The sequence below is a fragment of the Carcharodon carcharias genome, chromosome 14 (genome assembly GCF_017639515.1).
Source record: "Carcharodon carcharias isolate sCarCar2 chromosome 14, sCarCar2.pri, whole genome shotgun sequence".
Classification (NCBI taxonomy): domain Eukaryota; kingdom Metazoa; phylum Chordata; class Chondrichthyes; order Lamniformes; family Lamnidae; genus Carcharodon; species Carcharodon carcharias.
In genome coordinates this window covers 63,486,437-63,558,525 of record NC_054480.1, presented here as the reverse complement: position 1 = coordinate 63,558,525, position 72,089 = coordinate 63,486,437, and the positions used below count along the sequence as shown (strand labels likewise).

At 43.1% G+C, this 72,089-nt stretch overlaps 1 protein-coding gene and 1 pseudogene across 1 annotated transcript; one reads left to right on the top strand and one right to left on the bottom strand.

The window, feature by feature from the left end:
• The first annotated feature begins 13,922 nt into the window (after nt 1–13,922).
• Nucleotides 13,923–18,214, top strand: LOC121287538 (iroquois-class homeodomain protein irx-1-A-like). The gene is made up of 3 exons (XM_041205470.1): nt 13,923–14,165; nt 15,599–16,451; nt 18,129–18,214. Exons 1-3 carry the CDS (start codon nt 13,923–13,925, stop codon nt 18,212–18,214), a joined length of 1,182 nt encoding a protein of 393 aa, XP_041061404.1.
• Nucleotides 18,215–22,943: 4,729 nt separating this feature from the next.
• LOC121287537 lies at nt 22,944–51,413 on the bottom strand (annotated as a pseudogene).
• Between the last annotated feature and the right edge of the window lie 20,676 nt (nt 51,414–72,089).

Sequence of the window (72,089 nt, the reverse complement as noted above, 5' to 3'; positions counted from 1 at the left end):
TTGGGTTCAATGGGATTGTAGTTGGTGTACTTAGAAACAGTAGCTATTGGACAGGGTTAGGAAAGGGAGAAATCAGCCAGGATTCCCACTCCTGTGGCATCTGCAGATGTTGGGTGAGGCCAGGGCTGGGTTCAGTTGTCACCATGCCAGCACTCACTGTCAAACATGAACACTTGGATGAGGCACCAGGTGACAACACTGAGGAATGGTAACCCCTTATGGAGGTGGGGGAGCGAGAGAGGGATAAAAACAACAGGCTACAGGTGGCAAACTAAACACTATTAAACAGTTCTTGGAGACTGTAAAGCAGTTAGGTTTGGATTAATGGGGCCATTAGTAAATGTTTTCATGAAAGTTTCAAGGTTAACACTTGCTTCGGGCATGCCGACTCTTTTTGTTGGAGAATCTAACTGTTTTTTTTGGAAGGGCCAACTGTTGTTACAAAAACATTTCTAAATGCTACACCATTTCTATTCATCTCAAGTGCTACTTTTCCATGTGATTATCACACATTCTAAACATTCTTACTGAATCACTTACTCCTACTTTTCTTCACTTAAGAAATGTGCTGGCTGTGGCTCAGTGGTTTGCTTGCCTTTGATTTAGAAATTTGTGGGTTCACGTCCCATCCTAGAGACTTAAGCTCACAATCTAAGCTGGCACTTCAGTGCAGTACTGAGGGAGTCTGTTGGAAGTGATGATTTTCAGTTGAGATGTTCAACCAAGTCCCTGCATTCTTTCAAATGGAGGTGAAGGATCCCAAAGCAAAGCCTGTTTTATATTTAGGTTGTTTTAAGGGTAAAGAGAGAATAAGGGAATCTGAGAGGCTTAGGACAGTGAGGATGGAAGGGATGGATGAGTTGGACTTAGCAGGTCTGTTTTTTGGAGTAGAAGGTTATAGAGAATGGTCATCCAGTGAGAAAGGCTGTGGAGGAATTGAGCTTAAAAGTGACAAAAGCTTGGGTGATGGTTTTGGTGACAGAAGAACTGAGGTAAGAACAGAATGTTACACTGTTGCAGAGGTGGAATAAGCAATCTTGATGATAGATGGGACATGGTGTTTAAGAATATCTCTGGGTCGAATTATACCATGGTTTTGCCTGTTCTGGTTCGATCCGAGTGAGTAGCTTGGTGGAGAATGATTTCAGGGACAAGTGGGTTAAAACATTGGTTTTGGCATTCCCAAAGTTCATCTGGGAAAGTTATGATTTGATGTTGGACAGGATGCTATATTGCAGCAATGAGGTTCTGGAAGGCAGAAAGTAGTACTCGGTATCATCCACAAATATTAAATTTGAGCCTGTGTCTGTGCATATTGGCATTATATCAGCATATAGATGAGAAAGTGTAGTGAGTCCAAGGATAGATCATTGGGTTCATTTTTAAGAGAAACAGAATTGAAAAGCAGAGAAGTTATGAGAACATTATATAGAACCTTGGTTAGACCATGCTTGGAGTATTGTGAGCAGTTCTGCTCTTTATACTGCAAAAATAAAACAGAGAGAAAGTGAACATAAGATTCACAAGAATGATAGCAGACTGAGAGGTTGTAATTATCAGAAAAGATTTCAAAGGCTGGGGCTGAGAAAATGGAAGACTAAGACTGAATGGACTTTTTTTAAATTATAGAAATATTTGACAGGATAAAAGCAGAGATGTTTCCATTTGTGGAGGAATCCAACACAAGGGGGTATAAATATTAGATAGCTTCTAATAAATCCAATAAGGAATTCAGGAGAAACTTATTTACCCAGGGAATGATTATAAATAGAATTTGCTACCACACAGAGTAATTAAAGTGAATAGCACAGATGCACTTAAGGCGAAGCTAGACAAATATATGAGGGGGAAAGGAATAGAAGGATATGCTGATAGGGTTACATGAAGTTGGGTGGCAGGCCCCTTGGGTAAATCATGAACAACAGCACGGACTACTTGCGCCAAATGGCCTGTTTCTGTGCTGTAAATTCTATGTAATCCTGGAGGTGATGGTGTGGGAGCAGAAAGAGAAGCCAATGCTGGAGATGCTCTGGCCAATGATCAAACAAATAGAAATGGCACCACACAAGGAAATGAAGCAAATTGGAGCTCACTGGTCTGATAGTGTATTGCATATGGCACTGAGCCATATAGAGCAGAAGCTCATGAACTTGACTCCTCTTCTTCAAGAGACTAATATCAGATGGCCTGGGCTCAAAAAATCAGCACGGACTACTTGCGCCAAATGGCCTGTTTCTGTGCTGTAAATTCTATGTAATCCTGGAGGTGATGGTGTGGGAGCAGAGTTGTGCATCTGATTACCCTCTGATGACCATGTTTTAAAATATATGTATGGACAGCATTAGGGATGATGCACCTCATACTAAATTAGTAATTTCCAAGCTCACATGCGAAGAATGGCTAATTGGGCAGGTTATTTCATTTTAACTTCACTAATGTATTAGTTTTATATCAATAATGGGTAAAATAGGGAAAATGATTCTTGAAGGTAATCTGAATTGCTCCTAATCTATCCTTGGACTCACTACACTTTCTCATCTACATGCTGACCAATGACAATATGAACAGACATGGGCTCAACTTTTATGTTTGTGGACACCACTACTATCCACCTGACAGATTGACCGACATATATAAAACCCTTTTAGGCTTATGTATGCCACTACAGCAATTATACTTCAAAAGTAAAAACAAAAATATCTGGAAAAACTCAGCAGGTCTGACAGCATCTGCGGAGAGTATTCCTCTTTGCAGATGCTGCCAGACCTGCTGAGTTTTTCCAGCTATTTTTGTTTTTGTTTCAGATTCCCAGCATCCGCAGTATTTTGCTTTTACACTTCAAAAGTAACTGGTTGGTATTGAAGTATATTAGGGTATGCTGAAGATGTGCTAATTGCTGTATAAATACATCAGGCAGGATGCAACATTCAAAGTGCATCCTGCCTCCACCACTAAACATTTTGTACGTTGTGAGGTCATCACAGCCTCCTCTTTAGATTTCCTTAAACTTCTCCAATCGTTTCACGCAACTAATTCTATTCACAAACAGGATCATTTCTGGCACTCTTCTCTGCTTTTATTGCTCCTGTGCAGAGCCTTGGGAAGTTTGGCTACATTAACTGTGCTGTGTAAATTCAAGTTGTTGTTGTTATATGCTTTTTGTGGCCAGAATTGAATAGAATAGTCTAAGCCTCTGAAGATTGTGCACTGGTATGATCAATGCATTGTTAATCCCAAGCATAACCTCCAGAGACGTATTCTCTTGTGTCCTGATTCAACATCCGAACATTCCATTTGATCTTTTAATTGCTGTAGGTATTGAAAATTATGAGTCCTTTTATCATTTTAAAATTCTTTTTTAAGTCTCCATTTGTCAATGCAATTCCGTTCATTGTACACTGAGAATGCTCACTCTTAAAATGAGCGTACAACACTGCATTCTTCGGTGCTGAACTGTATCTAGTATATCTCCTAAGGAACCTGTAAATCTTTGCTATCTCCTCTGTTCTCTGCATATTTTCATGTTGTCATCTAATCTGGCCATTTTACTCTTAGTTTCAATATTTGGGTCACTAGTAAAGATTAGAAATAACAGGGATTTCAGCACCAGCCCCACTAGAACCCCAATCATCACCAGCCTTACATTCTCACCTGTACACTCAGCTTTTTGTTTATTAATCAAATTCTGAACCAGACCCAAGGCCAACTTGGATCGTCTTGGTTATTAGTTAAATGAGTGGCATTTTGGTCAACAGCTTTCTGATGCTTCTGATAAAAAGGGAGTGCTCCAAACTGCTTTATCTAACATCCCCAAAGAAGTCAAGGAACCTTTCTAGGTCTGATACTTGGCCCTTCCAAATCCACGGTGCCTGTTTCTCATTAAGTATCTGCAATGAAAGAATTCTTCCAGATTACCTTCAAGAATAGTTTCACTTATTTTACCTATTATTGATGTAAAACTAATAGGCCATAAGTAGCCAGGGTCAGATATGTTAGTCTTTTTAAATGTACAAATCCCTAAGAGTCTCCCCAGTGCCAATTGCTCCTTTGTGCCTAAAGCCAGCCCTCCACAGGTTTCTTCCCTAAGCCTTAGGATTCATGCCAGGTCCAGGATATTTGTTAGTCACATTAGGGACATTTAGTCCCTTAGGACTGCTGCACCACTCAGTGAAGTTATGGCTGCCCCCTCAGGTGAGTGTGGAAGATCCTGTGGCACTTGTGTTAACCTAAATATTGCTCCAAAATCTTTATGCAATATTTAACTGGTTTATATTTTTCCATTTCAGAGCCACCATTAAGTAAGGTAATTAGCCATAGCCCACATTAGAGACCGAGAGAGACAATTGGTTATATTTAGCTTGAGAGGCACCACCCCACAGTTTGACCAACTGAGCCAACCAACGCCCCATTAAGTTTCAAAATTTGATTTGCCACCCTAATTGTGCTGTAGTTTCCATGTTCGGGAGTATCATCAGTGATAAGTCTTCAATTGTCTTGGCCGATAGTTCTCCTTCAATATTACTGAAATCGATGATCTGGTCATTAACACATTGCCACTCATAGAAGTTTACTGTAGACAAATTGGCTGCCACATTTCCAACAGCACAACGGTAACTACAATTCAAAACTGCTTCATTGGCTCTAAAGTACATTGGGACATCCTATGGCCATGAAGGCAATATAAAAATGCAAGTCTTTCTTTTTCCAGAGCAAGTAGAATATCAGACTCCGCAAGGCAAAAAGCAATTGAAGCCAACCTGAAAACTTTCAATCTATGCATCATAACACAATTCACATTAACTTCAGCATTTCAGTTCTTGCTCTCGCTAGTGAGGATGATATGTTGACAGCACTTCGAGCATTTGAACCAGAAAGATAAGGGATTTATCATTTAGGAATGAGGTGAGGAAAAATGTGCCACTCAAAGGGCTGTGAATCTTTTGAATTCACTACCCCAAAGAGTTGTGAATGCCCCATCGTTGAATATATTTAAGGCTGAGATAGAAAGATTTTTGATCTCATAAAATCAAGTGAAATGGAGACTGGACAGGAAAGAGGAGCTGAGGCTAAAGAACAGCCATGATTGTATTGAACAGCGGAGCAGGCTCAACAGGCCATATGGTCTACTCCTGCTCCTATTTCCTATGTTCCTAAAATGAATAGCATAGCGTTCTCTTATCAAAATGTTAGAAAGTGACAGTCAATTGTTATAGTGAATGTTTGACATAACTTGATTTCTTTCAAAGTGATTTTGCTTTATGTGATGGTTATTCTAAACTGGAAATTATGAGAAAATTAAACGGTCGACTGATATTTAAGAGAACAGTATTTTTTTTAAACAGACCAAAGCAGCTCTTTACAAAGCAGTGGTTAATGAGTTGAAAGTCATCTGGTTTCTGCTATGGTTCAGTTGGTTACTGAGTAACATAGGTCAAGAACATCTCGAGTTTCATTTCTGCTCTGTGGTAAGCCTATCCAATCACACTAACCCTACAACAGCAAGGCATTACCATCTCATAAAATGCTGGTGCAAAGTATGAAGTGACATGTGCAGGCAGTTGAATGTAAAAGTCACCATTTTATTCTGGCCACTAGCAGGCTGAACTGCCATTCGCTGGCAGTGTGTTTTATATTGTTGGCCTGCATAGGTCACCCTGTCCCCAGGAATGCTATGCAACTCCAACAAAATATTTGCAAGCCATATGCTCGTGATTAGTTGAATAGTTAATTAACTAATTAATTACAGAAATAGCTGAGGTGAATAGATGTATTTAATGGGAACTTCAATTAACAAATGAGAGAGAAAGGAATAACAGAGTTAAACGAAATAGGGCAGGAGGAGGCTCCTGTGAAGCATAAAAACCAGCATAGTTTTATTAGGCTGAATGGCCTGTTTCTATGCTGTTCATTCTATGTCATTTGTAATTCTAATGTTGTCACTGGAGCTCTGAATCTAACCCACTATGTAAGCGTGCCAGATTTGGAGAACAGGAATACCCACCATGTTGCTATTGCCATGGAGACAGTTCGATAATAGAAATGTCACATTAGCAGGGACAACATCGACTAGTGGCATCATTGTTCCTGGGCTAGGCCAGGTAAATGTCAGCCAGGGATCCTTTGTGTTTGTTCACCAAATAATGTGCTTTTATATTGCAGTGATGCCATCAACTTCAGAAATGTAGTGCCTCCTCAGTACAGCATTCCCAAAGATAAATTTATAGTACTTCGGAAATCCGATGGCATCAGAACATCTGTTTTTCCTGGGCTCCCTAATCTTCCACCGGTTCCTGCCCCTCAGTGCGCTTCCCAGTAAATGCATCGGCCGAACTGAAGATGAAATTTCCAGAACGTTACTGAGCTTGAGATATTATGGCATCAGTACTCTGAGCATTCACACATGCTCTCTCTTCAGAGATGGCACAGGCTACTTGTGCTTATCGAAAGAGTAATCTTTTGGATCGGCAGCCAAGCTGCACAGAGGCCTGTAAAATGTAGGAGAGCTGCATACATAACCGACAATGCAAAGATACGGACCTGGAGTTAACCACAACGGCGTTGCTGACTGGCGGAGAGGATGCTGACTCTCCACATGCTTTCAAGAGTGAGTTAAACTGATTCTTGACTGGAGCAGAGATTGCAGCATGAAGAGGGCATGTGCCCCTACAATCTCCTGGACTGAGTTTGATCGCCTGACGGTGTTGCAGAGGTATTTTTCAGAGAATATTTTCCAATCATTCCTGCGTTATTTTTTGATTTTGCCTGTCTCTCAGCAGGCGAAATGGCTGTGGGGGTGGGGGAGAGTGATGATTGGACAGTGTTTAGTCATAATCCTCCAATCACCATTATGTTTGGGCATGCTGATCCCACCCCCCCCCCCCCCCCCCCACAACCCCTCTCACCGCTGTCCAATTTCCTACGTTGGTAACAGTGTCTGTGTGTGATCCCTTACTGCAAAGTAAAATGGTGTGGACATTGGACGATGATAGGACTGAGCTGTGATGCCTCCCACAGTTTAATAGCCTGCTGACATCCACTGTCTGGATTCATCCTGGAAGAATGACTGGATGCGTTGCGCCTCAAGTTCCCTCAGAATCAGTGGACCATACTACCGCTGCACCTAAGAGACAAGGCTGCAGATAAAATGTCCACTTGATCAGATCCATGCGTATTACTCCTTGAGTCACCCTCTGCAGAAAAGTGGGAAAATCAACTGAAAAAGTCACATTTTAACCAGTTAAACACTGGGTGGTCCTCCAGTCTGTTCCTGATGGTAAAATGTGTTAAAAACCATTTACTTGTTAGATAACAAGACCTCATTTTTTTAAAAAAACTGCAATTAGTATTCGAATGAGGTGTGAGGAGCAGTACAGTGAACAGAGATGAAAGAAACTAGCTTGCAGAGAGAGGACTTCGGTTCTCCTTGTAGTGCACTATCGGCAAGAACAAGGACGCGTGAGTAGGAGGAGGGATCGAATACAATTAAATACAAGTTTTCCATTTACCTATTGTCTAGATTCATGTTGCTGTTCATTAACACCGCGATGGAAAGTGGATTTATATCGAATTGACATCGAAGGGAGAAAATCCCAGCACCGATCAGAAATTAAAACGGAAAAGGATGGAAATATACAACATGCTTCTAACAAACTTCACGATGATTGGAGAATTATGACTAAGCACTGTGCAATCGCCACTCCTCCCCCCAGAGCCATCCCAACTGCTGGCAAAAGCAAAAATAAAAACAAAATGTAACCCAGAGTCAATATTGGGGACATTTTAAACTGAAAAATACCTCTGCAGCACCGTCAGGCGATCAATCTCAGTCCAGGAGATTGTAGGGGCACTTGCCCTCTTCATGCTGCAATCTCTGCTCCAGTCAAGAATCAGTTTAACTCACTCTTGAAAGCATGTGGAGAGTCAGCACCCTCTCTGCCAATCAGCAACGCCGTTGTGGTTAACCCCAGGTCCCTATGTTTGGACTGTAGGTTATGTATAGCCTATGCAGCTCTTCTGCATTTACAGGCTTCTTGGCTGCCGATCCGGAAAACTGCTCTCTCTGTAAACACAAGCAGCCTGCGCCATTCTGCTGAGAGACCATGTGTGAATGGTCAAAGTACTGATGCCATCCATCATATCTCAAAGACAGTAATGTTCTGGAAATTTCACCTCCAGCTCACTCGATGCTTTTGCTGGGAAGCTCACTGAGTTCCAGCAAGCGGTGACAGATTAGGACGCCGGGGAGAAACTCCCACATCTACTATGCAATTGCGGGCGTGAGGAAGGACAAGTAGATCTAGACAGGAGGTGGGGACAGCCGCACTGGCCCACCAGCACCACGCTCATGACATCCAATTCTGCACGATTACTGAGGGAGTTATCAACAGCTATGCTATGATACCCGGGGACATTGTTGTCCATGTTAAATATTTTTGTGGATGAATGTCCCGGCCGGAGGAAGCAAATCACAGTCACAGAGTATTTTGAGAAACGGCCAAACACATTTTTGTCCAGTTTACATTTCTTGCTATAGAATTTCCTCTCTAAACGTCTTCGTCTCTCCGCTTTTCTCCTTTAAGTTTCTCATTTAAACCCATCTCTTCGACCATGCTAAAAGCAAAATACTGCGGATGCTGGAAATCTGAAACAAAAACAGAAAATGCTGGAAAAACTCAGCAGGTCTAACACCATCTGTGGAGAGAAAAAATAAGTTAGCGTTTCGAGTCCTTGTGACTTTTCTTCAGATCATGCTATTGGTTGCCTCCTGTAATTTCTCCTTTTTTGGCTCAGATTTTATTTTTGTTGTTGTATGAATTCCATGGGCACATTTTTCCATTTTAAAAGATATAAAAGAAAAGCAAATTCTCTTCTCCAGTTCCCAAGGAATGCCCAGGTTTGGAAAATTGTGCCGGGGTAATCATTTCAAATCTAACTGACCTGCACTTTCAGTTATGGCAAAGTCCCTTGTCCTTATTGTTTTGTTTGCAAAAGTTCCTCAAAACCCACCACAACCATGGTCCCCACATGGATATTTCAATGTGTTACAATAGTTGCCACAATATTTTTAATGCTATCTTCCTCTCTTTCTTCCTCCCCCACACCCTCCCCCCCCCACTCCCGCTCTTCAAGTCTTGCTAAATTTCGTGGCATCTAATCATTACTTTCTATTTAACATGTATCTTTTTAACCTTGTTGGTGTCCTACAACATGAACCGACACAAACATGAGGTGCCACTGCCTTATATTTAAGCCCAGGGGGAGCACTAACTCTCAACACTGACAAATCAATGGAGATGGTGAAATGAGATTTTTCTTTATAAATTAGAGAAAATAGGTGAGTGGCATTTAATTGTGTCCTTATCCAAATTTCCATTGGCGAATCACTTAGTCAAACAGTGACATTTGTGGGGTGCTTTTGCAGTTTGTTAATGCCTAAGTTGTGTCACGGAATGACGGGTGAAATTAATGCAGGTCCTGCATTACTCCTGGAGTTCCATGTCAAATTCCTGATTTCAGCCACACACAAGGGGAGCGTTATCCCAAAGAAAATCAGTAGAAGAATTCCCTTCTTCCTCTCCCTGGCTGCTTTCTTCCATCATCATAGAATCAACTCAAGGGCATCATGTACAGATGACTAGGATCAGCCTCCTTGCTTGATTAGAGGTCAGTGTGAAACAGCTGAAGCCATTATTCATATGTGAATTTACAGAGTGTCAGCACCATATTCCACTATGAAGGGTATCACAGCCAAGCTGAATTCTGTTCGTGCCTGATCTCCACATACATGCTTTTGGTCAAAAACACTAGATTGTGACTGAAAGTATGAGCTGTGGCTCAGTCAGTGTCACTCTCACCTCTGAGTTATAAGGTGCTGGGCTTAAGTCCCACTCCAGGGCTTGAGCACAAAATCCTATTCTAACATTTCAGTGCAGTAATGAGGGGATGCCACTTCAGGTGCAATGTTAAATTGAGGCCCCATCTGTTAGCTCAGGTGGATGTATAAGATCCCATGGTTTCATTTTGAAGAAGAACAGGGTAATTGTCCCCAGTATCCTTGCCAATAATTATTCCTCAATCAACATTACAAAAATACAGATTACGTGTTCATTTTCACATTGCTGTTTGTGGGAGTTTGTTGTGCACATAGGAGCTGCTGTGTTTCCTACATTACAACAGAGACTACACTTGGAAAATACTGCATTAGTTGTAAAGCACTTTGAGATGTCCTGTGGTTGTGAAAAGTGCTATATAAAGGCAAGTCTTTCTTTCTTTAAAAGCAGCAACCTGGCTGAATTTCCTTACCTTCTCAAGGGATACTGGACCCAATGGAAGTGTCGAACTTCTTGCCTGCTTGAGCCTAGTTAATTTAACAGAGAATGGGATCGCCTGCTCTATATGGTTTTTCACTAGAATCAGACCATTGGATGATGCTACTGAAATTTCTAGTTTAGATGACAGTTGAGAGGTCTGGTGCTGAGAAAACCTTCAGTAGAAAGTAAAGTGTTTCTTTTTTGTGCTTATCTGCTTCAAGTGATTAGATAAAGAGTGTTGGAGTTAGGATTTGGATTATTGTACTGGATATTCTGGAAATCCATAAAATAAAATGTGACAAAAATAGGTATCCTTAATACCACAGAGAACTTGCACACATCACCTTATTATTTTTCATATTATAAGAAATTATTTGATGCTTTTCAATGCATGTTTTGCTATTAAAAGGGCTGTGCATCCTATTTTAGTAGACCCCAGTCCCTGTGTACTCTACTGAAATCATTATTTTGGAATTGTTACAGAGAAGCTTTCCAAGACCCTTATTCCTGTATAAAGTCAGCACAGAATTTGATTCCAGCAATTTGAGTCTAACCAAAGAAAGCTGGCACTAGAAACACAGGACTGCCTAATTGGACTTGAGAGCTTCTGGGCATTAGGCAGTCCTAATGCCTAAAGGATGTATATCTCACGTTCATGGTTTCATGTATTTGTGTACATTCCTGCTGGTGTTAAAGTTTACTAACTAATTATACACTATTACAAATGGGGATGATGGAGGTCTTGTGGTGCAATGGGTAGCGTCCTTACCACTGAGCCAGGGGCTTCAGGTTCAAGTCCCACTCCAGGACTTGGAAGCCATGGGAGCTGTGTTTGCAGTGTAGACAAACAGGTTGATTATCAATCTTGAAATCCTTTGAGTATGCCTAAGGCACCTGGTAAGAGTGGGAAAGTCTCCTGGCCAGCCAGAATGGCACCCCTCAAGCTATAACCTCTGGCAACCAGCCAGTGACCTGTTCCAGGAAAATCTAGCCATGGAAACAGACATAAATGTGTGCCTCATGCATCATTAGGTGTGAGGGTAGAAAAGAAGAATGGAATTGATTACTGACCAGAAAATTTCTTAGTTTCATTGCCAGCCTGTGTTTCTCAGAGCTGGTCTGGGGTTGGAGAACTACCATCTCCATCAACCAAGGTTCTTGCTTCTGGTTTAAAATTGGAAAGTGCTGGAAAAATTTAGCAGGTCTGGCAGCATCTGAGTTAACATTTTGAGTCTAATATTGGACTCAATGCTACCAGATTTGCTGAGTTTTTCCAGCAATCTGGGTTTCACGAGATCCAACCCCTGCTCCCTTAGCCCCGTTCCCAATCAATTGCTAACCACCTAGCTCAGTTGGGGAAGGGTACAAATTCTGAAATGGCCGTGATTCTAGTATTTCTCCACAGATCCTGCCTAACCTGCTGAGAATTTCCATTGTTTTCTGTTTTGCTTTCCGAATTGCCCTACATGACAACAATCACTGAGCTTCCAGATAAATGGAGCATGCAAGGCACTTTGAGGATGGGAAACTGATAAGGTGATGTATTACTGCAAGATTATCTTCCTAATACTGCAGTCTGTGATTTGCAACTTTGAATAAACAAAAGTTCAATTTGTTATGGTAAAAGCCACAAACTAACCTCTGGCACTATATGTGGGAGTGAAGCGCGTTTCCCTACAGGTCACTAGCTTCTATCAGTGCTTAAGGAATGCTGTACTGAGGGGCACTAAATTTCTGGAGTTTGATGGAATCACTGCAATATAAAATACAATGAAAGGATCACCGAGATCGGTCGCAGAATACACCCAGATAGTTCCAACTATGGACAGCAGAATGGAGAGGCAGGATAGGCAGAAAATTAAGCCTTGATTACAGGAAACTCATTAACAATTGTTAGGAATGATTGATAGAATCATCGTCACAATTTATAGGCCCACAATCGATAAGACAGTACAGAAGTGGTGGCGCGGAGAGCAATATTTGCACCTTAGGGACTTCTTTCACCCAGCGGCCAGCGAACGCGGTTAATAGAGCCAACAGGAAATCGGGGGGTGGGGGAGGTGCGGGGGAAAGGCTGGTGCAGTTACAGCAATCAAAATGTTTCCAGAACCCACTTTGACCAAGGAAAGATCACCGAGGCAAAATTGAGAGATTTCAAACAAATTTCATTTTATAAAACAATACCGAGCCTTGTGTGGTGGGCACTTTGCAGTAGGAATAGCTGCACCACTCGGAACTAGAATGTGCAGGGTTACGGGGAGAAGCTGGGGAAATGGAACTAGGGGAGTTGCTCAATCGGAGAGCGTGTGCAGACACGATGGGCCAAATGGCCTCCTTCTACACCGTAATAATTCTGTGATTCAATCCTGGCTGAAATGTTAATGCATAAAGGATTTGTACGAATTATTTAGCATGAAGTCAAATGACTTATTGACGTGTGCTGACGGATATTAGATCCTAACGTTAACTTGCTGCATTTTAATGGACAAAATTTTATAATATTAAAAATAAACAACGCTGAAGCATTTTTGCCACAGATTAGGCATTTTATTTTAGATGGTCCTGGATTTAATAATTATCCAGTTAAACTTAAAGGTGTGAAGTAAATAGACCCACCCCCCACCCCCCCGACACTTCATGAAAAATCCAGCCATCGGGTTCATCGATTAGAATCGAACTTCTCGGTTAGCCTTTTATCAAGAGATTGCTTAGAACAGATTAGCAATGCTACAGTTATCAAAGGGCTTCTGGTTAAACACATTTTATCAAAGCTTCCGTTTGAGAATGATTTGTCTGATATGATTGTAAGACGCTAACATTCAGTTTAGGCTGAGGTGCAGATTCGTGCGTTTCTCTGAAATTTGACAGCGCCTCCCGGATAATTCACCATCCCAGCCACACCCACCTCCCCCCACCCCCCCGGCGCTGTTTCAACGGGTACAAATCCCACTTGTGGAACACCCTCGTTCGCCGCTCTGATTCTGAACAGTTTCTCTATTGCTCTTGCTTGTTTGGGTCGTGTTTTAGAATAAGATCAGAAAAACGAGATGGCCGTAAAAATGAAAAAAAGAGCCAAATAACTTAGTAAATACAGTGAATTAGGAGCATAAAACACTTTGAGTGGCTGAAGTGAGAATAAAGTGCCTCTAGTGTATGCCTGCGTCTGGGCCGTTTCCTGACAGCCAACAGTTTTAACTATTTCAGGACACTTGTAAATTGAAAATAGCGTGAAGCCGCTTAGTATTTTTAAAAAATAGAATATTCCCATTGTATTGCCTGATTTAAATCTGCATGCAAATATAAAAGAAGCGATTAATTTGCTTCTGATATTACCCATATTGAACTGTCTTGGTGTTATGTTCTTAGGCCGTGTTTAAAAGCACTACTTCGTTACACAATAAATGCCTGTGTGTTTGGAAGTTTGAGGTGGGTACGGTAGTCTGCTGATTGGGAGCTCGGCTCTCCAGTGGTTAAATCTCACTAATCGTATGTAAATATCATCGACAAGGCTCCCGTCAATCACGCCAGCGCTCTCCAATGGAGTGGACAGAAGGGGATATATAGAGACAGAAGGTGGATTAGTTTGATAGTGTTTTTAGGTTGAATCGCATTATGGCTATGCCTCAGCTGGGATATGGAGATGTGGTCACCGCCGGGAAGGGATCTGCAATGAGCGCTCTGCCGGCTATATTTGTGGAGAGGCAGGCGGCGATGCCGGGCTCTCCGGGAGCCGCTCTCAGTCTGGGGGTACCCCCGCCTCTCCATGCACTCCTGGCCCGATATCCGAGTACATATCCGATTTCACAAGGATACAGCCTCCAGCCCTACCCTGATGTCCGGCATCTCGCTCATCTGGTAAGGGGGCTTCTTTTTGTTTTTATTTGTTTTTTCAAAGTTTGAAATTCCCTCGTGAATTAAAGTTGCTCTTCTCTTGTTCTGTACGTAATGCTTTAACTTGCACCGGTGACTAGACAATAACAATCTTCGGGTGCAGGTCATCCCTCCTCATCCAGACACTTCGTGTAAAGTTACTGACTTCAGCACTAGTGAGATTTTGCCCCAGTCCGATCCATCCTTTAAACACCAAACCTTAGGTTGTCGGCTGAACTTGATGTTCATAATACTTACAGCACAACATCTTAATATAAAACTAACATCGATTTCAGTTTAAGCGTTCGTGGCCCTGATTTTATTATACTTTAAATACAATACTCTAACGATACTACTTAATATAGTTGTATACCAAACAATATGGTTTCATATATATATAACAGTTTAATATATGCATCAATAGTAAATTAAAAAACTGAAAGCTATTTAACACAATATACACTGTGCAGTATAGGACTAGATTTAGATCCCAATATCACGTTGTCAAATTTGAAAATGTTTGCGTAAACCGCTGTGCATTAACTCGTAATTTTAATTATAAGTTCCAATATTACTGCACGGTTTATTCTGCTGGGTTTCGAAATCCTTAACATAAGCGCCCCTTTTTATAAAATGCTAGAAACACTCAGCAGATGTGCTAGTATCTATGAGAAGGAAACAGAGTTAGCATTTCAGGTCAATATCCCCTTGTCGCCTTTTTTTTACATATACTAAATGTAAGAAGCGATTTTTAGTTCAACATGTGAATGCTGGTCAGTGTTTATCTGATTAGAAAACAGATCTCCGCTGGATGCCCATACATATAGACTGCTACCTAGATATTAGACTGCTTTCAGGGAATGCTGTGAAGTTGCTCTTTGTTGGGCCTGATACAAGCTTTTAAAAGATTGTCGCTGTTTAAAGCAGCTTCGCAAATCTCCTAATCTTGAATATCACTGCCGCGACTTCACTAATAAATTCAAGCGATTGGCTTCAAATCTGATGTTAGGTTTTAAATGGGTTTATTTTAATTTCAAATTGTCAGATTACAAAACTGGCTTCTGACTCTGACACGGTATAAAGAGCTCCATTCATGTACTTATGTAATAGACACAAACAGACACAATTTAGATTTATACAAAGGATATAGGGTCTGCATAGTAGTATTCTAATATAAAACATCACCATTCACTCAATCTCAATCCTTTGGGGTGTTTCTGACTGGTGGGATTAATGAGCTATATACATGGAAATTCTTTGTAGAGAAATTGAAATTAATCCTAGTGTGTACTGTTATATTTAATAGTATAGTGTATACATTAAATTATATTGTATCAATCATGCACTAAAATATTAAATCTCCTTAGTTATTACAGTCCAATACATGCATTATATAAACAATTGTCTTCTGATTTCAGGCGTCCCCCTATGATCTGAAGGCTGGATGTGTCTATTCCCAGGCTGGCTTCTCCCCAGCCGGCGCGCTCTATTCTCCTTACCGGCCCATGCCACACGGGGACCCGGGACGAGCTAAGAATGCCACCCGGGAGAGCACGAGCACTCTGAAAGCCTGGCTGAACGAGCACCTGAAGAACCCCTACCCAACCAAAGGCGAGAAGATCATGCTGGCGATCGTCACCAAGATGACCCTGACCCAGGTCTCCACTTGGTTCGCCAACGCCAGGCGGCGACTGAAGAAAGAAAATAAAATGACCTGGGTCCCCAAAACCAAATCGGACGAGGAAGAGAGTGAAAGCGACGACGAGGAAGACAAGAAGGAGGAGGAAGGTCTTCTACAGAATCAAGAGCACCAGAAGGCGGGCAAAACAGATGCCCACCAACATGATGGGCATCAAGGTAGCTGGGATTCGGAGACACCTTGCCCTGCACATGGAGGCAAATCATTAGTCAAAGGTGTCATAGACTGTGAGAAGAAACCAGGCAACGAACTGAGGGCAAACTTGGAGGAAAGTGAGTCGGAAAAATCAGAACGGGGAACGTCTGAGGAGGAGCGCACACCAAAACGGGCAGAAAGCACAGAATGGAAAGACAGTACAGGCCCAGCGCTCAAACCCAAGATATGGTCCCTTGCGGAAACGGCTACCTCAGACCATGGGAAAAGCAACCGGCCGAGTCTGCTCGGTGGCCAGTCAGTGCAGACTCCTCCTGCGGTCGGTCACTACCAGATCTGGGCTGGCGCCTGTTTTGCAGAGGGACAGCTCATGTTAAACAGCCACTCCAGGCTGGAGTCAAAAAAGAGAGACCTTGCAGGTACGGCCCAATGAGAAGAGACAAACACGAACCGCCATCCAATTTGCAAGGATGAACATTCCCCCTCCGGATATTCTGCACTTTCATCTGGCTCCTTGGGATCTCTCTCGTGGACGATGATATATTTCTGCCTGATGGTGCTGTGAACCCACAGTGTAACTGTGTTCTCAATACTTGTGGTGTAAACGAAGTGAGCGGGTGCCCCCAAGGAATTAATTTATAGTAATTATCGCGATGTTAATACATGGTTCGACAATTAATACAATGCAGTACAACTGATTTTTTTTTATATAGAAAAGGTCCCCGTTACCATTATGTGTTCCTTATTCACCACACCTGCTAAAACACAAGGCGCAACTGAGCAAAGTGGAACTTTTAATAAAAATGTGTAAATATTCTCAATGCCTGAGACCCCAAACAAATCACACATGTATACAAACAGATGTTCACTAGACTGGTCCGACTACATTACAGCAATACTCGGCCTGTAGACCAACCCGTTGAATAATATTGTATCGTTCACACTCGACACAGTGGCCTGGTTAAACTAGTAACAACATGGAAGAGGAACATTCTCCACATTCACTTGCAGGGTTACCGAAAGGCGATGTATGATGTAACGTTCGCCAGTGCGGCGGTGTACTCAGTGTTTTAAAAGGAATTATATAAATCGATGCTTTTACTTGTTGCTGAATCCCAATTCTAGTGAAATCTAATCAGAAGAATGTGGACATGGTAGATGTCATCTAATTCTACAGAGAGTGTTTGTACTTGACTTTTCAGGGGTTGGGTAATAACTCTTTATTAACCCATCTCGATAGCCTTTGTGTGTTCAATTAATCCAACTTGTGAGAGGAAGCGCTGAATCAATTACCTATATCAACTGCCTGCTTTGAAAACTATTTCCAGGTGTTTAAACCCCCGAGATTTTTGTTTGGAAACGCTAGGTGACCGTTTCTCATGATCTGTGTATCAACACGACAGCTTTGAGGGATGAGAATGTGTTTGAGGAAAGGTGCGAGATTAGGAACACGCTCGAATTTAAGAAAACGAATTCGATCTGGTACTGGGGAAATTGAAAATATCTGTAAAATTTGCGTCATAAATCTGTAGTTTCGTGAAATAGGACCAATTATTTCGATGATGCCAGAAAGTATACATCTACAACATATCAGAAAGAAATTGCAGAGGAAAAACGTAGAGAAGATAGCGGAGAGTGTACCTTCTCCAGTGGAGGTAGGTTTCAGTAGTTCTGCTTGGAATACCTCTGCCCCGCTTCTAACAGCATCCCCAGTCTTATCTATTGGCGTTTCATTTTCTTAAAAAAAACTTTTTCAGGTTTTAATTATTTTAAATAACAATTAACCTACAGCCCTTTAATGATCTTTCTTCCGGCTTCCGCTTTAGATTGTCGCTGCTAAAATTACCCACCTTGTTCCAGCTTTTATAAGAGAATATGGAAACTGTATCTTTTAACATAAATCAGAGGTTTTGTTATCTTCTGTCATAGTTTATACGGTATGTTTTGTATATAAAAAGTGTTTATACGAAAAAAACTGGGAATAAACATTGGGTTATAATTAAATACTTTATATTTTGTCTAATAAACTAAGCAGGGTTATTTTTCTCCTCAGCTCTGCCGTTTAATTGTGACCATGTTGCCTTCTCTTTGACCAGATGTTCAAGAGAAAACGGGGCAAAAAGCGACCTCTGCTGGTGACGCGAAGCGAATGAATTGCCTGAGATCCAGGCCGCAGGTTTAAAAATCTGAAAATAAAGAGCTGGTATCAGTAGAAGTGACCACGAACCTGTCGGCCGGTTGGTAAAACCCAACCCCTTCACTAATCCTTTAGTAAAGGAGAGGTGTCGGCCCTCCCTGGTCGCATCTCTATATCTGATTCTTGTTTGGCTCCTGCATGGTTGAATGTTGACTGCCCTCTGAAGGAGCTGAGCGTGCCACTCAACTGTAAGAAAGGGCTACCAGCGGTTCAAGAAGAAGGACCACTGCCACCTTTTGAAGGCATCTAGGACAATAAATGGCCGTCTTGCCCACCACACCCACAATAAATAATAAAGAAATAAACCTGTGAAATAAAGCTTTTGAAATAATAATAGGCGGGAGAGCAGCATTTACCCATCACCGCTGTGCTCTCACAGCTTAGTGGGGGCATTGACTGGTTTCAAATAAACGGACTGAGGTCTCCATTGAAGTATCTTGGGGAAGATTTGCAGGACCAAATTGCTAAGTATTCCCATGCCTCAGTCCCCTTTATTTCAGCTCCACGGTCTCTATCTCTCTCCTGGTGGCTTAGTATTGAAATGCATCACATCGGATGGTGCCAGTCAGGAAGAGGTGCCAGGTTTGATCCAAAGTTTGTGCTGAGACAATCTCATTTAGAGCTGAGGGACTCAACAACAGCAATTTGTATTAGTAAAATGTCCCAAGGTACTTCACAGGAGCAACATAAAACAAGTATAACACTGAGCCACATAAGGAGCTATTAGGGCAGATGGCCAAAAGCTTGGTGAAAGGTAGGTTTTAAAGAATGTCTTAAAGGAGAACAGTGAGATAGAGAGGCACAAAGGTTTAGGAAAGGAATTCCAGAGTTTAAAGCCAAGGCAGCTGAAAGCATAGCCACCAATGGTGAAAAAATTAAAATCAGGGTTTGTCAAGAGGCAGGAATTGGTGGAGCACAGATATCTCGGAGGGTTGTATGGCTGGAGGGGATTACAGAGATGGGGGGGGGGGGGTGGTGGGGGCAAGACCTTGGAGGGATTTAAAAACAAGGATGAGAATTTAAAAACTGAGATGTTGTTTACCCAGGAGTAGTTCAGTGAGCACACCAATGATGGGCAAATGCTATTTGGTTCAAGTTAGGACATGAGTAGTAGAATTTTGGATGATCTCAAGTTTACAGAAGGTAGAATGCGGGAGGCTGGCCAGGAGAGCATTAGAGTAGTTAAGTCTGGAGGTAACAAAAGCATGAATGAGGGTTTTCAGCAGTGAAAGAACTGAGGCAGGAGTGGAGGGAGATGAGTGACATTAGGGAAGTGAAAACTGGTGATCTAACTGAAAGTGTGGATATGTGGTTGAAAGCTCATCTTGGGGCCAAGTGTGTCACTGAGGCAGTGAACAGTCTGCTTCAGGCTCAGGCAGTTGCTAGGGAGAGGGATGGAATCAGTGGCAAGGGAAAAGAGTTTGTGGTGGGCATTGAAGGCAGTGGCTTTAGTCTTTCCAACGGTCTGATAATTTAACAACAGTGATGTTGAGTTAGAGCTGGGTGTCATCAGTGCACAGAGAAATTGACATTGTGTTTTCACACAATGTCACCAAGGGGCAGAGAAATAGCAGAGGGCAAAGTCTAGATACGCGAGGAATACCAGGGATGACACTGTAGGAGTAGGAAGTGAAGCCATTGACTGATTCTCTGCTATGATTAGATACCAGCTGGACAATGGTGGAGAGGCGTTGGAGGAGGATGATATATTAGTGGTGACAATAGCAGCAGACAGGTTGTGAAGGACAAAGAGGAATAGTTTACCTTTATCGCAGTCATGTAGAATGTCATTTGTGAGTTTATTAAGAGCTCAGAGGTTCCATGTTAAAAATTGGATAATCTGCTGGATTCCTGTAATTGGTTATCTCAATGCAAAATATGCAAGTAAGGAGGAAGGCTTTGATTGCTGCAATTTTAGTTATAGTTTATTTGACATTCAAGCCTAGATGTTTCAATACATAATGTCGGTTGGACAATCCAGGCACCATTTCTCGGTTCCTTATACAAAAATAGCCATTTGGGTGGGACCAGAGAGCTTGTAGCCTCAGTTAAATGTTTACACCAGTTTGAGTCTCCACCTTTTTGGAGAGGAGGAGATTAAAGCTCTGGAGGAAATATATAACACAGCATGATTCCTTGCTAAATTTAAACATCGTAATAAAAATTTTATGTGTTATGTTGTGGAATTCAGTCCATCTAGAATTGCTAATTATGAGTTAAATTGGAAGCTGAAATAAAAAGGGAAAACTGTATACCTTTCTTGCTGGTCCTGTCATGAGAATAATCTCATATTCATTGGGGATTACACATTTCAATTACAATCATGTTAAAGTTTACAAGCTTATCAGAAATGAATTTAGGTGTTCACAGCAGTGAAATGTCGGGGTGGGGTGGTTGGAAGAAAAGAATTTAAAAAAAGAAATAAAAATTAAAATAAGAAAAAAGAAAAAAAAAACACAAAATGTAAGTGTAACCCTGCTTGGGAGGAACAGAACTTCCAACAATGCAGTACACCAGAATGTCAACATTGCTTTTTGTACCGAAGTGGGATTGGAATCCAGGACATTTTGATTTTGAAGCAAGTGTGTGAACCACTAAGCCAGATGTGCACTTGGAATTTCCAGGCGGTCCCCTATCCAAATACTGACCAGGCTTGAGTCTGCTTAGCTTCTGAGATCAACAAGAGTGGGTATCTTCAGAACAGAGACTTTGGACCTATGGTTCCCAAGGCTTTCCACCATGGAACGTTTTCATAGGATTGGGTGTGGGTGGGGATTAAATGGCCAAAAATTGGAAGCTGGATCCCAATTGCTGACTTCTGGGTTTTACTCAGGCAGGACGAGGGGCCAGTCTGCTCTCAGGAGGTAGGATAGCATTTTAAATATACTAATAAGCTTTGGACTAACCTGCTTTGCAAGTTTAATTGGGACAAGCCAGGTTTCCCAGGCCCTGGGAAACTCGGCAGCTGCAGTGAGGCAAGGACAGATTGGGGGAGAATGCAGGTACCGTTGTAGTACACCTTGTGTACCAAGAGGAACAGGGGTGATTTCTTCTGAGACCACTTTCCCCAAGTTTTCTCACATCAGAGGTGCACACACCCAATGTCCCTGCTAAATGCTGCCTTCAACACCTGCTTCCCCCCGCCCCCCCAACCTCACCACCTGGCCAGAACTCTTGCCTGGGCCAGGGGTTGGCCGCTCCCCCCCTCCCCACTGCAGTCATGGATCAACCCCAGGAACTGGAAACCCTTTACCTCCCAGATTGGACATCCTTCAGGTTGGGGATCAGAGCAGCCTCTGTACACCAGGTCAGGCATTGTCCCTACCTGGTCCTGTGTCCTCTTCTCCAGCATTCCACACCTCAGTGCAAGCTCTGAGTTTCCTGCGCACTTCTGGGGCCCTGCTACTGGCAGGTCAAAAAGTGAAAATTCCACCCTCCCCTACCCTCAAAGTCATACCTGGGTCTGTGGTGGACTAATCAATTGAGATTGAGTGATTAGTCAACAACCCCATTACCATTGAATCATACAATTACCAGGATGGTCGAAGGCAAACTTGATGGACCTTCCTCTTTTTTTCCAGCAATTCCCACATTCTCACATGCTGACTGTAATGTGCAAGCATTATATGAAATTCATATTCAGTGGGTTACTGGGTGGTAGTTACTGGTGGCTGCAAAATGTTTCCTTTGTGTACAGTTCTAGATTGAAACCAACTTGAGTTAGCTAATTTGCAGATGACCATAGGATTGAAATTTAGTATATAATAACTTGAAACATCATGTACACAGCATGGAACACATCCAACACTTGAGTCCTTACATAGATCATTGGCTGCATTTTGTTGTCAAAAAATTGAGCTAATAGTAATACAGAGAAAGAGAAACAGGAGACTGGGAAAGAAAAAGTAGACCACATAAACATGAATTAACCCCAGGCTGAAGCCATGACCATATCCACAACCTCACCTGGCCTGAGTTTGGACTGGGCAATCAACAAGTGGAAATACTGTTACGTTATGTTTGAGCAGTAGGGTAAAGTACAATGGGGGAAGATTTCCTTGTTGCATTCTTTGTAGTAAGATCATAAGTTTGTTTTTTAAAGAGCGGGTTTCCAATTTTCTTACTATAAAGCACAGAGAAAATCTCACGTGCTCATGTAGATTAGGGATGCTCCTTTCCACAGCCCCATTCTTACCATATTCCACTGTCTCCCTGTGTCCCAGAGAATAGCCTTTAAGAATCTCACCCTCATGTTAAAATGCCCCCATTGGTTTGCACCTTCTTGTCTCTCCATGTCTTCCAGTAGTAGGCTCCAGTGTGGACTTTCTGCTCCTCCAATGTTGCCCTAGATTTTGTTCTTTATTCCCTCAGCCTTGGAATCAACAGCTACTCTTTCAGTTTCAATGCCCCTGCTCTTTGGAACACACTACCCCAACCTCTATGCCCAGTCACTTCCCTCCCTGCCTTCAAAAGCCTTACAAAGATAACTGTTTGACCCCTTAACAACCATTGTCTTTGCTTTCTGTCTTGGTGCTTACGTTTTCTTCATTAAAGTGCTCTGAGATACCTTGCAATAAGGAGCACAATAAGAATAGATGCAGTGCTGGGAAATGAAGCATTTTTCATTTCTGGTGGTTGTACTATTACATGCCACAGATCACTGCTTCCCTCCACTTTTCCCTAGCGAAATGCCTCAGGTCTAATTTCCGAAGAGTTATTTGCCTGTGCCAGATTTGAGATAAGCTATCAAGTCTTCATGCTCACTCTTCTTCCTGAGAGCTGCAAAGATCATTTTTGTTCCTGGGATATATTTCTTTGGATTCTCCAGATAAATCCTGAGTGTGTCCCCATCCCAGGGAAAATCTTTTTTTTGTTTGTTTCAGTGTAAGAAAATCAGTCTCACGTCCAAATAAACCAAACAGGTTTGGCCCAGTGTTGTGTTTGCCTTCACTTTCAATAGTGTGACATTGCACACACTTCTATGCAAAGAACTTCTTGCCCTTTATTTCCCACTGTAGTCATCCTGTGACGGTCAATTAGTATCAAACCAGGGGTAAATTTGTGCTGTGAGTCCATAGCCCATAGGAACTGGGAGGACATTGCCCAAAGCCATTTTGTATACAATCTGTACAGAAGGAGAAAAGGAAATGTTTAGTGCATTAGTCTGGGCTGGACTTTAACCCAGGTCCCAGAGATGGAATGACACTGTCCAACCAACGGCACTATTTACTCCTGCTGAGTTATTAATTTTATCATAGCAACAGTGGAGTGAGATTCAATGATGGCGAATGGGTTTGGGGTCTAATTAGCAGCCTGATTTCAGACTGCTGCTAATGACAATCTGATTTTGGTTTTCAGACTAAGATTTTTAAAAATATCATCAAGGGGTCCAAGGAGAGCTGGCAATTTGTTGTTTTATGTGCCAATGCTGGGGCTTTATTATTCATAGCAACAGAGAGGAAGATTAAAAAATAGATTCCACGTTGTAATTAACTGGTTGCTAATTCCGAGTAAAGCATTTGGATGTTTTTCAGTATTTATCATTTCATCTGCACATTTTCAAAACAATTGTTTCCAATAAATGCGGGTGGGAATTCACAGAGATTGACAGCTTTCCATTGTCACATGGTGCCACATTGCTTGCGGCTGACTGATCTGCATCAGTGTCCAGACATCACAATGCTTGAAATGTTTTTTAAAAAAGAACTTAAGAAGACAGGATGCCCATTAACACACAAAACCACAATTAATTTTCTCAGTTGCTACAAAAGGCAATTTAATATGTCCTCATTGGAAGCTTTTCTGTATTGACACTGCTACCTTCTGAATGAAAGCTAGCACTGAGTAAACCTAGTGACATCATTACATGGTGAGAAAAGACTGCTGATGACTGATGATCTTTCAATAATAGTGAACATGTTCTATCAGTATTTGTAAGAACACAAATACAACTGCTTTTACATTGGATTGATAGAATGGTTGTGCCACTGTGTAGTCACAGGATGACTACAGTGGGAAATAAAGGGCAAGAAGTTCTTTGCATAGAAGTGTGTGCAATGTCACTTGACTTTTATATCAAGTCAGCCTGGGGATCAAACTCAGTTAATGTGACAAATTTACTTCAAAATTGCCATGAACTGTGTGAGTCCCATGCACTGGGAACTGACAGCACTAATGCCAGTTGAGCCAGTATTAAAGCTTTAATTACCTGCCGACTCAATCAAATCACTTCTCTTGAGAGTGAAGATTTAGCCCAGAGCATACATAATCAAATTGGCCTGGGATTCAGGTCTATTTTAAGACTACAAAGAGCTTTGAGTTCTCATCAAGAACATTTTTATATTGTGAGCAATTCTATTGTTTTGGATTTTTGTCTGTGCGTTTTTCTAAGTTAGCACTTGTCAGGGTAACCTTTGGTTGACTGGAGATTGTAACACTTGAAGTACAGAATGTACCAAGGGTGATACATTAGACACCACCTCAGAGCAGGAGTGAAAATCTGTTGGGAGATATTAACAGGTCACATAGCAGTTTGGGCACAGTGAACAGCAGCCCATGGTGAGCAGTGCTTCTCAAATGAGTCCAGAGCTGGACGAGGCAGCAGTAGATTGCTAGCTTCGTAGATTGCTAACTGCTGGGAAGATTGGGATTAAGAGAAGCACAGGGCAGTTAACAGTGCCTTGAGAGGAGACCCTAGGTGTGGAAGGCGCTGTTTCCCCTTCCTCTCATTGCACAATGGCACCCCCTGTCTACCTGAGATGGAGGGGCACCTGAAGTGGAGTTCAGTTGCCTTGTCCCCCTCTTGCCTGGCCATTGCTGCATTGAGCTCATGGCCAAAGTGATGGTATGCAGGTCTGCGCATGCAACTGTCAGCTACTGAGTATTCTGCTGAGTCTGGATCTCCATGAGTGTCACCAACCTCTTGATGGAAGAGGCCATGTGCTCACACACCTGAGGCCTGGCAGAACTCATGGCCTGGATGGACTCTCCATCTGCCAGACGTCCCCCATCTGTTGCCACAACTCCAAATGATTCTGTGTGGCTGACACCAGAGGCCTGTCATAAGCCTGGGGCTTGGCCTGGGCCTGGCCTCTAACACTCCTCTGACTGCCAGGGCCCTCAGCTGTCACAATCTCAGTCAGCTGCCCTGCATGTCTGTGAGATGCTCACCAGTTTGTGACTGTGAATCTACTCATGGCCTCTGACCCACTGATCTGAACATTGCTTGGGGAGGGTGCGGGGAGATGGTGCGATGCTGCACCCTCTGACTGCTCATCACCCTCCTCCTCCTCAGAAGTGGGCTGCAGAGTCCTGTCAAGGCAGCAGCCCATCTATCTAGAGTATGAAAACCTGCTGTAGAGAACACAAACAATTAGGGCAAAGACCTTCCCTTTCCCTCTTCCCATCCATGCCTGACATGCATTTTCCTTTCTGCCCAGCAGTGAACTCCAAACTTGAGGTGTCCTCATTCTCTTCATACTACACCCTGACCTTGCCACCATAGCCCAGCCACCCAGCTCCACCTCAGTGGCTGTCAGCATTCTCAGGTCTGAATTGTTCCACCATTCTTAGCTCTTTCCTTCATGTTGTTTGCCCTTTTCTCTTGCACGCTGAAAGGGAAAGTGAGTCACCACACAATGATCAACTGACCACCCGATCAATTGGCATCCCTCTCACACATGATGAGGCCTCCCAGATTTCATGACCACATTCGCTCATTTGGGACTTGTAGGATGCTGGTAGCGAGAATGGATACCTGTCATCCACATGCAGCCAATCCTCATGAGTCGGCTATTGCTGGGGTGTATCATTTTTTCACCTCCCTGGCTGATCTCACCTCGTGTTGAAACCCATGGTGTGTTGCCCCCTGAAAGCCACAGTGCTGTAAGCATTTAGTTACACTGACCCTGGCAGTGTGGAGGAGGTCATTGTCCTGCTACTGACGTGAAACTAGGTGGACCCCCCGGCTGCTGATCTCAGCTGCTACCTCCATCCCGGCATCCTTGGTTAAGCAGGAAGGTCTCTTCTTGTCACCTGTAGGGAACAGCACTTGCTGCTGTTCCTGTACAGCCTGGAGAAGAACCTGCAAGGAGGTATTTTTTGTCTGACATGTGCCATTCCCTGTTCACAGTCTCCCTTTCCCCTCCATTGACTGTGCACTGTGCCACTATCTTATTAATTACATTTTTAATGTTTAATGGCAATTACATTGTTAATATTTAATGGCAATTACATTGTTAAACAGGTGATGGGTATTTGTACACCTATGAGTGGGGATAGCCGGGACGCTGGGAAGTTGGAGCACTGTTGACTATGAACTGAGTCAATAAACTCTCTCCACCAAAGAAAGCAGCTGTGCCTTAGTTTGAACTTCACCAACTGGTGTGGATCTAACTAACATTGGTAGCAGAGAATGGTTAGCCTAAAGGTGAGGGTTGGAAACTAAGATACCTTTTCAGACAGGAGATTGTTATCGAAGTTACTTTTGAGTAAGAATGGCTGAAACCAAGTGTAAAGTATCAGGGTCTTATTTTCCACTGTTGTTCTGTGAAGCTGAACCTTATGACCAATGGAAGAATGAAGTGGGTATCTGGACACAGGCTACATCCTTACTGAAGGGAAAACAAGGTACTTGCTTTGGCACTTGTGCTTCCCACCAGAAGGATGATTGGGTGCAAAATATTTTCGGAGCTAGAGGCTCATAAATTGCACACTGAGGAAGGTTTGGATAAAGACTTAAAATTTATAGACAAAATTTATAAGAAAGATGACCTGTTAAATGCATATGAGACATGGTCAGGTTTTGATCAATTCAGAAAGATGGATGGTTATTCCATTGAAGAATATAGCTTGGAATTTGTATAACAGATTGCAGAAATTCTATTTGGAGATCCCTAATTCAGTGCTTACCTTCAAATTGTTGGATTGTGCTAAAGTATCGAACATAGATAGACCCCTGCTCTTGACTGGAGTTAGGTTCTCAGAAAGATATATGCTTTTGAAACAGATATCTGAAGCTTTAAAACAAAATTTTGGAAAACATTCATTTCCAGCCACTTTCTTGGCACAAATGGAACATTCAGCGTTAACACAAAAGATGGAGGATTCGATGTTGGCAGCGTTTCGAGACCTTTTCACAAGCATCAGTACAAAAGAAGAACCACAAACAAAGGAAATGAGGATAGAAGCCCTTTTGGTAGCTCCAACAAATAACAGGAGTTAGGTAACTATGGCAGGAGGATGAACCCCAGGAATAACTGAGGAATGATGAGCAGGTGCTTCAGATATGACTTGAAATATTATTATGCGATGAACTGTCCAAAATGGAATAACAGGGTTTTTGAAATGACACATGATAAGGAAGAATCAGAAGGGGAATATGACGATACTGATCAGTCAGAAGGAATTGTACTGGTCACCAGAAGCTTTAGTCTGGTGATGTGTGATCTAGTTGTGGACTCATTCAATTGCTTTGTATTAGACAGTAGGTGCATGTCCACAGTGTGTGGAGTGAATTGGTTAAAATGCTACCTGGTTTCTCTAAATAGTAAAGACTGAAATAAGGTTTAGGAATATGAAAGTTCTACTTATTTCATGTTTGAGGATGATAACATGTTAAAATCACTTAAGAGACTGGTGATTCTGTGTAACATAGCTGGAGTAAACCATTTAATCAGCACAGATTTAATATCCAGTGAAATACCCTTACTATTGAGTAAGCCATCTATGAAAAAGGCTCAAATAAAGTTAGATACGGAACATGATAAGGCAATTGTTTTTGGGAAATCTGTAGACTTAAAGTTTACACAATTGGGACATTATTGTATCCCCTTAATAAAGCCATTTTCTAATCATGATGTTAAAGATGACATTGGGGGTAGGAGTTTAAGGGAAAAAAGGCAAATTATTTTAAAATTACATTGGCAATTTGCTCATCCTTCTTATCATGGATTAAAAATCCTGCTGAAGGATGCAGGGGTAATGGATGATAAATACACTGACCTTATAGAAGAGATCAGTGAGATATATATATATATATATATATATATAAATATATAGGGGGGACACCATTACAGCCCATAATGAATCTCCAATTAGCAAGAGACTTAACGAAATTGTAGCAATGGACATGAAGGTATGGGATAAGGGCAAAATAATTTTTCTCTTGCACTTCGTAGACATTGCAACTAGATTCAGTCTGTGAACAGTAATGTCTGGTAAAGACAAAAAGGCACTTGTGGACAAGATAATGGAAAAATTGATAGAAACTGGACTGGGAGCACTGGCTAAATTCCTAACTGACAGTTGGGTGGGTTGGGGGAAGAGGTAGTGGAGTTTGCCAACGATGAATTTAAAAGTATGGGTGAAAATATGAACATCGTAGTGATGAACACAGCAGCAGAAAGTTGCTTTTGGAATGGCTTTTGTGAAAGGAAACATGCAGTAATTGATGAGATACTTCACAAAATCTTAGCTGACCAACCCAGCTGTAAGCTGACCTCTATCCTGGCGTGGGCAGTCCATGAGAAGAATTCATTTCAAATGGTTGGGTGCTACAGTCCCTATCAATTAGGTTATGGGAGAAACCCAAAAATACCTTTGCCGATGTGCAATCCTCCCAAAGCCTTGGAAGGGACTACAATTAGTTCAACTTTTTTGGACACTTGAATGCTCTGTATGTAGGGTGAAAGGCATTTATCAAGGCTGAAGTTTCAGAGAAAATTTTACGAGATAAGGCCATCAGAAATACGGTTTAATCCAGGGGACCTAGTATAGTACAAAAGAGAAGGGCAGAAAGAGTGGAAAGGCTCAGGTAAGTCTATAGGCAGTGATGGAAAAAGAGTAATTTTACAACATGGCAATCAAACTGATAGGGTACATTCCTCGAGGCTAATTGGCACTGATTATACATTTACAGCATAGAATGTGAAGAGGCACCATGCACTTCTCATATGTATATTTTGGACAACTACAAGGAGCAGATTACAACAGATAAAAGGATGCCTGAATATGAATAAAGTGATACTGAAGCGCAGGATAAGTCTATTTATCCCAAAGGACAACTGCCCAAAGTTGGCAAGAGAGTAACGTTTATGCCCAGTAGGGCCCAGTGTGTGGAGGGATGCCACCATTACAGGGAGAGCAGGAAAAGCCACCGGCAAATACAAACATTTGCTGAAGTGCAAGATGAGGGACAGGAGGAGGATTGGCAAAATGAGGTAAAGGTGTGGAAAGCCAGAAAATGCAGTGTGAGTTCTGAAAGTGGACCAGAAAATTGTCATGGTCCTAGGAAAAGATCACATACTTGTGAAAAGAACTCTGATTGTAGGAGGGAGCGATAGTGTAGTAGCAGTCTTGAAAGAGATAGGAGGGCAAGTACAGGCTGTAGTTTGACGGAAACAAGGACCATAGAACAGGCTTCTAATGGCATTAGAAGTGGAAGTCCTTATAATCGAGAAGTTTTAATGGCTACTAACAAATTAGAAGATAAGCTGATAAAGGATACCAAACAAAAAGAGTTGGAAAGCTGGAAAGAATTTGGTGTATACATTGAAAAACCAGACGGGGGGAGCCAACTTTATCACACAGGTAGATATGCACAGAAAAGGTACCTCCTATGGCACGTATAAGGCTAAAGCTAGAGTAGTAGCTTGGTGTTTCGAAGAGAGACTTGGTGATCGAGATATCAGAGTGAGTTTGAAGATTTTCTTAATTCTTTTAGCAACATATTCCTGGGAATGTAAATTGATTGATATAAAAGCTGCACGTGTGGGAAATCTCACAGAAAATGTTTTTGAAACCACCTAAAGAAACTGGCAATATAGAAGGGAAGCTGGAAATTGGGCAAGTGTATTTATAGGTTGAATGATATGTCAAGGGTAAGGTATTCCTCTTAGGTCTGTTCTGTTGAAATCAGGTTGTATTCAGCTAAAGGTAGACCCAGCAATGTTCTATTGGTATCTCAAGGAGAAACTAGCAGAATCTTTATAATGCATGTTGATGATTTTCTGTGGGAAGATTCTGCAGAATTTCAGCAATGGGTGGCAGATAAAATAAGGAAGGAATTTAAGGTTGGAAGCCAGGCCTCGGGGGCCTTTGAATATATAGGGTTAGACATAAAGCAGAGTAAGTTGAGTGATCTTGAATCAACAGTCTTATTTAGAAAACATCAATCATATCCCAGTAAATTGGGCCAGCTCCTCACAAAAATGAGGGGAGGCGATGGTGTAGTGGTATTCCTGCTGGACTAGTATTCCAGCGATCCAGGGTAAGGCTCTAGGGACTGGGTTCCAATCCTGCCACAGCAGGTGGTGGAATTTGAATTCAATAAAAATCTGCAATTAAAAGTCTAATGATGACTAATGAAACCATTGTCAATTGTTGTTAAAAAACCATCTGGTTCACTAATCGTCTGTCCTTAATGTGGTTGACTCTGAAATGGCCTAGCAAGCTACTCAGTTGTATCAAACCACTACAAAGTCACAAAAAAAGAATGAAACTGGCCAGACAACTTGGTATTGATCTAGGCACTGGAAGTAGCAATCTCAGCCCTGTCAACATTGCAAAGTTGTCCTTATGAACATCTGGGGGCTAGTGCCATTTGGGAGAGCTGTCTTACAGACTAGTCAAGCAAGCACCAGACATAGTTATCCTCACAGAGTCATAGCTTACAGATAATATCCCAGAAACCAGCAGTGATATACAGTCAGGAGGGAGTTGCCTTGGGAGTCCTCTTCAGCCAGATGTGCCGAAGTGGATGATCCATCTCGGCCTCCTCAGGAGGTACCCAGCATTACAGATGCCAATTTCCGGTCTTCAGCCAATTCATTACACTCCATGAGATATCAAGAAATGGCTAAAGGCTATGGGCCCTGATAATATTCTGGCAATAGTACTGAAGACTTGTGCTCCAGAACTTGCTGCGCTGTTCCAGTATAGCTGCAACACTGGCACCTATCTGGCTATGTGAAAACTTGCCCAGGTATGTCCTGTACACAAAAAGCAAGACAAATCCAACCCTGCAATTACCACCCCATCAGTCTACTCTTGATCATCAGTTAAGTTTTGGAAGGGGTCAGCAACAGTGTTATCAAGTGGCACTTGTTTAGCAATAACCTGCTCACTGAAGCCCAGTTTGGGTTTCACCAGGGCCACTCAGCTCCTGACCTCATTGCAGCCTTGGTTCAAAAATGGACAAAAGGGCTGAACTCCTGAGGTGAGGTGAGAGTGACTGCCCTTGACACCAAGGCCACATTTGACTGAGTGTGGCATCAAGGCGCCCAAACAAAACTAGAGTCAATGGGAATCGGGGGAAAACTCTCTGCTCGTTGGAGTCATACCTAACACAGAGGAAGATGATTGTGGTTGTTGGAGGTCAGTCATCTCAGCTCCAGGACGTCACTGCAGGAGTTCCTCAGGGTAGTGTCCTCGGCCCAAACACCTTCAGTTGCTTCACCAATAACTGCCCTCCATCATTAGGTCAGAAGTGGGGATGTTTGCTGATGATTGCACAATGTTCAGCATCATTCGCAACTCCTCAGATACTGAAGCAGCCCATGTCCAAATGCAGCAAGACCTGGACAATATCCAGGCTTGGGCTGAAAAGCAGCAAGTAACATTTGTGTCACACAAGTGCCAGACAATGACCATCTCCAACAAGAGAGAATCTAACCATCACCCCTTGACTTTCAATGGCTTTACCATCACTGAATCCCCCACTATCAACATCCTGGGTGTTACCATTGACCTGATCCTGAACTGGACTAGCCATATAAGTACTGTGGCTATAAGAGCAAGTCAGGGGCCACGAATCGTGTGATGAGTAACTCACCTCCTGACTCCCCAAAGCCTGTTCACCATCTACAAGACACAAGTCAGGAGTGGGATGGAATACTCCCCATTTGCTTGGTTGAGTGCAGCTCCCACAGTGCTCAAGAAGCTTGACATCATCCAGGACAAAGCATCCCACTTCATTGACAGAACATCCACAAACATTCATTCCCTCCTCCACCGATGCACAGTCGCAGCAGTGTGTACCACCTACAAGATGCACTGCAAGAATTCACCAAGACTCCTCAGATAGCAACTTCCAAACCCATGACCACTACCATCTAGAAGGACAAGGGCAGCTGATACATGGGAACACCACCACCTGGAAGATCCCCTCCAAGTCACTCACCATCCTGACTTGGAAATATATCACTGTTCCTTCACTGCCACTAGGTCAAAATCCTGGAACTTCCTTCCTAACAACACTGTTGGTGTACCTGCACCACATAGACTGCAGTGGTTCAGGAACGCAGCTCACCACTGCCTTCTCAAGGGCAATTAGGGATGGGCAATAAATGCTGGTCTAGCCAGCGAAGCCCACATTCCATCAATGAATTAAAAAAAGGATCCTGCACCCAAGGAAGAAATAGACCAATTAAGAAGTTTGTTTGGACAGTTGAACTGATTGTGCACTCAGACTAGACCTGATGCTACTTATGACATATTGGAACTGAGGAAGTTCTGAGAGAAAATAAAACATTAAAGAAATTAAATTCTGAGATATGCACATTCAAATTTCCAGCCTTGGGTGATCCAGGAGATCATTTTTAATGATGCTTCACATGTCAATCTTCCAGATGGATACTCTAGCCCAGCAGGGTTTATCATATTCTTAGTGGGAAAGAATAATAAATGTTGTCCATTGACCTGGGAAACAAAAAGTATAAGAAGGGTAGATAAAAGCACCTTAGCTGTTGAAACACTCGTATTAGTGCAAGCAATAGATATGGGAATGTACTTATCTAATATACTGAAGGAAATAGTATACACAGGGCAATAAGAGAAAAGTTTGCTCCTCGAATGCTATGCGGATAACTTTTCTCTTTGGGATAATGTTCATTTGACAATAGTTGAGGATTGACCTTGCCTGCATAAAGGAAATGTTGGAAAGACGAGAGGTTTCCAAAATAAAATTGGTTGGATGCAAGTTACCAATTGTCAGACTGTTTTACAAAGGGAGGTGTTTGCTCCAAGGAATTATTAGCTGTACTGGAAGAGGGAACCCTTGTGTTCTAAAGAGGGTATGGAAAAATGATATTTTCTTTGATTGCTTGGGAATTATTTATATAAGGTAAGGAAGAAAAGAAAAAAATATTAATTGTTGGTTATAACATAACATGAGACATAGAAGATGTAAAAGTACCATATAATTATGTTTCTTCTTGATTAGTTTGAAGGATTATTCTTGAGTTTTCAAAAATTCTAATTTAAAAAGACGGGAACATGACAATGTCTTATTAATTACATTGTTATGGTTCAATGGCAATTACATTGTTAATGTGTAATGTTAATTACATTGAATGGAATTTTCCAGCCCTGAGACCCACTGAGGGAGATTTGGCTTACCAGCGCTAGAGCTTCCCATTGACTTTTGGCAGGACTGGGCTATCCCGGCAGTCAGTGGGGCCAGAAAATGCTGCCCATTGTTGAACAGGTGATGAGTATTTGTACACCTATACATGGTGGTAGCTGGGACATTAGGGTGTTGGAATAGTGCTGACTGTGCACTAAGTCAATAAACTATCTCCAGCAAAGAAAACAGCTATCTTTTAGTTTTATCTTCACCACTAGTGTGGATCCAATTAACATTGGTAGCAGAGAATGGTTAGCCTAAAGTTGAAGACTGGAAGCTATGATATCTTTTCAGACAGAAGATTGTTATCTAAGTTACTTTTGAGAAGAATGGCTGAAACCAAATGTAAAGTATCAGGGTCTGATTTTCCACTGTTGTTCTGTGAAGCTGAGCTTTGTGACCAATGGAAGAATGAAGTAGATATCTGGACACGGGTTACATCCTTACCAAAGAGAAAGCAAGATATGGCCTTGGCACTTGTGCTTCCCAGCAGAAGCAGGATCAGTTGCAACGTATTTTTGGCGCTAGAGGCTCATGAATTGGACACTGAGGAAGGTTTGGATAAATTCTATAAATGGGAACATCTGAGACACTGGGGTGATGCTGTAGTGTTGACTGTGAACTAAGTCAATAAACTCTCTTCAGCAAAGAAAGCAGCTGTATTAGTTTTAATTTCACCAACCATTGTGGGTGGATCCGATTAATGCACAGGAGGTTCGTGGATTGATGATTCTTGCTGTGGGAGCTGATGGCTCTTGCTCTTTGCTAGTTGGTTGGTCCTCACAGTGGTTGGTATGGCCATGGGGGAAACTGAGAAGACTGCAGTGAGGTCTGACTGCTGTTTAGAAATGATACCAGCACCTGTGCTCTCGTTCACCACCTTCATGCACATCCCTGACACCTGATTCGCCGGACCCCACACCTCCATCTTGTTGATTGGCTGACTGCCACATAATTGCATTCGGCCAGCTGCTTCTGCTCCAAACGGTAATGAATAGACCTATGATCTATGTAGTTATGTATGTATGGTTGGAATTTTACAGCAGCGGGATTTTACGGTCCTGCCGAAGTCAATGGAGTTTAGAATGGTTCACTGCATTTTACGTCCCTGTCTGCACCACTGTTCCAATGTCTTACAGGATCAATGACTTTATAAATGGAGGAAACTAGTACAAAAGGGAATTATGCAAAACATTTTGAACTGGGATTTAAATTCAATGAATAAAGTCTGGAAGTGAAAGCTAGTCTCAGTAATAGTGACCATGAAGCTATTATCAAGTGTTGTAAAAACTCATATAGTGTCCTTTAGGGAAGGAAATCTGCCATCCTTACCTGGTCTGGCCTACATGTGACTGCAGACCCACAGCAATGTGATTGACCCTCAATTGCCTTTTGAAATGGCCTAGCAAATTATCCAGTTCAAGGGCAATTAGGGATGGGCCTTGCCAGTGACACCCACATCCCATGAAAGAATACATTTTTAAAAAAGTTATGAAACAATGGTTCGGCCCCAGCTGCAGTATTGTGACCAATTCTGTGAAGCACTCATATGGAATAAAATCAAGAGCTTAGAGAGACTGCAAAGGAGATTCTAGAATAATGCTAAAGATGAAAGACTTCAGTTACATGAAGAGAACAGAAAAACTGAGGTTGTTCTCCTTGGACAGAACAACTTGCATTTACAAAGCACCTTTCATGGCCTCAGGACATCCCAAAGTGTTTTACAGCTAATTAGGTACTTTTGATGTTCAGTCAGTGTCGTAATGTAGAATACATTAGAGCAGGTTAAAGGGAGATTTGGTAGAGGTGTTCAAAGCTATACAGGGTTTCAATATGGTAAATTAGGGTGAAACTGTTTTTTGTGGTTGATGTGGTGGTAACCAGAGGACACAGGTTTAAGATAACTGGCAAAGAAACCAGAGGTGGCAAGAGGAAATAAATGCAGTGTTGTTATGATCTTCCTGAATGAAAGCAGATTCCAGGTGAAAACATATTCCATTATAATTTTCAAAATGGAATTGGATAAATGCTTGCAGTGGAAAAAATTACAAAACGAACACCAGCAGCACCAGGAGCAACAATACCAGAAGCTGCTGCCTTCTCCTCATCCACATGCCAGTCCACAGGACAAGCGCGTGGACATAGAAATCCAATGGTGAAACTCCAAGCACAGGGTCTCCAGGCACACGATCAGCTCTCTTGACATGTCTGAGCAGCAGTGCCTCAGGAGAGTCAGGTTTTCATGGCAGATTGTAGCAAACATCTGCTGTCCACTGGAACAAGACCTCCTTCCCAATGGGCCAAGTCAGCATGCATTTCCCGTGGCCATCAAGGAGGCTGTCACTGGAGGGCCTTACCCCCATCCCCCGAGTGCCCTACCTCTCCCTGGATTTCTGCACTCTTCTCCTGCAAGGAGAGAAAGCAGAGTTGTGAGAGTGTGAGAAATGGATTGTGTGAGAGGAGGGAAGTGTAGTATAAGGGTCCGGCACACATAGGGTTAATGTGGGACTGAGCACAGTACCATCCACACACTGATCAAAGAAGGCACACGACCCGGACCCAAGGTCAATGTGGTGTTGCACAGAGACGTGGAAATAATCAAGGAATTGAGAGGCCTAGGGAAATGCAAGAAAATGGGAGCATTGGAAAACTGGGGGTCAGGTGTAGAATGAAAACAGGCTTATAAACAGGACCTAACTGAAGTGGATATTATTTAAGTCAACCCAGAAGGTTGCTGGGTACCAAGGGGAAAGGTGAGATATTGTTCTTGAAGGAAATATTGAGGCTTTGTTTGAAAAGTTACAAGTCCAATGTCAGAGAGGTCAGTGTGAGGATGGAAGGGGAGTTAAAATGGTGATTCAGAGACACACTTGCCCCATTCACTTTGCTGCTGTTCTTGTTAACTTTGTTCTCTTTTTGAATTAAGGCCCAGATCATCGATTTTCTCCTTTAGGGCACCTTTATTTAAAATCAAAGCCTAATTTTATAGTTCAATCCTAGTATTAGAGAGGTAATTCATTTGACTGAACCAGATTGTAATTGTGAATACTTAACCAGACAATTAGTGGTAAAACACAAAACTTATTTTGGTGAGTTGGCCTTTGTGCTAATAATTTCAGTTAAGAGACTATTAATTAAAAAATTACCAGCTAATGAATGACTTTGGTTCTGATAAAAAGTAAAGTGTAGTTTACTAGCCCAAGGCCAGGCAGAGAGATCCCATGTAATTTAATCATATCCCTTCAGTCATTGTAAATTGCAGATTGACGCTTGTTTCTCTCAGCACCTCTCTAATCTGTCTAATTACATAGATTGGCAGAGACATACACTGTTTGTTCTCTTTAGGATACACGCCAGGCAAAAACCATATGAGACTGCTAGCAGTACCCAGGATGCAATTCTCATTTACTCAGGTCAAATATAGAACAGGCCAAATAGATGGTTAAAATTACACCCTTGATAGCAGAGTCCCTGTGTAAATTTACGCTTGAACTCCAGTTCATCTGTCTTAATACCTTCCGATTTCAGTTTCCCCAATTTACCTGAGATCAATGTAGCACCTATCACTGGCAGATCAAGAGAATTAATCTCAGAATAATTAAGTTTATTAACCTCTTCCTTTATAGCTGCAAAAATTGTGCAGGTTGTTGTTCTGAACAAGACATTAATAAATGCCACAAATGGGTTGTTCTTGGCCATTGGTTTATAGTGAATGAATATTCAACTCTTACCACATGGGATTGTCAGAGATGTATTGGTGAGTGTTATGGACAGGAGGGGGTTAATTTAAACAGCACTAATTTCTCCTGTCATCACTTTTCCATAAACAGAATGGCATTTTGAGTTGTTTCCTTCTTTATAAGTAATGGCATATTTCCCAACCCCTTGGATTTGGTGCGATCCAATTTTCTATTAATAACCCCATAGCAAACTCGATATAGGATGAACTCAAAGGGTTAATTTATTTGCACACACTCAAAATGTGAAAGGAGGATCACAACATCACCTCCATATTCAGACAGTAAAGAGAGGGATAGAGAAAAGGTTTTACAGTACAGAGAGCACAGAGAAAAATAAATATTGGTTCACATACATTCCAGAGTCCAGAATCAAAGTCCAATGAGGTATTCCTTCACAGAGGTCGGTGGGTTGAAAACCGATGCTGGATAATTCACTTTTCTGGTGGTGTTGACTTCACACATTGGGATAGGCATGCAGAGATGAATCAGTCTTGTAGGTTATGTACAGAATTTCCAGCAGAAGCAGTGTAGATGGGGCCAGATATCCAATCTAGGACAGAGCTCCTTCTGTCTCAGGCTACTAGTTAGATTATAAACAGCAAACAGCTATGCAGTTTAGCAAGGCAATATTACTTGTTCAATAAGCCAGAGGCCCATGTCACTTGACTCCCACCTCTCCACCAGGTCTTTTACAAAGGATGTGTATCCATTGTCAGGATTCCAAAAACTGTTAAATGTCTTAGCCGTTAGGAATTGAAAGGAAGTTTGGGAGGCCTTTGTCTTAGCAGACGCTCCATTTCCTTCTGGGCAGCCTGGGTTATTAAATGCAGATGCCCTTTGTATAGCTCTCTTTGAAGTTAGGTTGTACAGGCCACAGGTGGTCATCAGTGGCTCCTCAGAAATAACGAGGTGCAAGTTTTTCTGAAACTGCCAAGTCGTTTCTTTTGTTTGGGGGTCACAGACAGACATTGGTTCAGCCATTTTCAAGGGCTTTGTTCAGTTTAACATTTTAGAAATTGCAATGAGCATACCTATGTATATTGTATAAAAATAAAGGTGAGTTATTAGCCCCTCAGAGGAGCATACTCAGCCATTTTATCTGCTTTTCCATGAATGGGCTTATGCAGTGATGAACACATTGGCTTTCTAAAGTAAAGAATTCCAAAGAACACTCATATTGGACTCCAAATGTTAACATTGTTTCTCTTTCCACCAGACCTTCTGAATTTATCCAGCACTTTCTGTTTTTATTTCAGATCTTCAGCACCCAGAATATTTTGTTTTTAGAACACTCGCTTTCTACCTCTATTTGCAGACAGGGCCAATCCAATGCACAATAAAATTGAACATTCTTGATCCAACACAAAAACTGATGGAAGGAAGCTGCAAAAGTACATTGATGGGATGGGCAAAAAGAAAGGCAGATGGAATTCAGCAGTGGTAAAAGTGAGGAGGTAGACTTGGTTAAAAAAAATTATATTTCATTGGGAGGAAGTTGGAAATGTGGAAGAATGGAGTGACTTGCAGGTTTAGGTTCACAAGAGGTTAAAAGCAGCTTCTGAAGTGGATGAAGCTGGAACAAAAGTGATTAGAATATTGGGTTTTATGGCAAGAGAGAGTGGTTAGATTGTGAACTTACTACCATGAGGAGTGGTTGAGGTGAATGGTAAAGTGGCTTTTAAGGGGAAACTATGTAAGTACATGAGGGAGAAAGGAATGCAATATGCTGATAGGATTAGATGGAACTCTCCTACCTCTGGGATAGAAACTCTGGGTTCAAGTCCCACTTCAGGACTTGATGGTGTTCATAATCACCAAACAGGTTGATTATAAGCTTGTACATCCTTCCAAGATGCCTGCTGGCAGGTGGCAAGAACAGGAGAGTTTCCTGGTCAGCCATACTGCAGAAGGCAATGGCAAACCACTACAGTAGTTATGCTAAGCATAATCATGGACAAGTCCATGGTCACCAATGCCCTCTGAGGGCATGGCACTGAAGGAGGAGGTGGAAGAAGGCTTGTATGACACATAAACACTGGCATTGACTGTTGAGCATGTCTGTTTCTATGCTGTACATCCTATGTAATTCTCAATAAATAACAACAAATGTGTTGCAATCAAAAATTGACACAATACATCACGAACACAAGCCCCTGTTCATGGGTTACTGTTAGAGTACCAATGGGAACTTTCTGATGGTCAACTTTGGGTTCGTTACAAGCAGAACTGAGCCTCTTCAAGGAGCCATGTCCTCCTAGGAGGTGGTGGCGTAACGGTAATGTCACTGGACTAGCAATCCCAAGGTGCAAGCTCTAGGGGTATGGGGTGGATATGTGTTCAAATCTCTGGCAGCTGGTGGAATTTGAATTTAGTTAATAAATCTGGAATATAAATCTAGTCTTAGTAATGGTGACCATGACAGTTATTATTGATTGTTGTAAAGACCCGCCTGGTTCACTAATGTCCTTTAGAGGAGGAAATTTGCCATCCTTACCTGATCTGGCCTACATGTGACTGCAGACCCACAGATATATAGTTGATTCTTAACTGTCCTCTGAAATGGCCAAGCAAGCCACTCAGTTCAAGAGCAATTAGGGATGGGCGACAAATGCTGGCCTTGTCACCGACACTCACACCCATTCAAAGAATAAAGAAAAAGAAATAAAGGATGAATCAAGCTTCACATGGGTACTTATGTCAGAGCATCTCATTAGTAAATTCTAACTCCACGCACTGTGCTGAAATGTAAAATCTTCTAATGCTTATTAACATTAATTAACTTATTTAAAAATTATTCAATTATTTTAATAAGGCAGAGTCGTTTAGATTGCAGAGCTTGGAGGTGCTGATGTACCTTTCATCAAGTCAGCATCCTAGTCTGCAGATATTAGAATAATAATTGAAGTAATTGTGCATGTTAACATTTAAATAGAAAGGCAGTTGATGGAGAAGGGAAGAAGTGATTAGTAATACCGTTCATATAGGCAATAAGTACCAAAATGGACGAGATGATCATCCCAGTGAGAGGAGTTGACATCGTCCATTTGCAGCACCAGTGGGAGTTTAGCAATTAGTAACTTCATTAGACAGACAGAACAGAGCCTTTTCAAGGAGCAATGTTTTCATACAGTGCAAATGTTCATTCTGCTAGCACCCTGAGCTTCCAGTCACCCGTCATTTTAATTCTACACCTTGTTCCCACTCTGGCCTTTCTGACCTCGGCCTCCCACAATGTTTTAATGAAGCTAAACCCAAGTTCAAGGAACAGCATCTCATTAATCCACCTCATTAATTATGCAGCCACAGGAAAAACTCAGTGTTGCTGGCGGGTGGCCTCCAATTTGCCTGCCACACTCTTACCTCACCGCTTCCTCATGCAGGGCATCATATTTAAACTGAAGCCATGCGAACACTTCTCATTGCTTGCAGCCCAGGATTGCTCTGGTGGAGACATGGCCCCAAAAGCCAAGAAGAATGCAGCCCCCCTGATTCAGTGACACATCCCTTGGAAGCCTTCTGGACACCGTGGAGGCCCGCCATGATATCCTCTACTCCTGCTCTGGCCGCAGGAGGCCCATCAGCCTCACCACTTCAGCTTGGGAGGCAATGGCAGAGGTCGTCAGTGTCAACGCTGCACACAAGGGGTCAGCCATCCAGTGCAGAAGGAGAATGAATAATCTCATCCATGCCGCCAGGGGAAGGCAACCATCTTTTCACTCTAAATTCACATACTCACAAGGCCATCACACATTCACTGGCATCTCACTCACTGCCAGCTCAAGGGTCATCACCACTTACTCATTCACATGCATACTCTTACATCTCCATCTGGCCTCATCTCCTCTGGAGACTGCCTCCTCAGCCCTCACCATCTAGAGGCCACTTGCACGAATCAACATTTGCCCCCACACACACCTTGCAATTCCTTCCTTCCCCAGCACAGTCCTCATCCAGCAGCCTCTTCCCTTGTCTGAAGCCACTTCTCCCCTTCCCCGAGCAATGCCTAGCCCTGCAGCCATTGAAAAGCTACCCCTGCCTTATGGCTGGTCTGGTAGGAAGAGACCTGCTTTTGATTCCCCACTAAAAGTGATGTGGTGCTGCCTGCGAAGCCTGGCGCTGATGACCACAGGTGCTGCCCAAGGCAAGGAATGCAAACAAACCTCGAAGTCCCAAGTGAAGTGCAGCTCACCAGGTTCATGTCGCTTATGTACATTTGTGAAACATGTGGGTGTACAATCACACCGCCATGCCCAGATGATCCAGCATGGGGAGATGATTCCGGCGAGTAGGGCTTATAATGATATGCTGATATATTAAAATGATGTTCCCAACGTGCGTTGATGGGAAACGCGGCACACCATTGACGGGTGGAGTGAACGATCGCAAACCAGTTTCATGATGTTGTGAAACAATTTTTGGCCTTCCCGCCATGTTGTTCCCCCTCCCCCCCCCCACCTACCATGACGCCTAACGCCAACAGGGCCGGAAAATTCTGGCCCCAGTTTCCATCTTAAAATTATGAATAATGTATCCCAGAGGGATGCATATTTCTAAACAGACACCGAAATTGATATAAACAGGAATGTCTATAAAAATATTAAGAAATTTTCAGAATAATTAAAAAAAATGTTAGGGAGGAATATCAAAATTCCCAAAGGAGATTAGTTAATTTTTATTTGTTGCATAGCTTGCCACCAACAGTCGAATGGGATCATGCAAGAGGCTCAGAACAAGAAGATGGCAGCCTGCTTTGCAGCAGCAAATAAATGCGGCCTCAAGTACAATCACTTAGAGGAAAAATTCAGTATTTATTCAAGTGAAAGCAAAATACTGTGAATGCTGGAGATTGGAAATAAAAAGAGAGTGCTTGAAGCTTTTTTTCAGCACTTTCTGCTTTTATTTCAGTATTTATTCAGTTTGCTTTCCAAGCATTATTAAATTCAAATCCATTTTTAATAATGACAGAAGCCAAAAGTGATACTATGGCACAAAACATGTAGCTCACTGTTACATTCAGCCTGACAGTTGCCTCTCCCACCACCCCCCATTCATTTTAATTGTGGCTCAGTTGGGAAGTGGGCTGACTGATCCTTTGTCCCCCTCACCATCAGGGCTGGTGACCTGAAGGTACTGGGCATATGGTTCGGAGGGACCGGGGCATGCGTAAGAAACTGGAAGGAGCGAGTGTCTATGGTGCAAAGAAAACTGGGTATATGGGAGTGACGCTCCCTCTCCATTGCGGGTAAGAAGCTGGTCATCAGGTGTGAGGCACTCTCGCTGTTGCTGTACGTGGCGCAGGTCTGGCCCATTCCACACTCCTGCGCGATGGCAATCACCCGGGCCATCTTTCGCTTTATCTGGAGGTCGAAAATGGATCGTGTCCACTGGGATGCAATGTACAAGCCTCTAGATGAGGGGGGAGAAAATATGCCCAATGTCGCTCTCATCCTGATGGCCACCTTTGTGTGTGGCTGCATTAAGCTGTGTGTAGACCCTCGGTATGCAAACAACAAGTGTCACTAGGTGCTGAGGTTCTACCTGTCCTTGGTGTTGCGATGGATGGGTCTGGCCATGGAACGCTCCAAGTAGCTGTACCACCTGTCCCTCATGGAAAAATTTATGCAGAGAAAAACCTTCCACCACAAGTCCATCAGGTAGTGGTTGGCACATAATGCCTTAGAGGCCCTGTGGGAAAAGGAAGATGGTGGATCCTGTCGGATGGTTCCCCGAGCAGACTGTCAAAGTAATTTGGCAGAAAGCCACATTGCCAGAACTTTCCAACAAGCACTGAGATGTAGCTTGGCTGCTGGTGAGAAAGGCCCTCCCCGTCAGATCCTTCCAACACGTCAGGAGTCTCACCCCCTCTGCACGTTGCCCTCGAGGTGGCTGTGATGGGGACGAGACCGTTGTTCACCTCCTTGTGGATTGTGCCTTTGCAAAGAAGGTCTGGAGAGAGATGCAATGGTTTCTGTTGAGGTTCATCCCAAGCAGTTCTGTGACAGGACTCTGTGCTGTACGGGCTGTTCCCAGGGACACACACTGAGACAAACTTCAGCTGCAGCTGGAGGATCATCAACTTGGTGAAAGACGCTCATTGGTCTGCCTAAAACCTGTTGGTCTTCCAGTGCAAAGAGTTGTCCCCGACCGAGAGTTGCAGACTGGCACATTCCAAGGTCCAGGACTACGTGCTGAGGGATGCACTAAAGCTTGGGGCAACCGCCGCAAAGGCACAATGGGGAAAGGTCGCTCTCTAAGACCTTTCTGCCATAGTGCACCAAGGGGCTGGGAAAGTATAGACCCCTTGGGCTGTACGGCTCACAATGGATGTTTGCATTGAATACTAATTGTATTATAATTGTACTGAAGCACCCCTGGGTGCAACATGATATATGTTGATATCTCCAATACCATTGCACTGTCTGACTATCTGTAATGACCATATTGAAATTATTGTAATATTCATTGATTGTATTGAAGCACCTTGTGTTCCATGTGTAAAAGTTGAATCTGATTGCACTTTTTGTGATGGCAATTTAGAAATGTTTTGTAATGTTCTTCCAGATATTTTATGAATAAAGTATTCTTTCAAAAATAAAAAAATGTGACTCAGTTGGTAGCACTCTTGCTTCTGAGTCAGAAGGTTGTGGATTCAAGTCCCACACCAGAGTTTTGAGTACAACAATCCAGACTGACTCAGTACAAGACGTGAAGTGCTGCACCTATCAGAGGTACTGCCTTTTGGATGAGACTTTAAACCCACATGCCCTCTCAGGTAGACGTAGAACATCCCATTGCATTATTTCAAAGAAGATCAGGGGAGTTCTCTCTGGTGTCCTGGCCAATATTTATCCCATAATCAACATCACAAAAATATTATCATGTTGCTGTTTGTAGAAGTTTGCTGCATGTTAATTGGCTGCTGTGTTTCTAACATTACAATGTGACTAAACTTCAAAAGGATTCAACTGACTGTAAAGCACTTTGGGATGTCCAATGGTCATGAAAGGTGCTATATAAATGCAAGTCTCTTTTTGTCTTTGGTACAGCTCTCTATCTCTCTTTCCTCCTTTAAGAGATTCCTTAAGATCTACCTCTTTGAGCAAGATTTTGGTCACCTGTCCGAATATCTCCTTTTGTTAGTCTGTTGCAAATTGTGTTTGATAACTCTCCCATGAAGCTCCTTGGGGTGTTTTGTTACATTAAAGGCACTATATAACAGCAAGTTGTTGTTGATGTTATTTAGCTCAGATTGTGGACAGTGGACTGTCTCCCCACATTCACAGTTTTCTCCTGGCTTCAGGACTGGCGTAGGCCACAATTCTGTTGCTGGTTTCAGGGGCTTGGCTTGAAGAATGAAAGCATCTGTCCAGCAACCCGGACTAAACGAAGCACCTGAACATGGTAAAGTTTCCAGTAAATGCACAACTAAAACAAAAAAAGAGGGACAGGTTTACCTGTGTGTAAGTAAACTTTTCAAGGGTAACTTCACAGATCAACTGCAGAAGATACCACACAGAGTATCGCAAAACCTTCCTTCATCACCAACTATTTGAGTGAAGTTTTTAATTTGAATTGTTTATCTGTAGAATCTACTTTGAAGAGGAATTATCTGTGTCCTGGAGACATTGGCATTTGAAGGGAAATGTTTCTTTTATCATTCACGGGCTTCCTTTGTACTGGGACCATAAATCCCTGATTAGACCATTAAGGGATTTGCATAGCTGCAAATAAATCACTAATCCTCTGAAATTAGCAGCGATGAAGCTTGCTTATTGTTCCTTGCAGCTGAAAAGTAATGAATCCATTTAAATTTAACTAATGATCCTACTTACTGAGAGCACAGAGAACAAGCGGCAAGCTCTTTCAAGTTCCCACAAGCCTACATGATAAGGCTGCAATATTATCCTGATTTTGTAACAGGTAAGTATTGAGATAAAGTTTTAAAAAATTCTGGATGCTGCTAATCAGAAATACAAACAGAGGATAACGGGGAAAGAGAGGAAGACATGGGGCAGTTTGGATAGCTCTTCAAAGAGCTACCACAGGTAGGATGGACTGAATGGCCTCTTTTTGCTGTATGAGTTTATGATAATGGGCAATAGCTCTGCCAGCTTCTGGTAATCAATTCTGGTCATTAATTGTGGTTGTCTTTGCGCTGGTCAGTGAGTATCTGATCAATAGATTTACTAGAATTATATCAGATCTGAGAGGCTCTAGCTATCAAGAAAGATTGAACAGGTAGGGCTCTTTTCTCTAGAAGAGTGAGGAGTTACCTCATAGAGGTCCATGCTGAGATAGACTTAGAAAAGATGTTTCCTCTTGCATGTGAACTGGGGCCATAAATATAAGATAGCCACCAATAAACACAATAAGAATTTCTGAAGAAATTTCTTTACCTAGAGCACGGTTAGAATGTGAAACTCACTATCACAGGCAGTGTTTGAGGTGAAGAGCATCAATGCATTTGAGGGGAACTGAAGGGAGAAAGGAATAGAAGGATATGCTAATAGGATTGATGAAGGAAGGGAGGGAGGAGGCTTATGTGGGTCATGAGCTCCAGAAAAGACCAATTGAGACAATTAAATACCTTGTTTTTGCACTGTAAATACTTCATATTTGTGCAGCCTGGGTATTCTTATTGGTTGGAATTGGACCTCGTCGCACAGGCAGTAAAAGGGGTGCATGAGGCCCAATGAGACACCAAGAATGGCTGAAAGATATCCACCAGAAATTGGATTGGGTCATTTTTCATAAAGTGTGCATCGAGAGTCCACAAATATGTAAGTGAGGGCCTAATGCCTAGTTTAGGTCCCCTCAAAGAAATTGGAAGAGTGATGGGCTGGAGTAACTCTGGTTCTATCTCACTCAGGTTTCTTCACCATCTGCGATGGTCTAAGCAATAACCTCCAACAAAAAAATCCGTTGTTGTCTTAATCGGCCTCCCCCTGCTCATATTGTCCACTTCAACACTCCTCCCAGGCCTGACCTTCAAGTCGCTGCTGGTTGACAAGTGGGCCCATGCTAATCCTATTCAACAGTGGGTGCTGCCTATGGGGGTATGTCAGGTACCACAGCTCTTGTGTAAAATGTTAATGAGGTCCGATGTCCAACTGCAGGTCAGCCTCAAGCCTCTCGGTTGTAGTCCATGCAATACCAAATCTGATCATGAAAGCAGGTCCAGATGCGTTTTTACCCTATTAGTAATCAGTGATGGATACTCTGGGTGGTTATATGCCCCTCCCTCCAACTTTCCCAGCCCAGAAACACTGAAACAAAAACAAAAATTACTGGAAAAACTCAGTAGGTCTGACAGCATCTGTGGAGAGGAAGACAGAGTTAACGTTTTGAGTCCATATGACTCTTCACCAGAAACACGAGATCAACTGTTACACCCTTACTGTTTGGGATGAGAATAGAGCAGTGTTTGTACCTGGGTTCCTCATTCATGCCTTAGTTACCTCAAGATTTAACTATTCCAATAGACTTCTGGCCAGTCTCCCATATTCTATTCTCCATATTTCTGAGGTCATCCAAAATTCTGTTGCCTGTGTCCTGACTCACAGTCTGACCACCACTTCTGTGCTTACTGACCTACATTAGCTCCCAGTTAAGCAACGCCTTGATTTTGAAATCCTCATCCCTGTTTTGAAATGGCTCCATGTCAGGCCTACCTCAGTAATTTCCTTCTACCATATGAAACATCCATGCTCCTCTAATTTTAATTGTTCCACCATTGATGTCAAGACCCCAAGCTCTGGAATTGCCTCCTTACACCTCTCTGACACGCCATCTTTCCTCCTTCACAACACTTCTTAGAACTTACCCCTTTGACTCAAGCTTTTTATCATTTTCCCTAATATCAGCTTATGTGGCTTGGTGTTATATTTTATTTTACAATGCTCCTATGAAGCACGTTGGGATGTATTATTATGTTAAAGGCACAATGTAAGTGCAGGTGATGTTACTTTGGATTGCTTGGGAAGGGAATGTAATGTCTGATGATCAAGGGTCTTCCAGTTTTGTCATGCTGTCCATGGCTGAATAACGTATGACGCTAAATGGTAATTTTTGCTATTGACGTGTGGAAAACTAACAATTGTGGTTGCCTACCCATTACACACCTTGCCCATTTTCTTTGCATTGACTTCACTCCACTATGGGATCCACTATTAATCCACTACTACCAGTCTTCTGTCCCTTGCCACATAAGTGAAAATTAATCACTCCCTGCCCAGGCTTCCTTCTTGAAGAATGGCCACTTAGATACTTATACAAAAGGGGGCAGGTGTAGCACAAGCCTACATTCTCACTTGGATGTCAAGTAATTGGAAGCGTCATGAACAATTCTTGCAGAGTTTATGGCATTCTTTTGACCTCCCTGCTTCTTCAGTGGCTCAGCACTTTTATGCAGAGGTTGACACTCAGACCACGATCGTTCCAAGTTCAAGTTCTAGTTTGTGCTAGTTGATCTAAATCTGGAGACTTGAGCATATAACTTAAGTTGACAATGCAGTGCACTACTGAGGGACTGCTGCACTGGTGGAGGTGCCATCTTTTGGACGAGGCCTTAAACCGAGGTCCCGACTTCCCACCCAGGTGGATGCTATCGATCCCTGACACTATTTCAAAGAAGGACAAAGGACTTTTTACATCCTAGAAAATAATTTACAACAACAACTTGCATTTATATAGTACCTTTAACATAGTAAAATGTCCAAAGGTCTTTTCTGAGCTTTTATAAAACAAAATGCTGCCAAATAACAGGGCCATAAGAAAAGAGCAGAGGAGTGGGACTAATTGGATAGCTCTATTAGGACACTGGCCAGGAACTAAGGGCTGAATGGCCTCTTTCTGTGCTATTTCATTCCATTGGGCAGGATCTTCTGGTCGGTGAACAGGGGCGAGGCCCACTTGCCAACGCATAAAATGATGCGGGATGATGTTGGGCGGAACTTCCAACGTCACCCTGCGTCATTTCCATTTTCAGGTTGGTGGGGGCGCAGCCGAGTCAGCTGCGTGCCCGCCGACCTGTCAACGGTGTATTGAGGCCATTGAATAACTAATTAAGGTCGTTAATGGACCTGTCCGTCCAACCTTAAGTTTGGCAGGCAGGCCAGGAGCCCTGGTGGGCTTGGGAAAAAGCATGAAACCTCATCCATGGGCCGGATGAGGTCTCATGAGGGTTTTTACATTTTTAAGAAGGTTTTCAATAAAACTTATGGACATGTCCCAACTCATGTGACAGTGTCACATGAGGGGACATGGCAGGGAAAATTTTTAAATATGTTTAATAGAAGTTTTAAATTGGAGCTGATCACCCTGGGACAGCACTTAGCCTCAGGGAGATCTGTGTGCTCTTTCGTGCACTTGCGTGAAAGAGCGCACTCCTGGCTGAGGGAATCCCCCCCACCGCCCGCACAAGGAGTGCATAGCGCTTCCTGGCAGTCGTCATGCTGGGCGGGCCTTAATTGGCCTGCCCATGTAAAATAGCGGCATGCTCCCAATTGGGGGCGCCGATCGGAGGCGCTCCAGCCCACACCCACTCCGCACTTCCCCTCTGATTGGGGGACTATTTTTCCCATTATTGCAACAGTGGCTACACTAGAAAAGTGTTTAATTGACTGTAAAGAGCTTTACTGGGATATCCTGAGGTTATAAACGGCACTCCATAAATACAAGTCTTCCATTTTTCTTTTTCACCTGTAGAAGAGAGTCAAAACCTGCAGTTAGAGAGGGGAGGGAAATGTCAAGAGAGGAAAGCTATTCACCTCACATTTCATTCAGGCTCCTTCAATAACTCAGCCTTTGTTTGCCAAGTAGAGTATTTAGACTTGGTCACAAGTTTCACTCATTTTCCTTTACATAAATAATGGTGTTGAAAGGTTTAGTAAAAACTGTGAGCGTGATATTTTATGTACCCCTCCCCCACCCCAAAGCTCCTGCGGCTCTAAAATGACAAGCCCAGGGGTTCCCAGCAGAGGCCTAGGCTGCATTATCTTGACCATCTAACTAGCAACAGAGGGATTAGTCCCAGGGTCCCCAGGGTGAGTATTTCAGTTGGCACTGATTGAGGGCAGATAGGATGAAAGGGCCACTCCCTTCAGTTTACATGGAAATTCAGTAGCCCACCCCTCTAATCTAGAGATAATTAGAAAACTCATCTGAGGACAGCAGCCTATCAACAAACCCATCAGCTGCCTAATCCTGCTGTTCCCACTCACAAACCACATGAAAGGGGTGAGGAATAAACCCATCAACAGGTAGTAAAACTAGCTGTAATTCTGCAAGGCTCCCTGTGCCTCAGACTCATCTAATGATTTGTTGCAGTTTGTGCTGGGATCAGATCGCACCACTCCTTCTTTAAATCAGTTTCCTGAAAGGGGGACAGATTTTGCTCCCTGAAATAATTCCTGGTGGTATGTTCAAGTATTTTTCAGAGGTCTTACTGAGCCATTTAAAGATGAGCAGGGAAGTTCAACATTTATCCAACAAAAACAAATAGGAATAGACCTTAACTTTGTGTAATAGTATCACAGAATTGCCACAGCACAGAAGGCAGCTATTCGGCCCATCATGCCCATGCTGGCTCTCCTAGGGAGCAATTCATGCACTGCCACTCCCCCAGCCCCTCCCCACATCCCTGAATACTGCTTCTTTCCAGATAGTTGGAACATTTAGAAAAACGTAGAAAGATTTACAGCACAGAAGGAGGCCACTCTGCCCATCATGTCTGCGTTGGCTGAAAAACAGGCTCCTCAACCTAATCCCATTTTCCAGCACTTGGTCCATAGCCCTGGAGATTATGGGACTTCATAGTGCTGTACCTGACATTAACAGAGGTCAGCAAACAACACACTGGGTGGGGAAGGGGAGAGGTTAATAAAAGTACTGAGTTAGAGGTATAAAGTTGTGTGGAAATAACAAAGTTTTCTAGATTTATAGACAGTGAATTAACATAGTGTAACATATATGGGTAATGAGCATGGAACTGAGAATTATTGGTGTTAAGATGTCGATCCTTCATGTGATTGATCAGATTGTCCTTCGAGATGCTTTTATATGAACACATCTTACACTTGAACTGCTGAACCACCACCACCTCCATCATGTCCTCCAGGTTAGACAGGTCATGCTGCTCAAGATGGCCTGCACAGGTGGATGTCGGCCCTTCTCCCAATCCATCCATGTTGGAAAGCCAGGAGCTGGACATCTGAGAGTTGGACATTTGGAATTAATAGGGCCACCACCTAGTGACAGTGAGCCAGATTAGCAGCTTGTTTGATATCATTCCTAGTTTCTATTTCTGTTGAAATTAATGGGAGATATAAACTGAGGACACCCATTTGCTATCACCCAGTCTAGGCTACCACACAAAGTCAAGATCTGCCCCATTAAGTGGTCATTTATCTCATTACTGTCTGTGGAACCTTTCTGTGCACAAGTTTGCTTAATTATGACAGTGGCTGCACTTCAATAATAATTCAAAAGATGTGGAGCTATGCTGTAGTTCAGCTGCTTGTATGTTTGGCATCAGGAATGAAAGATATTAAGATTGCAGAAAGGAACTCTCCATGGACCAGGCCTCTCTTATTGCCACACTACCAAATCCTAATTCTGATTGAAAAATCATGGAAACACTCTTATAGCTCAACAAGTTTTTTTCAATTGTCCAAGATCTGTGTTGTTTCCACTGCATTTTCCAAGCAATCAATAATTCTGGAAAGAGGAAGCAGAAAGGAAAGGCCTGATTTTTTTCACTCAAAACCTATTCAATTACACACAGTTAAAATTGCGCCCAAAGCACTGGGGCAAATAGTACCTAAGGAGACAAGTTAATGATTCAGGTGAGGATCTTTAGCTCGGACCAGTTCTGATGAAGCATCCACACCTGAAACGTTAACTTGTCTGTTCTCGCTACAGCCCCTGCCTGACCTGCTGGGTGCTTCCAGTGTTTCATATTTTTGACATTGTGCTTTTCATCATAATTGCCAGAGTTGTCTTCTGAGCTCAGGTCAGACATGGCAGTCACCTCCATACCCATGGGAACCCTATCAAGCACTCCAGAAGTTAAACATGGTCATCTTCACCTCGAAGGACAAAGAGGATTTGCTATTAAACTCTATCTTGGAATACTCAGAGAGTTCCTTCACCAAGAACGCCGCAAAAACACTTGCATCTCAATGTGGGGTCAGCTCTGTGCTGCCATCGACAATGTAATTGGACAAAAGGGCAGAATCATTTGGAACCTGTAGTTCGGATCTAGGAGTGCCAGCGCTACCATCTGCTGGTACACTGACATATTACTTCTGTGAAACTGGAGTTGTAAATGGAGAGGGGAGCGAAACAAAAGCTTTTATATTTCAATCTAAATCATAACCATAAAACTTCTTTCTGTCAAGTTTCTCCACTAAGGGTGATGACTTGTGCTGCTATTTTGGTGCACAGGAAGCTGTGAGGTGCTACCTTTCAGATGGGGTGTTAAACTGAGGCCTCAAGTAGATGTAAAAGATCCTATGGTACTATTCGAAGGGCAGAATTTTACACTGATCGGGCAGGCACATGCCCAACCCGATCGGAGATTACATCGGGTGAGTGTCCCGATGTCATCCTGCACTCGCGATATTTCATTCTGCGGGTGCGTACGGGTGTCGGAGCCATGCCCGTCACCAATTAAGAGGCCAGTTAAGGCAATCGACCAAAATTTCACATTGCCTGTGCAACGAGCATGAAATTGCCGGGCAAAATGGGCCAGTGGGCAGCTGACCAATATGCAAAACCTCATCCAAGGGCGGGATTAAAAAGGGTCAGCAACATTGCCAGTGTGAGTAGTGAGGGGTTTTGGAGATAGTTTGCTGCTGGTTGCTTATTGGTACTTGATAGCTTCATCTCTGTTTGGGGCCCCTTTCTAAGCATTTCCAGGCTTCATTTCAGGACTCATTGGTGTCACCAAGGCCCCCTGAGGATTCCAACTATGTGGACCCTTCCAGGTATCAGACATCCTTCTGTTACCCTGGTAATGGGGATTGTGATCTCTGCTGGAGGCACCTCCTCTGAGGAGGAAGAGAGGGGCAGAAGGGAGAGGAGGCCAGGTGTCCCAGTGCAGCTTCCAGGGAAGGGACCTGTGGGAGGAGAGGTCTAGGCACAAGAGGCACAGGGCCAGCAGATAGTCCAAGGCGTAAGGGACTGCAGAAAATGTCACTATCCTGCTGCCAGTGTTTACAGGTGGTGTTGCAGCTACCTCAATATGTCTGAGGTGCAATGTCGAAGGAGGCTCCGACTCTCCAGGAGAGACTGTGATCTCCATTTGCCAGACAATTGGGCCTGAGGTTCCCTCCAACTGTGTGGGTGGACAGCCTATGTCAGTGGCCCTGAAGTTCACAGTGTCCCTCAACTTGTATACCTCCGGCTCTTTCCAGGGGTCAGTGGGGGATCCGTGTGGAATCTTCCAATCAGCTGTCCACAGTTGCATCAAGCTGGTGACAGAAACTCTGTTCAGACGGGTACTGACTTTTATTCATTTCCACCACCCAAGAACAGAGGCAGAGCAGCGTTATAATAGGAGTCATGCCTCCACAAGGGCGGAGATAAAGAGAACCATAGGTCTTCTGAAGGTGTTCTTCCGAGGCCTGGACTGTTCAGAGTGTGCACTCCAATACCCCCCAGAGTGGGTGTCACCTGATGTGGCTGTGATGACTGGGGAGAGGCCAGCTGTGGCATTGGCTGCTCTCTCCCAGGCGGGGCCAGCACTGGCTCCACTGTGCGCTCTCCCCAATCTGGCACTTGAAAGGGGGGTCCAGTGGAGGAAGAGGATCTTGACAAAGCTCCACAGGGCACAGAGGATGAATCCTGTAGTGAGTTTGAAGAGCAGCATGGTGAGCTGAGCGCTGAGGGAGTGGAGGCAGACCTCTGTATCCTTCAGGGAGGCAGCGACACTAGGGATGCCTTGATCCAACTCTCCTTCAGCTAGGCTGACAAAGAACTGTTCCCACCTAATACCAGGGCTGCTGCCTCCATCCAGGATGTCTGAAATGCCCCTGTCATGTGAACCCAAAGCCTGTGCAATAAAGTTTAGAGCCACCCATTACGAAATGGCGTACCCTGCGCCAAAAATCAAAGGTGAAGCATATTCAGGCCATCACAACGAAAACAAATTTAATGTTATTGTCACATTGAAATCACATTGGCATGACCATTACTGGTGTTGATGTGCACACCAGTAGACATATAAACCAAACATAACTGAACAGAAGATCACCCGTGAACAGCCCCTCATGTGCTCATGGTGCCTTAAACTTACTTTTGTGAGTGCTACGTCTTAGTGCCTCCCCCCACTACCCCCTCACTGGCACCAGCATTGGAGACTCTAACACGCCTGAGGTCCACGGGGCGACGGCCAGACCTTAACACTTCTGCACACTGACCCATGCCAACCCACTCACCCTTCCTGAGCAGTCATTGAACCTCACATTGAACCAATGTGCGCTGCACCAATACGTGGCTGCTGACCTGCGCTGCCAGCTCCTCCCATGCTCTCTTTGTGAGGTGCGGTGGCCTCCTCCTCCCATCTCAGGGGACAAAGGTGTCCCTCCTGGCAGCCACGAATGGCGAGGCATTCGTCTGAAAAGCAGGGGGCAGAGGGAAATTCTGGCCCAAGGAATTCTCCCTGGTGCCCTGGCCAATATTTATGCCTCAATTGGCATCACTTAAGAGCAGATTATCTGATCAGTATCGCTAGTTGTGGGACCTTGCTGTGCACTGATTCATTTCCCATATTACAACAGCAACTGCACTTCACCATACTTCAATGGCTGTAAAGTGCTTTTGGACATCTTGAGGCTGTGACAGGTGCCATATAAATGCAAGTCTTTCTTTTTCAAGCAAAAAGCCATTCTTCAAGCGTAAGTCTGAGATTTTCCAATTACTCGGTTTTAAAAGTACAGTTTTTGGCTGCACTAGCTGAGTGCAGTTAAATCTTTGCAGAACAGAGACTGACACTAGTGCCATATTTGTTCAGAGCCACTGTGAGCAGGGTGCTACTCAGAGTCGCTGCGACAAGCAGTGTGGCTGCCACATTTTAGGCTGTTAGCTTGGTTCTGTTGGTTGCAGAAATTCTTGTCTCTGAGTCAGAAGGTGTGTGGGTATTATGCCCCCTCTAGGACTTGGAACACATGAAATGGTAAAATTTTAAGGGAGATGTAGGAACCGAGAACGACACCTTTCTGTGCAAGCTTATGAGATGCAATACCTGCCCTTTGACCTCCTCCACTCTCGCCGGCCAAGGCGCCAAACAGATCCACCTCCAAATCCCGCCAAACGGGATGTATATACACAGATCTTAAGCTGAGAAGGCATACAGATCCTAACTTCTACCAATAGAGAAAAGAGTACAAAAGTAAGCAACTTATGCTGAACATTTATAAACCACTGGCTTGGCCTCAGCTGGACTATTGTGTTCAATTCTGGACTCCACATTTTAGGAAAAATGCCAAAGCCTTACAAATGTGCAGAAGAGATTTACTAGACGTGTACCCTGGGTGAGAGACTTCAGTTATGTCAAGGGTTTGGAGAAGCTGGGGTTGTTCCTCTTTGAGCAATTAAGGTCATGAGGCTGAATGGCAACTCTATGACACAGCCTCCTACCTTCCCCTGGACCCATAACTCCACAACTGAACATCAAGCCATTGTTTTCAAGACTGTTGCTGACCTTATTGCCTCTGGTGAGCTTCTCTCCATGGCCTCCAACCTCAATGCCCTCTAACCCTTTGCAGCCTGCTTTTACCTCCCTCCTTAGATCCACATAAAAGGACTGTCTTGGTCCAGTCACTGTTTCAACCTATTCCTGTTCCAAGTAACTGATTTCTTTCAATCTCAACTCTATTTTTTCTCCCTTTGTTCAGTTGCTTCCCACCTGCGTCCACTACTCTGCTAATGCTCTCCGTTGTTTTAGTTTTCCAGTTTCCTGACCCTAACTGTCTCCTTATCACCATGGATGTCCAATCTCACTCTGCACATCCATCCCCCTCCAGGACAGTCTGAGAACTCTCAGTTTCTTCCTTGGATGAAGGCTCAACCTGTCTTGATCCACCTCCACTACCCTCCTCAGCCTGCTCTCATATTGAACTACATCGTCAAGTACTGGATGGTACCTTCTTCACTTTTTACCTCCAAATAAAAAGGCGTTGCTATGGGAACTGATAAAGCCCCTAGCTGTAATATAAAAGCAAAATACTGCTGATGCTGGAACTCTGAAACAAAAATAAAAATTGCTGGAAAAACTCAGCAGGTCTGACAGCATCTGTGGAGAGAAAGACAGAGTTAACGTTTTGAGTCCATGTGACTCTTCAGAACTAAAGAGAAGTAGAAATATGGTGAAATATATACTATTTAAGGGGACATGGGACAGGTGAAGCTGGATAGAAGGCCAGTGATAGGTGGAGTCAAAGGAGAGATTGCAAAAGATGTCATAAACAAAAGGTCGAAGGGGTGTTTATAGTGGTGATACCGGCCCCTAGCTGTGACTGTCTTTGTGGGAAATGTGAAACATTCTTTGTCCTAACAAGTTCAGATCATAACCTCAACTTCGATTTTTTTTTGCACGGCAGCTGTCACTGATGATTCTGCTTTTCCCCTTAGCACTCACTCTAGACACATCTTTTGTTTCTTGTAGAGCCCATTACCATCTCCTTTTGCCTTATGTCATCATCTCTTTTGTCATTTACTCTATCCTGCCTTCCGCCCTATCATAGACCTTCCCTTTTATTCCCATACATCACGCCATACCCTGAACTTTTCCTGTCTCTGTACTTGTTTAAAATCTGTTACAACCTTTACTTTCTCCAGTTCTGATGAAAGGTCCTGGCCTGAAATGTTGGGCAGAATTTTCCCCTCAGGTTAAGAGGAGATTTGATTGGGGTGTTCACATCACTGAGGGGCTTTGAGTAAATAAGGAGAGTCTCTTTCAGTAGCTGATGTTAGGTAATTCTCAAAAGACCCAGGGACAAGATGGGGAGAATTTGTTTTACACAGTGAGTTGTTTAAATCTGGAATGCATTGCCTGAAAGGTGCTGAAAGCAGATTGAATAATAACCTTCAAAAGGTAGTTAGATACATACTTGAAGGGGGAAAATGTACAAGGCTGTGGGGAAAGAGCAGCGGAATAGGACTAATTGGATAGCTTGTACAGGCACAATGGACCAAATGACCCCCTTCTAAATTGTATCATTCACTAATTCTCTGATCTTAAATTGACAATCCAAAGTAATGCAGAAGGAGCACTGTATTGTCAAAGCTGTTGTTCTTAGGATATGACATTCAACTGAAGCCATGTTAAAGATTCTCTGGCAATGCTTGGAGAGGAGCAGGAAGTTCTCTTGTCCAAAAAGCCCGTGTTAACCACCACCATCAAAAATTGGACTTTCACCTCATAGCTGTTTTAAATAATTCACTCTTGGGATGTAGGCGTCACTGACAAGGTCAACGTTTATTGACCTTCCATAGTGGGTGATAGTGAGCCACCTTCTACAATCTCTTCCATCCATGTGGTGTAACTGCACCCACAGTGCTGTTAGGAAAGGAGGTCCATGATTTTGACCCTGTGATGAGGATGGAATGGGTAACAGGGGTCCATGTCAGAATGGTGTGCGACTTGGAGGGGAACTTGCAATGGTGATGTTTCCATGTGCCTACTGCCCATGTGAGGTGCTATCGTAAGAGTCTTGGCAAATTGCTGTAGACGCCTATCGATAGTGTAACAATGTACAGCATGGACATTTAAGGTGGTGGATTTAAGATTTGTGGGATCTTGCTATGTGCATAACACTGCAATGCAAAGTCATTGTATGTGTGAAGATTGAGATGTGATAAGTGGCTAGATAGGGATAATTTTGTGATGTGATTAAGCAGGATATATTCTATTTACTGAGTTCTAATTACTGTTACCTTACTGCTGTTCATTGTCTGTTTCCTCTGAAATGAGGAATATTTGATGTTAACATGATGTCATTTTCACTTATTAAAAAGAAATTGCACTTATATAGCACCAGGTGTTCCAAAGTGCTTTACAGCCAATGAAGTATTTTTGAAGTGTGATCACTGTTGTAATGTAGGAAACGTGGCAACCAATATGCACAGAGCAAATTCCCAAACAGACATGAGATAAACAACCGGATGGTCAGTTCTTTTAGGCTGAGGTGCTAAATGATTGAGGGATAAATATTAGCTAGGACACTGGGGACAACTGCCCTTTGAAAAAGTATCATGAGATCTTTTATGTCTATCCAAAACCTTAAATTTGACCAAGCCATCTTACCATATGCAATATAATTAAACCTGCACTCAGACCAGTAGTGACATGCTCTGTTCAACAATATTTCCATAAAGACCCAGCCCTAACAGGTAAAGTTGACCATTATTCTGAAGACAAACAGTGAACTGTTCAACTCAGTGCCTGTTCATTATTTTAAACAACATTGCTTTCACCTCACAAAATCTCAGACTTCCAGGCAGGAAGTTGTAAATAAAATGAAAAATGTTAGTGTTCCTGAGTGATTGATTTATACACACACAGATTGTGTAAAGCTGCAACCTGGGAGTTAAGCACAGGGCAGCAAATGGCAGAAAATTATCAATATCTTTCCAAAGGAAAACTGGTCGGATACTTGAAAAGAAGAAAGAATGCAGGGCTGTGTGGAAAAGATCAGTGCTTGTGGGACTAATTGGATAGCTCTCTCAAAGAGCTAGCACCTGCAAGATGGGCTAAATGGCCTCTCTGTGCTGTATGATTCTATGGTTCTTGGTGTTGATTTTATGTTTGTGCCTTTTCAAACTGCAGCAGAGTTTACAATACAGAAAGCAGGCTTGGAATAAAGACGTTGAACAATCAAAATCACTGGGGATTTTAAGATGAACAATTAAAAGAAATGCCCAGAAAACCACCATGCTCTGCCGAGACTGCCAAACCTGTGAATATATTCACACAGCAAGCCAGCTCCAATCACTCGCTGCTTGGCCATGTCAACGTGCTGTTCTTCTTGACGAGCACAGACCACCCCAGTGGTGCATTTAGATTATTTATTGTGTAATGTGAACACAAACATCCGCTTGTTTCTGTGCTGGGGCAACGGATGGATGTTTACTGATACAGCTGAAAACTGTGGAGCTTATTCAAAGTCAAGATCCAACTGGGCCTTTCTCATGTCTGACCTCAGTTTTGGTCTGTGAACTTCTTCTTTCTTTTCTTTCTGAATCCAAATCATTTTAAAGTTTCTCCTTTTCTGTCGCTGTAAACACAGGACAGGAAGCAGAGTGCAGTAGACCGAAGATAGACTCGTAGGGATTGGAAGTGTATTTTGGAAAGCAAGGGGGTACTATTGTGTCCTGGTGTGTCAGTATGGGAAAGTATTGCGGGAGACTGAATTGGCATCTCCCTAATGGTTCAGTGAGTTCATTCACTGCCCACTGTGGCATTGAACTATAGACCAGGGGAGGCTCAAGGTTCAATATCGAGCCTGCACTGTAATAGTTGGATTGTAATATAGGCAGAGGAAAAATTAATGTTCCTTTTTCTGCCAGAGATCTGGTGACCTTTGTTGGAAAGGTAACTTTTAAATTTACTTCAGTTTTTTTTGGTTTAATTCAAGTTTGTTATTTTTGTTAATTCTGTTCATTTGCTTTCTTAAAAAAAACTCCACCCTTCCCTGAGCTATTAGTACTACTGCCTCTTTAAAGGGAGACATGTAGTCTGGTAGAGTTAGATGGGCCACCGCTCTTGAGCTCTTCTTAGTGTTGACCCTTTAAAAGGAGACACTTGTGTTGAGGTTCAAATGATTGACTACTAAAGGCCAACTGAGAATGAAGAACCATTACTATATATATCCTGTGAACCAAGTTCTATATTGGGGTCATTTACTCCTGGATAGGGTAGATATAGTGACGATATTTCCACTTGAGGGGAGTGTTATGTAATGTATTCTCATTTAAATATATATTTATATAGATGGTTATGTCATCACTGGAAGTGATGCAATGTCATGTGCAGTAGCCACCTTCACACCTTCACATTAAGCGCTGCAAGTAGCAGCAACAGCTGGAAAAAGCCCCCATTAAGGTTTTATGTTCAATCTCTAGGCCTGCCTTCAACTTGGTTTCTATCAGCCTAGAAAGAGATAATACAACATGGTGGCAGTGGTAGTGAGCCAACAGTATTGAACAGCAGCTGAAAACAATGACTTAAATTGGAAGCCCTACCTGAAGTGCTGCAGTGGGATCATTGCTTTCACATTGGAGAGTGACTATGTGAGTAGTGTAACCGAGTGCATTCCTGGTTTTGACCAAGCTAGCAAAACCCAAAAGCATTGGCAGTTTCAGCAGCAGTGTTCAGTGCAGCTCTGTGTTTTGGTGCGTAATCCTTTCTGCCATCGCTGTATTTGCCCTCCCTGGTGCCAGGGTCAAGGATGTCATTGTGTGGCCGCAGGACATTCAGAAGGGGATGGGTGAACAGCCAGAAATCGTGGTCCATATTTGTACAAACGACATAGGTAAAAAGAGGAATGAGTTCCTGAAAGCAGGATATCGGGAGCTAGGAAATAAGTTAAAAAACAGGGCCTCACAGGTAGTAATCTCAAGATAATTCCCAGTGCCGCATGCGAGTGAGGTCAGGAATAGGAGAAGAGACCAGGTGAATTTATGGCTGGAGAAATGATTTAGAAAGGAGGGATTTGGATTCATGAGGCATTGGGACCGATTCTAGGGAAGATGGGACCTGTACCAGCTGGAGGGTTTGCACCCCAACAGGACCAGGCCCAATATCCTTGCAGGGGTATTCCCTAGTGCTGTGGGGGAGGGTTTAAACTAGAGTAGCAGGGGGATGGGAACCTGAGCTGGGAGACACAAGAAAGGGAAACAAAGATACGAATGAAAGACAGAAAAGTAGAAAGCAAAAGTGGAAGGCAGAGGAAATGAAGGCTAGCAGCAAATAGGGCCATAGTACAAAAAAAATGTGTAAAAATGTTAAAAAAGACAAGTCTAAAGGCCCTGTATCTGAATGCATGGAGCATTCACAATAAGGTAGATGAATTAACAGCGCAAATAGATGTAAATGGGTATGATATGATTGCGATTATGGAGACATGGCTACAGGGTGACCAAAACTGGGAACTGAATATACAAGGGTACTCGATATTTAGGATGGACAGGCAAAAAGGAAATGGAGGTGGGGTGGCATTGTTAATTAAGGATGAGATCAGTGCAATAGTGAGAGAGGATATTGCCTTAGAAGTCTAGACGTAGAATCCATCTGGGTAGAGCTAAGAAGCAACAAAAGGGCAGAAAATATTACTGGGAATTGTCTAAAGGCCTCTAGGTAGGGGATGGCATTAAACAAGAAATTACAGATGCATGTAACAAGGGTGCTACAGTTATCATGGGTGACTTTAATCTATATATAGACTGGGCAAACCAAATTAGCAATAATACTGTGGCGGATGAATTCCTGGAGCGTGTACGAGATGTCTTTTTAGACCAGTACGTCGAGGAACCAATGAAGGTACAGTCAATTCTAGATTTGGTATTGTGCAATGAGAAGGGGTAAGTAACAATCTTGTGTGAACAGTGACCATAACAAGATAGAATTCTTCATTAGGAAGGAAAGTGAAGTAGTCCGATCTGAAACTAGGGTCCTAAATCTAAACAAAGGAAATTATGAAGTTATGAGGCATGAGTTGGCTAAGATAGATTGAGGAACTTCATTAAAAAGTATGATGGTAGATAGGCAATGGCTAATATTTAAGAAACGAATGTATGCATTGCAACAGTTATAGATTCCTTTCTGGTGCAAAAACAAAACAGGAAAAGCAGCCCAACCATGGCTAACAAAATAAATTAAAGAAACTATTAGGCCCCAAGAGGAGTCACATAAAGCTGCTAGAAAAAGCAGTAAGCCTGAGGATTGGGAGCAGTTTAAAATTCAGCAAAGGAGGACCAAAAGCTTGATTAAGAGGGGAAAAATAGGGGATAAGAGTCAACTTGAAAGGAACATACAAGTGGACTGTAAAAGCTTCTATAAGTATGTAAAAAGGAAGAGATTAGTGAAGACAAATGTAGGTCCCTTACAGTCTGAAACAGGAGAATTTATAATAGAGAACAAGGAAATGGCACAACAATTAAACAACTACTTTGGTTCTGCTTTCACGGAGGAAGACACAAATAACTCACAAGAAATGCTAGGAAACCATGGGTCTAGTGAGAAAGAGGAAGTGAAGGAAATTACTATTACTAAAAAAAATATTGCTGGGGAAATTAATGGGACTGAAAGCCAATAAATCCCCAGGGCCTGATAATCTACATCCCAGGGCACTAAAGGAGGTGGCCATGGAAATAATGGATGCATTGGTTGTCATCTTCCAAAATTCTGTAGATTCTGGAACAGTCCCAGCAGATTGGAGGGTGGCAAATATAACTGTTTTTAGAATGGCAGGCAGTGGGATACCACAGGGATCAGTGCTTTGGCACCAGCTTTTCACAATACCTATCAATGATTTGGATGAGGGAATCAAATGTAATATTCCAGGTTTGCTGATGACCCAAAACTTGGTGGGAATGTGAGTGCTGAGGAGGATATTAAAAGGCTTCAACGTGAGTTAGACAAGTTGAGTGAGTGGGTAAATACATGGCGGATGCAGTATAACGTGGATAAGTGTGAAGTTATCCACTTTGTAGGAAAAACAGAATGACACACCACTATTTAAAATGGTGATAGATTAGAAAATGTTGATGTACAAAAGGGCCTGAGTGCCCTTGTACACCAATCACTGAAAGCAAGCATGCAAGTGCAGCAAGCAGTTAAGATGGCAAATGGTATGTTGGCCTTTATTGCAAGAGGACTTAAGTATAGGAGCAAGGATGTCTTACTGTAGTTGTATAGGGGCTTGGTGAGACCATACCTGGAGTATTGTGTGCAGTTTTGGTCTCCTTACCTAAGAAAGGATATACTTGCCATAGAGGGAGTGCAGCAAAGGTTCACCAGACTGATTCCTGGGATTAACTCTGTCTTTCTCTCCACAGATGCTGTCAGACATGCTGAGTCTTTCCAGCATTTTTTGTTTTTGTTTCAACCACTAACTTATCTTGTAAGTGGATCAATTGATGGACCTGCATGCTTCTGCAAATGTAATGTTGCAGCTCCCTTGAAACTGCCAACTTTGGGCAAATAATTCTGAATACTTTGATATTAGGTTACTAACTGAGGCAATAGGAATAGTTTCTGAGGTTGATCTTCTAAGTGAGGTCTGACTGATTCACTAGTATGAGGTCACAGCATGCTGGATGACATACCTTTTGTTTCCATGATGTAGAACATCTGCGGCACCCAGGAGGATTGATTGTACTTGCAGTCCAGGACTATAGATCCTGCACATGGAATAAGTTAATGGTGAAACTTTCACAGTAGTAGGTTTTGCCATGGCCAGCCATGTCTGAGAATGCATGCATTTTAGAATTTGTAGGGGTAGTTGGCATTGCCTCTGTGTCAATCATATGGCCAATAGTGAATAGTTGCCAACTTTATTAGGAGAGATAATTTGAATCTTGGCAAACACTTCAGATGGCGTGATGGGTATTTGCGTTTTCCACGAGATTGATGGTGTGAAACCTGTGTTCACCGCTCTTCATCTCATCGTGCATATCATCGTCATTTTCTGGTTTGTCAAACACCTTATGTATATGTTTCTGATGGGAGACCACCAGGTCATTTCTATTGCTTGAACATACCAATTAAGTACGGTCAGTTTGGATCAGTGCACGGCTCTTTGCAGCAGCATCAGCCTTTGCTCCAGAACACTGCTGCTGCCAATGGCCCTTTCTGCCACATGCCTTACAGAATTGATATATTGCTGGGCATTTCCTTGGTGCCTGCAGAAGACCACACTGTTCATATGTCTTGCTAGGTTTTGGTGTTCTCATAAATACATCAACAATTGGGGTGGTATGTAGGACCTGTAAGCGTTGTCGACCTGTGAGGATCATTTCATATTTATATCGATTCTTGAGTAGCTCTGTGATGCTATGCGTTTTGGGCTTGTCTAACAGATCGTTCTGGAATTCTTTTAAGGAAGTGGATGCAATCAACAACTCAACTATTCTGTCTGCTAGTTTTGCATTTAAAAAATCACAGCATGTCTCTGCACCTGCTGATAAAGTGGTCTATGGATTCTGTAGGCTGTTGTCAAAATGACATGAACTCTAGTCAATGAATACGGAGGTTTAATCTGATTCTGAACTGATCTTCCAATGTAGTCTATATCTTTTGGGGATCCTTTAACTCTTCTTCTGTTAATCCTGATATATTCAGCCTGTGTAGACCTTTATTCCCAATTGCTAGGAGAATTTTTATGGCTTGCTTGTCTAGTTCAGGCACACCTGAATCAAGAAACTATAGCTCTGTAGGCTGTTTAAACATTTTGAATTTGGATAGTAGGTCAACTGCAACCCAATTCAAACTGGGGAATTTTGTGGACATTTTGACAATATCCCTTTGACCTTCCACCTTGTTTCATTCAATTTATTGTTCAGCCATCCCTGAAGCCACTCATTATAATCACAGCCTTCTCTGGCCCAATTTTATTACAGTTGTTTGTTTTTTCTCATTCTTTTGGAATCTTCCTCGCTTGCTGATGAGCTGGTCCACACTCTTGTCACTCGCCTTTCCTGACTGTGCTAACCTGGTGCTCGTCCTCTCGATGCACTGTCCCACTCATGGGGAACTGACAGTCTTTGCACTACAATCTCACTACAAGGGATCGGTCTGCTTACCAGCTCCTATTTTGAGTACTATCTCTGCACCTTGTCTTCAAAGCTTTTCCGTGCAGTCACCAAGCTCCAATTTCAACACACTGCGATGCTGTGAACTTGTTGCGGTCTGACCAAAACGTCAAGGGTTGTCTCATGCCATGTAGCATGATTTAAGGCTGTCCACCATGTTGCACCTGTATTTAATCTTGCTGCCATGTTGTTTGACAACTGCTGAACACCATGTCATGTTTTTATAATGATATAAAGGCACCAATCATTCATAAGGGATTGGGTAAACAGATTAAGGTAGACCAGATACATAAGAACAGATATACAAAGGTAGAAAACTTGAAGAAAATAGCAGCGGAGCTGTGTGTGTTGTGATCTGTTCACAGGCCAAAGTGAAATTGAGACTGGATCGCATGGCCCACTTCCCCTCTACTGATGGCATGCTACTATCCCTTAAAGGCATATTATAACATCCAGCACAAAGGCAATTAAAGTGAATAGTATTGATGCATTTAAGGAGAAGCCAGATAAGCACATGAGGGAGAAAGAAATAGAAAGATATAGCCATAGGGTTGCCAACTCTGGTTAGACATATCCCTGTTAATGTCATCACTTGACCTCCTGCTGCCAACTGCCCCACCCCCGGACTTCTGCCATTGGTCATCTGACACATCCATCCTCATGGTACACGGCCCACTGGAAAGCGCTTCATGACTCAATTGTATGATTCTTGACTGTCAATCAACAGTTTTTTACCTATTCCAGATATTTTTAAGCGAGTATACAAAAGTGTACAATCTTTAAAAAAAAATAACTATGATTTTTCTCCTGGGTTGTCCAGTAGACTAATCTCTAATTGGTTGAGGCTGGGAACAGGTTTGTGCAGAGCATAAATGCTAGCCTGTTTCTGTTCTATGTAATCCTATGGGTTTCATGCATGTGGATGAGAGGTAGAGCATGAGAAAGTGAGACAGATATGAACTTATATTTGTAAGTGTGACAGAGAGTTGTAGAAGTGGATTAAAACTGTGTGTGAGCATGGGTGTACATGTGAGAGTATAAGCAACAGAAACACATGCATCCCACAGAACAAATCTCACTATGAGATGTTCCATTTGTTTTAAAGAAGGAAAGCATCACCCTTAAAAGCCCAAAAACTAACAGAAGCTAACTGCAAGGATAAACGTATCAGTCAAGTGGTACAAAATAGTTTATCTAGTTGGAAAGTTATAACCAAAACTTCTAAAGTTCCTACTCCAGATCTGGAACATAGGGAGAAAACAATCAATAAAGCCCTTTAATGATGAACACTTGGCTTTCAGATATTGAGCAGAATTTTTATCTTGTTGGGCGGGCATGGCAGGTGGGCCCAAGAGCGGCTGTGAAACGGACCGCTGCCTGCAATTGGCCCCGGACCGCGATTTCACACTGGCTGGCCAATTAACGGCCAGCCAGTGTGAAAGGTGTGCTCAGAACTTCAGCGCTGCTGGAAAGGGGGCAGGAGGAGCGCAAGCGTTGAAGTGTGCGCATACATGGGGGTGGGCTCACTGAAAGCTCCCTGAAGGCAGAGAGCTGCCTCAGGGAGCAGAAGATTTTTAAAATGAAGAAGAAAGATTTCTGTCACAGGAGCAGGGACATGTTAAAAATGAGTTTTAAACATGTTTATTGGTGTTTTATTTACAATCTGAAACCTCATCCCGCCTGTGGATGAGGTTTCGTTAAAAATGCAAAGGCCGCCTGGTCTATTTGCCCGCCCGCCAACTGAACAGTTAGATGGGCAGTGTAAAATTCAATTCAATTAATTGATTAAGGGCCTCTTAATTGTCAGTGGGCGCATTGCTGCCTCTCACGTACGCCTGCCGAAAGAAATGTCACGAGAGTACACGATGACATTGGGACGCTTGCCCAACCTCATTCTGCAATATTTTATTCCTGTTCGGGTTGGGCGTGACCCTGCCCGACAAGGGAAAAATTCTGCCCATAAACTTGTACATGCAACAAAATAAATCAGACTGAAGCAATGCCACCCTCTGCTGGTGTGCAAATTACTCTGCAGTTTGGTCTGCAATATACTGGAAAGTATGTTTTACAGTAGTTGATGTCACAGGGAGAATTGTCCTTCCGAAGTTCCATACTGGATTCTGCCATGCAGTGTGGAGAAGCCCAGTTATAACATTACACTGCACACTATAGAGGGTGTCATTGCTTCAGTTTGATTTATTCTGTATAAGTTTCAGAGGGAGCAGCAATTTAGGCTGCATGAGAAAGGGGTGCTGTTTGATTGGCAAATTGTCTTATGTGGACTTCCAGAAAGCATTTGATAAGATTCCACAAAGAGGCTACAAAGAGATAGAAAGATTATGTGAGTGGACAGGAAGGAGTATAACTTGGGGAAATGTGAAATTATCTACTTTGGTACAAGGATTAGAAAAATAGAATATTTCTTAAAAGGTAAGAGACAAATAAAAATTGGCAAATCATTGGGATTTGTGTGTCCTTGGACGTAAGTCAGAAATTTAACATGCAGGTACTGCAAGCAATTAGGAAGACAAATAGTATACAAGCTGCTATTACAAAGGCCCTGGAGTATAAAGTAAGGAAATCTTGCTGCAGTTATGTAGCACTTTGCTAAGACCACATCTGGAGTATTGTGTATAGTTTTCCTCTTTAAGGAAGGATTAACTTGCCTCTCTTAAAACCTTTACCCAGTTCTGATGAAATGTCATTAATCTAGAATGTGAACTCTCACGCTACAGATGCTGCCAGACCTGCTGAGCATTTTCTGTTTTTATTTTGCTTTTTTATAATTGCCTCAGAGGGGATATAACAAAAGTTCACTGCACTGATTCCTGGATGAGGAAAGATTGAACAGAGCAGGGCTATATTTGATAAATGTTAGGAGGAATGAAAGGTGATCTCATTGGAATGTATAAAGTTTTTAGTTCTTATTTGCCCTAGTTGGACATTCTATAACTGTAGGTCATTGGACTCTTTGCAGACGACACTGGAGGTGGTGAGGGTGGAAAGTCGTGTGGGGTGGTGGTGGCAGTGGCAGAGTTCATCACGCCCGGTTCAGACTTTACCAGGTCCAGATTTTGCCAGGAGCAGATTTTGCCAGGTCCAGCAACCATCGAGTCAAGTGTGAACATTGAGGTTTTTTAAAAAAAAAACAGTTAAGAGGAGACTAAGGTAATTAATGTGGAAATTGAATGGTATTTTACAGACCCATTCCAATTTTTCAACAAGTGCACAGGGAATCAGAGTACCAGCAGGTATATCAGGGTGGCAGTAAGGTGGCAGCTCAGGTCAGTATTGCATTTGGCAGCCATCGGGTGAGGCACTGTGTCTTCACAGGCAAGCTGGGGCAGCACAGCCAGAGCAATCTACATCGGGGAGATGGATTTCAGGTGCCAGCGATTTTGGGTGGAGCCTCAATTGTGCCATTTGGCTGCTGGCATGTGGGTGCATTGAAAGGGGGTTGAGGGGGTGCAGTGGGGTGCTTGGAGGAAGCATCTTGCAATGTGGCCCTTTAGACTGGCAGTGCCCACCTGCCATGGGCATTGCCCATTCAGGAGGTGGGTCTGCCAGCAAAAGGAGAACCTAAAAGGGAGGGAGGGCCTGGCATAGGGATCCAGGCAGAAGCCCCTTCATAACCACCTGCAGCTTTGGGCTGGGTAAGTGTCAAAAGCCCACAGAGAAACGTGAGCAGGAGCCAGAGTGGAAACGAAGGACTCATATAGCAAGCGTATACAGACAGACACAGTCCGGATCAGTGCAATATGATGAGCTACCTCTAGATGTCAGAGTGGTAGTCTCGCCAAAGACTGTGCCTGTCCTGAGAGTCGATCACAGACCTTTCTGCCATGATGGTGGGTGAGCTGAGACTCATTAGCCTTGGTGGTCACCCAATGTCACTGCTGGTGAAAGTCACCATGACCCTTAATTTCTACATGATCGGTTCATTGCAGAGGCCCACTGGAGACATGTGCGGCATCACCAAATCATTGCATCAAGGTGCTGATTGACGCCCTCTTCAGGAATCCAATACGTCCATTATCGCGCTGATCTGGACAGTCAGTCTGAGAGAGCCAAATGATTCAGCACTATCACTGGATTTTCTCAGGTAAAAAATGTGATACATTGCATGCACAATTCCATTAAGGCTCTCAGAGGCCAGCCAGCAGTCTTCATTACCAGATAAGGGTTCCAATCCATCAACATGCAACTGCCAATGAGCCCTGCAGGTGTGTGCTCGGTACCCTGGAAGCAGCCATGACCCTGCGTACAATCAAGGCTGGATTCTTGGTGACAAGGACTGCCCATTAAAGAGATGAGGAAGCCCAGGATGGGAGTAGAGGAGATGTACACCAGCCATTGGCGACCCAAGCCACCAAGCACTATGGCGCTCTTGAGCATGAGATTCAGGTTGCTGGATTGTTCTGATGGGGCACTTCAATATGCCCCAGTGAGAATCTCCCTGATCATGGTGCTTTCACAACATGCAGATAGGATTTAGTGGAGGGTGAGGCATCCTCGGACAAGGAGGAATTGAGGAACCTGAGGACAAGCAACAGCATCCGGAAAGACATGTGGAGCCACACGGAGGGCACAATGACATCGGCACAAGGGAGGCTTGGGAGGAGCACATACATATTGTTTCAGGTGACACTCCCCATCATCTTTCCAAATAAAAGTCCACCTTTGATATCCACTGCTGCCGTTTACCTCGGTTCCAAGCCCAGGCTCCTTGGCCCAGTCTTAGCTGGTGCTTCTGCACAAGCAAAAAAAAAAACACACTCACTATGGCTCCTCTCAAACAGCCTTTGAGGTGAGGCATGGTCCTTCTGCATTTCACAGGTCCTCAAACAAAAGATGGAAATGTGGAGAAAACAAATAACACCTTTAATACAAACATAGGCACACGTAAGCGGTAACACTTTCACTATCTATACACCCATGAAGCACCAATGCATCTAATGTGTTTTCTCAATTCTTTTACCTGTGCTCCTATGTGGTACTCCCCCTTCACCACCAGCTGCAGTGGAGGCAGGGTGCTGATCTTGTTGCCCTATGGCTTGGGATAACCTTGGCAGCTGTCCTCTAGCTGCCTGAGGTCTAGTGGGCCCCAGCACGCAGGAGCTGTCGTCATGGCAACTTGAGGCGCATGCAGTGGGGCTCAGCAGCCACTGTCCATGGGAGGTGTGTCCAGAGAGGAGGTCCCAGCTGTGGGAGGGAGCCGCTAATCTTCATTACCAAGGCACACTTGTACATCTCTGCTAATCTGAGAGGAATGAGGACTTGGTGGGGTCTCCATGCACCTCGTCCCCCTCTCACCTTGCCAAAGCTGTGTAGAGCTTATGGATAACAATAGGTGGATTTATTGTGATGTTAAATACATTTTTAATTCGTTACTATAATTAATTAATTAGCTGGATAGTGAGTCAACATGGACTGGCTGGGTTGTATTTACAGTACGTGTTGTTTTTAGATATCTGGCAACAGCCCTTCCATTCGTCCAGTATGTCACAAATTATTAAGCGGTTATATTTTAGTTAACAAGCGGATGTACAACATCGTGCTTTTAACCTAGATTACAGTTGACTAGACCAGGATGTTCGGGTATTCTTGGTGGGTGGTTTGGTAGCTTGAAGATGTTGTGTGTACAAACATAGGAGCAGAAGTAGGCTATTTGGCTCATTGAGTCTGTTCTGCCATCCAAGCAGATTGTGATTGATTAAATACCTCTACGAAACTATTCCCCATTATCCTCATATCCCTTGCTTTCTGTCTTGAACATGCTTAATGATTGACATTCACAGCCCTCTTGGGTACAGAATTCCAAAGATTCACCATCCTCTGAGTGAAAAAAATTCTCCTCATCTCAGTTTTAAAAGGCCTGCCTCTGAATTAACTCTTATGAGTTATGAGTTTTTAGACTTGACATAAATCTCACAAAGGGCAGATAAGGTCTGTACAGCTGTCAAACAGTTGAGTTATTTAAATAGCCTGATCTTTAAAAATTGAAAAAACTGCCTGCCTGTGTCTATAAGTTGAATAAAATCTGTGATAGCAGTTTCAATAGCCGTTTGTTGGCTTATCACTGCTTTCCACAACCTATCATTATTGCAGTGGATGGGGGGGGGTGCTGAAAGTTTCAGTTTGATTGACAGCTGAAAGAGGTTGTTAAAGGACTAGCTGACTTGGTTGTGCAGTTATGAAAGCAAACATTTCTTTTTAGAAGAGATTAAGTACTTGAGGGGGTTTAGATATATTGAATGGGCTTTCATGCATGAGAGTGTTTTATCATAATGACGTGTGATAGATATTTATAACTTTATTTAATTTCATCTTAGAATGACTCCTGAGGTCTGGTGGATACTGGATGAGTTTGCATGGAGGATATAAGGGAAATGGGCAGTTGGTGAGGGGCATGGGATGGCATGAATTGGTGTGGGGCAATAAGGGCCATGAGGGTAGTGGGGGCATGGGCAGTGGTGGACGGGTGGTGAGGGGGTGAGGCCTAGAGAGCTTAATGTTTGAGAAAACTCCCAGAGAATTGGGATGGGCCTTTTGGCCAGTCCGTCTTGGCACACAGCAGCTCCTGTGGCTGCCTCTGATCCGCAGCTAGGAGTGGCAGGCCTGGCACCATCCCACATGCCTCCCCAGTGACCCGCACACCTGGAGCGAAGATCACATGGCACTTTTTGCCTGGGGCGGTTGTGGTGTGCAGGGAGATTTCATGGCTTTGGTCTCTAAGGGAATCAAGGGATATGGGGATATGGGGATTGGGCGGGAAAATGGAGTTGAAGCACAAGATCAGCCATGGCCATATTGACTTATGGTCTTCACCTGCTCCTCTCTCTTATGTTCTTACAGTTTTTATGTCCAGTTAGCCCACATGAACACAAAGCAGTGAGTCCTCATTGACACAAACTGGCCAGTCTACATTAATACAAACCAGTCAGTCCTCATAGATGCAAACTAGCGAGTTCACATTGACACAAAATGGAATAGAAAGAGGCTGAAAAGTAAGGCGGGTTGAATAAAATGGAACGTGTCTTGTGTGGGTTATGTATACTGGGACAGACTAGTTGGGCTAAGTGACCAGTTGCTTCTGTGCTGCAAGTTCTATGGGAAGAATTTTCCCCCTGTCGGGGGGGGGGGAAGTGCAGGAGCTATGCACTCCCTGTGCGGGCTGGGGGGTGGTTTCCCTCAGGTGAGAGTGTGCTCTTTCGGGCATGCACGTGAAAGAGGGCACTCATCTCCCTGAGGCTAAGTGCTGTCTCAGAGAGATCGGCTCCAAATTTAAAAATGGTAAAGGTACAAAAACAAAATTTCCCTGACATGTCCCCTCATGTGACACTGTCACATGAGTTGGGACATGTCCATCATTTTAAATCAAACATTTACTAAATTTTTAAAAACTCTCATGAAAACTCATCCCGCCGGTGGATGAGGTTTCATGCTTTTTCTGAAGTCAGCCAGGGCTCCCAGCCTGCTCACCAACACTAAGGTTGGACGGGCAGGTCCATTAATGAGGCTAATGACTTTGTCAATGGCCTCAATAGGCCATTGACAGGTCGGTGGGCACACAGCTGATTCGGCTGCACCCCCGCTGACGCGGGGGGACATCAGGAGTTCCACCTGACGTCATCCCACATCAGTTTACATGTTGGCGAGTGGGCCCCACCCCTGCTTGCTGACCTAAAGATCCTGCCCTATGTAATTTTGAGCTAGGCTGAAGTTTGCAGGAGCTGGAACAACAGATTGTGATAGCTAACTAGACAAAGTCAGAATGCAGAAGTCAGCTCTTAACCTGATGCATTTAGCCACTATCTCACACACAGTCTGTGATTTCAATGATTTATTGATATAATCTCTCTCCAAGAGCTACTGACCAACAGGGGCAGCTAATAGCAAAATC

What these genes read in the sequence shown, in the direction of transcription:
- LOC121287538 (XM_041205470.1), top strand. Translation starts at nt 13,923, where the DNA reads ATGGCTATGCCTCAGCTGGGATATGGAGATGTGGTCACCGCCGGGAAG. An exon ending in TCCGGCATCTCGCTCATCTG is followed by an intron (nt 14,166 to 15,598) that starts GTAAGGGGGCTT and finishes TTCTGATTTCAG; the next exon opens with GCGTCCCCCTATGATCTGAA. An exon ending in AAAAAAGAGAGACCTTGCAG is followed by an intron (nt 16,452 to 18,128) that starts GTACGGCCCAAT and finishes CTCTTTGACCAG; the next exon opens with ATGTTCAAGAGAAAACGGGG.